The sequence below is a fragment of the Schistocerca cancellata genome, chromosome 3, assembly GCF_023864275.1.
Source record: "Schistocerca cancellata isolate TAMUIC-IGC-003103 chromosome 3, iqSchCanc2.1, whole genome shotgun sequence".
NCBI classification, from domain to species: Eukaryota; Metazoa; Arthropoda; class Insecta; order Orthoptera; family Acrididae; genus Schistocerca; species Schistocerca cancellata.
The window spans coordinates 197,145,872-197,217,960 of record NC_064628.1 but is presented as its reverse complement, the minus strand read 5'-3'; the positions used below and the strand labels follow the sequence as shown (position 1 = coordinate 197,217,960).

Sequence of the window (72,089 nt, the reverse complement as noted above, 5' to 3'; positions counted from 1 at the left end):
CATTTCTAGATGAAATTAAGAAACGTGGTTTTTAAATTAGACTTATATTTCACTAGTTTACTGCTAATATATTCAATTCTGATCTACTTCTCCTTCTCGTTATTGAGGCAACCTACTCACAATCTGCTCTAAGTCTACCGCAAGCATATTGCACTGTGACTGCCTTCTTGGAAAAACCCAATGATTATTTTATCTCCTGATGAGTACTCACAAGCAGAATAATATTATAGAAGAAGAAACAGGTTTGGACATAGATGAAGATGCATGGCCAAACCTAATCTTCGTCTTATATAGATGTGTATGTCTGTAAATGTGTGTGCATACATGAGGCAACTTTTTGAATACAGAAATAATAAAGTTAATTAGACGCCGATTGTTTCATTAATCCAAGAGCGCAGGGAAACGATGTTGGTGTAGACACCTGGATATGGTGGGTAAAAACAACCGTACCCCCACGAAATGATACCGTACTGCGTGGAGTTAGCAACCAGAGGACCACCTTTGTCACCGTTGCAAGAGTCCTTGCCACCTTCGGGCTCTCCAGCGCAGATCATGTTCTCCGTAATGAGGCCTTCGTAGGTGTCGTTGCACGAGTTGCGGTCGATGATAGTCGTGTTGACGGCGTGCAGCTGCTCCGGGTAGTCTGCCCCAGGTTGAAGGCTTCCCCAGCCACTCACCGTCACGGAAGTGCCTGCCTCGAGCTCCTCAGTCGCCAGAGGAATGGCCTGTGAAAACAGTGACGGTAACAACAGGGCAGTCTGCTGTGGAACGTAAACATTCAGAAAAAGAAACTAGACTGAAAGTGTAGACAGTATGAATCTTAAAGGAATATCTGTTATGTAACATTTTAGATTTAATGGTTGTTAGGATTCTGGATACAAAACAATATGTCAAGATACGTTTTTGGATGAAGTAATGCTTAGAATTCGAGGGCTGGGATTTTGTAAGTCGCTCACACTGTGTAAGTAGGCTGTTTAGGTTTTTATGTTGGTAACGCCACGTAGTGCTCTGTATGAAAATCGCTGACTGCGTTGTATGCAGTCTGTGGCTGGTTGCCTCATTGTTGGAATATTCGCTTGTGTAGTGTTGGGCAGTTGGATGTGAACAGTGCGTAGCGTTGTGCAGTTGGAGATGAGCCGCCAGCAGTGATGGATGTGGAGAGAGAGGTGCCAGAGTTTTGAGAAGTTAATATAAGCGGACGATCTGTTCGTGTGTCCGCCAGAAAAAGGAAATTTGTAAAGATGGATGTCAACACTATTAAGGTAAACACATTGTTTGTTCTCTATCAAAATCTTTCATCTGCTAACTATGCCTATCAGTCGTTAGCGCCTTCAGTAGTTAGAATCTTTTATTTAGCTGGTAGTATTGGCGCTCGCTGTATTGCAGTAGTTCGAGTAACGAAGCTTTTTGTGAGGTAAGTGATACATGAAAGGTATAGGTTATTTTTAGTCAGGGCCATTCTTTTGTTGGGATTATTGAAAGTCAGATTGCATTGTGCTAAAAATATTGTGTGTCAGTTTAGTGACGATCAGAATAACAAAAGAGAAAACTGTCTGAGTGCGTTGAGTTTTACTCAGCTGTTACTGTATCAAACAACGTAGAAGTTTTCCAGCATTGTCATTCATAATTTTTCAAATGGGACGTTTCAACTGACCTCATAATGTCGCAAGCAGTATCGGTTATTTATTTGACTCGCATCTCGGGACACAATGCCACAACAAATCCTATAAATAACAACGAACTATGAATAGCCGCTGCGTCAAAGACAGGAATCATAGTTGCAACAAAGATAAATGCAGAGTAGCAGAGTTATAGCTGATGCAGTTAGTAATACTAGATTAATTTACACCTGTGTACCTACAGAATACGAGTAAATACGCAAGAGAGTAGAGTTTGTTTTTACAGATGTAGTCGTTCTTGAGCCGTGTCGTGTCGATAGGTCGAGGTACGTCTTCCATGTGCCGTCTTTGCCTCTAGCGGAGGGCGTGCCGTTTTGACGTAAATGGCAGACGTCGCAAGAAGGGCTCCTCGGGCATGACGTGTTGTGAATCGAGCCGTGAGATTTCTCTATCGGAGGACTGGATTTCGATATTTCGCTAAGGGCCACGTGTCCGAAAAAGTCGTCTCCGGCGGACACAAGGCAGCCGAAGCTATTCCTATTGCGGAAGTCTGTGGCTGTGTCACCTTGAGTAAGACGGAAGCGTGCTGTCTTACAACTATGGTGAGGTTCCTTACTTCTGTTGAGTGAATTTGGGGACAGGGTTAGGTACGCAAAACGTCCCTTTCTATTGTTTTTACCAGTGCGTCGCCATCTGATTATGCGCCTTACACGCCTTCACTGCTATTAGAACTCTAAAGGTACCGGCTCAATCTTCCTGCTTGCTTAAACCCCCGCAAGCGAACGTTGAGTAAGATTTCAAGAGGCCTGCAGGTGTTTTTATATCAGCGTCAGTTTGTGATTTTCTGTAATTAAGACATGCAGTATTTTTACCTTATATATATGATAGCTTTGTGGACTTTGGTTTAAGTTACGTCGTTTACTGCTGTGAGTTTCTCTGATGCTTGTATATTAACTTGTTAATTCTGGGAGAAAAGGATTCATGCAAATTGCTTGGTATTTAAGGTACTATCTACTAATGAAATCGAAGGTCGTTTGCCAACCTTGTGCATCCAATCAACTCTTGTTCATTTTCCGTCCGGCGTGCCGATCCCTTGCTACCGCTACGCCATCGGACGTAGTTTTGAAACTGAACTGCCGTTGGCGGCCGAATCGTCTTATCTCCTTGTTGAGATTTTCGTGTGTTCAGTAATAATGCCCTGACTTTTCTTTTACTGTTAATACTGGAGGGCTTGGTTTCTGCCCCTTTGTTCGTATGTGAGTGTATAATTACACTCGTAGCCTTATTTTGTTTAGTTCCATGACTGAGGGGTTAAACATCATTTACGATTTGATTGAAAGATCCATTTTCTTGCCAGCTAATACTAGCAGTTACTAGCGTCATGTGTGGAATAGTCTCGATTATCCGAAAAAAACTGAGATTCTTGATGCAACATTATACATGTACTGTTTTTCTTTTTTTCTAATATCTTAAATGTGTATGTGTGTGTCTTTTTGGGGAACTGAATGTAAACTTTAAGGTCATGGTTTTGGTAAGTCTTCATTCCTTTGGTCAGCTGTGTTGTGGTACATTCTGTGATAGCAAGCACTTGCGTATCACTAAACAGGCTGTCAGGAAACACCATAAAATGAATTGCTAAATTGTTTGTGACACAGATTCTTCTTGCTGTATCAGTCATTTTGAAGCATAGATGCTGCATTAAATTTTTGCATCGTTCTCCTGTCACATAAGGTTGCACTAAAAAGTTTGCTCTGCCCTAATAATTGCATGGTATCTCAATACAGCAAATGAAACTTTTTAGTGATATGTGATTAGTTCTCAAGGATCTGTGAAAAATTTCTTTATTTCTGTGATGTGAGTTGTTGAAGGTGTTTGCTTCCATAACTGTGATCATTAAGTGCAGAGCTCATTTGTTATCTTTGAACATACATATTTTCGTAACACTGTGGTTCAGTATGACAGTGTATTAAAGTCTTACTTCAATGCAAGGTAAACAGTGCAGCACATGTTCTGGAATGTACACATTTATGAAATTCATATTGTTGTTCTTAATGTGTTATTTTAATTAATTCTTGAAAGCTTACAAGCAATTTTTTTCTTAATTGGGTGCTATTGATCTTTTAAACATATGTTGCTCAATAAATATTTTGGTCACCAATGATGTTTAATCCTTAATTGGGCGTAGACCTCCCTCACCTAGACAACCCCAAGCAGTAGCCGTGTACCACTGGTACTACGTTTAGCAACGCGACTCGAACAAATATTATTTGCAGACGATCTGAACAGGGTAATCAGTTTTAAAGATCGGATCAGGGCCGTTGCTAGGTGTTTTACATCCCTGGACTCACACCCAAACCTCCAGATATCAGGAACTCAAATCGGTACCAAACGTTGTACGTCGATAGAGTGTCAACCAAAACTCCGCTTTAGTTCGTACTATGTGCTATTGTCCAGCAGAATGGGAGCAAACGTTAATTAAAAGTAACATTAGAACTACGGAGCACAGGAAAAGCATCGCTGTGAGTAGTGTTAACTATAGCTTCCGTGAGGAAGTTGGTAGAACGTTGAAACTTCAGCCCCAGGGTCATTGGTTCAAACCCCAACCTCTCTCTTCTCTCTCTCTCTCTCTCTCTCTCTCTCTCTCTCTCTCTCTCTTCTCAGCGATCACAGGCCCTGTAGACCATGCGCTTCATCAACGATCTGCTTCTTCCACCGCCTTCTATCTCTCGCAGCCTCTCTCCACCCTGCGGAAATTCCTAATGCTGCGATGTCCTTCTCTATGTTATCTTTCCACCTTGTACGAGGTCAGCCCAATGGTCTTGTTGCCTGTAGAGTTCCTTCAAATGCTTTCTTGGTGATTCTGTTGTTTCCCATTCTGGCCACATGTCCAGCCCATTGCAGTCTCCTACTTTTTAATTTCTGGATGATAGTGGGTTGCTTCATTAACTGATAAATTTCATTGTTCTTTCGAATTCTCCATACGCCATACTCCAACACAGGTCCCCAGATTTTTCTCATTACTTTTCTTTCAAAAACATTCTGAACCGCTCAGTACTATGGAGCAGATAATATTTGTTGTATATCTTCATCTTTGTGGTGATTGACAAAGCTTTACTTTTGAGTGGGTTACTTAGTGAGTACAGAAATCTTGACCCTGAGGCTATTCTTTCATTTATATCCATTGTTATGATATTTTTACTGTTAAAACGTGATCCAAGGTATTTGAACTGCAGAACTTTTGTGAATTTAGAATGTTGGTCAATTTCAAAGTAAGGATTTGGGTTTATGACTCGACCTATTTCCATGTATTCGGTTTTCTCTTGGTTAATCAAAAGCCCGATTTTACTGGCACTGTGCCTGAGAGATCTGTACATGTCTTTCAGTTCTTCTTCAGTTTCACTCAGCAACACTATATCATCCACATAAGCCAGGAGTTTTACTTCACTGTGTTCGAATCGGAGACCATTGTATAGATGTAAGCTACTCTCCCGAACCACTTTCTCTAATGCAAGCTTGAAGAGGACACATGAAAGAGCGTCTCCCAGTCGATGCCTGTTTTAATTGGAAAGGTGGGGGATATGGATCCTCTGAACTTCACTGCTGCCTGGGAGCCATCCATGCACAGTTGTATCAGCCTAATGATTTTATTGGGTATACTAAATTCTCGTAATGTGTTGTAGAGGCTACTTCCGTGGATGCTGTCGTGGTCTCGCTGGAAGTCAATGAAGAGACAGTGGATGTTTTTGTTAAATTCCCAGTATTTCGCAAAGATCTGTCGTATAGTAAAAAAATTATCAGTTGTGGAAAGGTTTGTTCGAAATCCAGCCTGGTAACCTTGAATAATGTTTTCTGTTTAAGATTTAAGTTTTTCCAGAATGGTCATTGACAGGATTTTGTATGTTAACAGAGAAAAGGAAATATCTAACTGGAGTCCTAGAATATATAGAAGTGGGAAGCAGGAATGGAAACTCAAAGAATTTGTTTCACTATACAAAGAAAAGTAAGAGAGGTTATCAAAGTGAAAACCTATTCATAAAAGATAAAAATCAAAATATCCCGACGCAGCTGTAAGGTATCCTAGAAAGGTGGAAAGAGTATTTCTCAGAAATGTTAAATTGCATTGATCCGCACATAACCTTCAATTACGCAATGTCTGAGAGTGACAACATTAATAATGACGAATGTAGAATCACAGAACAGGAAGCGATTTACTCCATTCAAAAGCTCAAAAACAACAAGGCAGCAGGCGAGGACCAAATAGCAGAGATGTTAAAAGAGGGCGGAAGCAAACTACAAAAAGAAATTTATAGCCTTATCACATCTGGAAAACTGAAACACTCCCTGAAGATTGGAAAACTGCAATAATTTGTCCCACACACAAGAAAGGAAACAGAATGGAATGTGGAAATTAAAGAGGAATCAGTTTGCTGAACATAACATACAAAATCCTGTCAAACAATGATAACAGTTTTTTACTGTATTATGCGCGAAAGTGTTATATGGAGCAACATGTTTATGACATGTAAAACGGCTGTTTGGAGTTTACAGCAATAATCTCTTGACAGTGTACTTTCGCTTAGTTTCTTTGAAAGTAGTAAACGTATAGACTACATTTGTAGTTTGCCACAATACACAACCAGAACCGAAAAATAACGAAATAACTGTATCACACGTGTGGGAGTAATGCTAGTAGTAGTAGTAAAAATAATAACAACAATAATAATAATAATCCCGGCCATCCTGGTTTAGGTTTTCCGTGATTTCCCTAAATCACTCCAGGCAAATGCCGGGATGGTTCCTTTGAAAGGGCACGGCCGACTTCCTTCCTCTTCCTTCCCTAACCCGATGAGACCGATGACCTCACTGTCTGGTCTCCTCCCCCAAAAACAACCAACCAATAATAATAATCATAAAAGTAATAGTAATAATAATAAACCAAATAATAAGATCAATAATAAGCACATAACAGTAGTAATAATAATAATGATAAAAGTAATAGCAATAACAATAAAGAAAATAATATCAATAATAAGTACATAACATTCAGAAATCAATGCAGGCAGGACCACACACACACACACATACACACACACACACACACAAACACACACAGTGCCATTCATTCAGGAACAGTGTCTTCAACGTAGTGGTTGCATACGAAGAAATGTGTGAAGGAAATTATATATAACAGTTTCAAGCGTAAGCGGTTAAAAACATTGTCGCCAGTGGAGTCTGAAAGTAAAAACTTTTCTATGAGAACCTCACGCTCTACCACCTCACCCATGCGAGATCTATAAACAGTTACTCACAGACACGCTTTTCTTGTGCTTCGTAGTTCTGATGTTATTTTTAATTACCGTTTATGCATGTTTTACTGGACAGCACAACATAGCATGAACTCAGTGGGTGTTTCAGTTGACATTGACATCGACATACGACGTTTGGCACCGATCTGACTGTCTGACATCTGGAGGTTTGGGAGTGGTAACTGGGAAATGACGACCCCTCTTTTTTTATACCACCTGTCTCCCCATATCCCCCTCCTCTTCTACCACCATCAATGTACAACAGCACAGTACAACAATGTAAATCTCATATTCTACTTTTAATCATTAATCTAAAGTGACCAGACGTCCTCATTTTCTGGGGCAGTCCTCAATTCAACTGACGCGTGACAAATCATCTTTAGAGGCAAACACAAAATGAAGGCTTGAGGGAGGTGTGGTATCAAGTCACAACATTGTCGCAAGCCAGCGCAAAAACCCCGCTCCAGAACTCGGTGAAACGAGGTTATGTTTTTCTCTTTTGTACTCAGTAGTGGCTGCGTTAGTTATGTGTTATGGACAAAAAAATGGTTCAAATGGCTCTGAGCACTATGGGACTTAACTGCTGTGGTCATCAGTCCCCTAGAACGTAGAACTACTTAAACCTAACCAACCTAAGGACACCACACACATCCATGCCCGAGGCAGGATTCGAACCTGCGACCGTAGCCGTCACGCGGTTCCAGACTCTAGCGCCTAGAACCGCACGGCCACTCTTGCAGGGTGTTACGTACACTTTTGAAAATACGCTCCTGGAAATGGAAAAAAGAACACATTGACACCGGTGTGTCAGACCCACCATACTTGCTCCGGACACTGCGAGAGGGCTGTACAAGCAATGATCACACGCACGGCACAGCGGACACACCAGGAACTGCGGTGTTGGCCGTCGAATGGCGCTAGCTGCGCAGCATTTGTGCACCGCCGCCGTCAGTGTCAGCCAGTTTGCCGTGGCATACGGAGCTCCATCGCAGTCTTTAACACTGGTAGCATGCCGCGACAGCGTGGACGTGAACCGTATGTGCAGTTGACGGACTTTGAGCGAGGGCGTATAGTGGGCATGCGGGAGGCCGGGTGGACGTACCGCCGAATTGCTCAACACGTGGGGCGTGAGGTCTCCACAGTACATCGATGTTGGCGCCAGTGGTCGGCGGAAGGTGCACGTGCCCGTCGACCTGGGACGCACGGATGCACGCCAAGACCGTAGGATCCTACGCAGTGCCGTAGGGGACCGCACCGCCACTTCCCAGCAAATTAGGGACACTGTTGCTCCTGGGGTATCGGCGAGGACCATTCACAACTGTCTCCATGAAGCTGGGCTACGGTCCCGCACACCGTTAGGCCGTCTTCCGCTCACGCCCCAACATCGTGCAGCCCGCCTCCAGTGGTGTCGCGACAGGCGTGAATGGAGGGACGAATGGAGACGTGTCGTCTTCAGCGATGAGAGTCGCTTCTGCCGTGGTGCCAATGATGGTCGTATGCGTGTTTGGCGCCGTGCAGGTGAGCGCCACAATCAGGACTGCATACGACCGAGGCACACAGGGCCAACACCCGGCATCATGGTGTGGGGAGCGATCTCCTACACTGGCCGTACACCACTGGTGATCGTCGAGGGGACACTGAATAGTGCACGGTACATCCAAACCGTCATCGAACCCATCGTTCTACCATTCCTAGACCGGCAAGGGAACTTGCTGTTCCAACAGGACAATGAACGTCCGCATGTATCCCGTGCCACCCAACGTGCTCTAGAAGGTGTAAGTCAACTACCCTGGCCAGCAAGATCTCCGGATCTGTCCCCCATTGAGCATGTTTGGGACTGGATGTAGCGTCGTCTCACGCGGTCTGCACGTCCAGCACGAACGCTGGTCCAACTGAGGCGCCAGGTGGAAATGGCATGGCAAGCCGTTCCACAGGACTACATCCAGCATCTCTACGATCGTCTCCATGGGAGAATAGCAGCCTGCATTGCTGCGAAAGGTGGATATACACTGTACTAGTGCCGACATTGTGCATGCTCTGTTGCCTGTGTCTATGTGCCTGTGGTTCTGTCAGTGTGATCATGTGATGTATCTGACCCCAGGAATGTGTCAATAAAGTTTCCCCTTCCTGGGACAATGAATTCACGGTGTTCTTATTTCAATTTCCAGGAGTGTAGTTCTGTGCTTTAATTTTTCCTGTCTTTCATTTTTTCTCCTCATTTGCTAAATTCTTTCGCTGTTTTATATGAAATTAATCTTTTCTCTCTTTGCCGAGCCTAAGGTTTTGCCACTGTAGGCGGCCGCTTAGTCTTAAAAATGGTAGAAACGGCCCTGGATCGAACATCCAATTTCAACATGTCTGTGAGGATGGAGAGTATCGTCAGAGAGTCAATTCTACTTGATACGTTAGAGGTTAAATATGCCTACAACCTGGTTTCAGCTACATCGCTAGCTACTCCGCAGACAGAATTCACGCAACATCCAATTTAAGGAAACACGTCTCTCAATCAGAGATATGGCCAGCCATATTGAGGGATCATGTACCATCCATATGCACTGTAAATTCACAGAAACAAGGGACCAACAGAAGAACAGGACGGAGGAAACTAAATGTAGCTCTTGTATCAGGTGCAAGACGCCTCGCAGCCTTACCTAATACGCGGGAAGAATGTGACAGAAGGTTCCAAATGTACAGTTCGGCTTTTAAATGGTGAATAAAGTGTGCTAAAGCAAACCAATAAAAATCGTGAGAAACTAACCCCACAAAAAAGCAACCTGGCAGAATTAAAATAAAAATTTACTAAAAGTGTCTGAGACATTTGTCTGAATTAGGTTTAATAGTAATCGAAAATTACGTGCAGATTAAATGAGTATCAGCAAAAATTTTAAACTGAAAACACAACTGGAGGTGTGTAAAATTAGAACGCCACTACACAACGATGAAGAACAAAAAACGTCGTCCTTGTACCACTTCATACAAGAAAATAAACGAAAAGCACAGGAAAATATTGGCAGACGTACGAACTACAAACGGGAGATTGTTGAACAAATGATTTGAAACAATATAAAAAATCCATTTACACTGTACAGAACTACTAGCCAATAGACTAATGGATGAAATAATGCAGAAAGCCATTAAAACAAGGACGTCTGGAGCTTTACACCCTGAAGCCGCAGACGAGTTAGCAACGGAGGTAACCGAAGAAGAAGCCATTGGAATAAATCGCCCGGCTCCGGTGGCTTACCTGCTGAGCTATACCTAATTTTTAGACAACAATGAAACTGTTAGATGACACTCATGTTTAATTAAATTTTTAATGTTATGGTCTCCAGTCCGAAGACTGGTTTGATGCAGTTGTCTGTGCTACTCTATCCTGTGCAAGCCTCTTCATCTCCGGATAACCACTACAATCTACATCCTCCTGAATCTGCTTACTGTATTCATCTCTTGGCCTCCCTCATGATTTTTGCCCCACCCGCCACGCTTTCATCTATTACTAAACTGTTGATCCCTTGATGTCTCAGAATGTCATCCTTCTAGTCAAGTTTCGGCACACTTTCCTCTCCAATTGTACTCAGTACTTCCGCATTAATTACGCGACTACCCACCTAGTATACACTGAGGTGACAAAAATCATGGGACAGCGATTTGCACATATACATATGGTATATACACATCTGTGTATCACGTACACAAAGTATAAGAGGGCAGTGCATTGGTGCAGATGTCATTTCTACTCATGTGATTCATGAAAAAGGGGTTCCAATATGATTATGACTTTGCGACGCGAATTTTCGAAAGCTAAATGATAGTCGGAGCTAGACGCACCGGGAACTCGTTCAGGATTTCAGTATTCCGAGATCTAAAGCAACAAGAGTGCGCCGAGAATGCCACATTTCAGGCATTACCTCTTATCACGGACAATCCAGTCGCCAACGGCCTTCACTTAACGACTGAGAGCAGGTGCATTTGCGTAGATGTATCAGTGATAACAGACAAGCAACACTGTGTGGTCTACCCGAAGACGTCAATGTGGAACGTACGAAGAACGTATCCGTCAGGAGAGTGCGAAGAAATATTGCTAAATGGGCTATGGCAGCAGACGACCGAGACGAGTGCCGTTTCTAACAGCACGGCACTGCCTGCAGGGACTCTCCTGGGTTCGTGACTACATCAGTTGGACCCTAGACGACTGGAAAAGCGTGTCCTCGCCAGATGAGTCCCGATTTCACTTGCTACGAACTGGTAGTAGAGGTCGAGTGTGATGCACATCCTAAGAAGCCATGGACCGAAGTTTTTTAACAAGGCACACCTTTCTAGGTGTGAGCTATGTTTTTATGGAATGGACTGGGTCCTCTGGTCCATCTGCACCGATCATTGACTGGAAATGATTAAGTTCGTCTCCTTGGAGACCATATGCAACCATTCATAGACTTAACATTCCCAAAAAACGATGTAATTTTTACGGATGTCAGCACGCCATGTCACCGGGCTACAGCTACTCACAATTGATTTGAAGAACATCCTGGACAATCCAAGCAGTTGGGTTGGCCATCCAAATCGCCCGACACGAATCCCATCGAACATTTATGGGACATAATCGAGAGGTTGGTCAGTTCTTGCGCAAAATCCTGCAGTGACAACACATTCGCAATTATGGACAGCTATAGAGGCAACATCGCTCAATATTTATGTTAAGGACTTCCAACGACCTGTTGAGCCCATACCATGTCGAGTTGCTCCAGTAGGCTGGGCAAAGTAGGCCCAACACAATCTTAAGATGAATCTCAAGCTTTTTTTCAGCTCATTGTATAGTATTCTTGTTACAGACTTACGTGCATGATAGAGAATAGTAAATGTACCAGTCTCAGGTAAGGGATCCTGATCTGGAAACAACTATGTCGAAAACTATAGGCGAAAATCGTTCTAATACTGTACGAATACCCGTTGCTGTTAAGGTAGGCATTTTAGAGACCATACTTACAGTACGTTTGTTCTTTTTCTGGTCCGTGCGACCACCTCTAAACCAACAATCATTGCAAAAACAGTACAGTTACTTTTATCCCAATGTCAGAGGTATCAGAACGATTTCCGCGTATAACTTTCGACACTGCCCCTAGCTCAAATTGATGCATTTACTCCACTGCACCCTCTGAAAGTTTCTAACATTATCATGGAATCACGCTGCATTACGAAAATTCTGTAGAACATTTGCCCCTCGGAAGGCAACAGTTCCGAGAATGGAAATCATTGTGGAACCATAATCTGATTTTGTAAGATTTTTCTCAATGACTGAACTTTAAATATGGCTGGACGGGATACCTGAACGTTGTCATCAAACGAGATGGAACCTGAGATCACGAAGAAACCAATGTCTCTGTCTGTCGTAACATAGTCAAAATCCTCGTGCCAAAACATATCGGAAGCGGTGTACGTGGCGCCACCACTCTCGCGCGTTGACGTACCGACCCGCAGCACGTAATAGATCGGTTCGGCGCCCGAAATGCACCACGCAGTCGTCATGACGTATCTGGGGCTGACGATGGAGCCGCCGCAGTAGTGCGCCTCCACGTACTCAACGGACACCTGCCAGGGGACCTGCGAGATGTCCACCGGCTCGCCCCCCAGCACGCGGCTGCCGAGCCCCAGTGTGGGCGCCACGCTGCAGGCTGCGGTCAGCAGGCACAAGGCGAGGGCCCGACTCATCTCTCAGGACAGCCACGCAGCACTGCCGCTCGCATTCAGCGCCTGCTTGATCAGTTATCTGACCTCTCCAGATTTATCAGCCTCTTTGAATTGAAACTGAATTATTATCAGTTATGCCGACCTCACTTAACAGCTCTAGCTGTTATCAAAAACAGAATATCAGTGTGCTAGAAATGTAGGTAATTATACTGCATGCAACAAATTAGCGAAAAATTTACTCGTAAATTTCCACTAATGAATATAGGCTGTGCACGTTTCCTGTGCAATGAATTCTCCATCAGCTTGTCCCTTGTTTGGAAGAGACTTAAATGAATCAATAAATCAGTTGCCGTGTTTCAACTATTCTACTCTATCAGGAATAATTACCATTATGGAGCAACGGGTCTGCATGGTGAAAGATTTACCCAAATATCAACCTAAATTATCAACGAAATCTCAACAATATTTTAACAAAGATTAATATATTGTGGTGTCCCAACATACCTTCCCAGGGGACACCGCCTTATCGAAGGTACCTTCAGTGCTGGGCCGGAGGGTGCTCCGATGAAGTCAAGAGCTGTGTAGGCGGTAGCGTAGCTACTGCCAGGGTCACCCAAGCCGGAGTGGTCTTGACAAAGGAGCCAGGCAAAGTGTGTCCCACAACATAGGACAGGAGGGGCTCTATATACGTACTGAAGCCAACTTCCCTAAAGGAGTAAGCCTCATACAAATCCTGGTCCTCCAAGTTGGGAGGCTGGACGGAGTGGCCGAGCGGTTCTAGGCGCTTCAGTCCAGAACCGCGCTGCTACTAGTGTCGCAGGTTCGAATCCTGCCTCGGGCATGGATGTGTGTGATGTCCTTAGGGTAGTTAGGTTTTAGTAGTTCTAAGTTCTAGGGGACTGATGACCTCAGATGTTAAGTCCCATATTGCTCAGAGCCATTTGAAGCATTATTACTTATTTCACAAGACGTGATTCTATCGACAGGCTCATACATCTATGAATAGACTAGGTATGGATAGCAAGTTCAGTATATAGAGCAGTTTCGTCTGACTACAGTGCAGTACTGAAGTCAATTATAAAGATGATCCAGGAGTGCTAGGCATCAGTTTGGTAAATGGATGTTTCCGATAATACAGACCATGTCAGACTCTAACATCAGTTTTTACATCATCACCAAACTTGTTTTCGAGCAGTTATTTTCGAACGATCATTGAACATATCGTTTAAGTTCCTCATGAACAAGACCAGTAGTAGTTATACAAGAGTAAATACGAATTAGTTAACTCTTTATTCTATTTACTATTTTTGTTAACTTGTAAGATCTAATGTACGGTAAAAAGCTTTGTGGCTGAACAAACATCTGCAGTTGCTACTAATATTACTAGAGCTACGCTATCTACATCTACATAGATACTCTGCAAATCACACTTAAGTGCCTGGCAGAGGGTTCATCGAACCACCTTCATAATAGCACTCTGTTATTACAATCTCGAACAGCATACGAAAGAAACAAACACCTATATCTTTCCGTGCAAGCTCTAATTTCCCTTGCTTTATTATGATGATCGTTTCTCCCTATGTAGGTCGGCGTCAATAAAATATTCTCGCATTCGGGGGAGAAAGTTTTTGATTGAAATTTAATGAGAAGATTCTGCCGCAACGAAAAACGCCTTTGTTTTAATTATGTCCACCTCAAACCCCGTGTCATGTCGGTGACACTCTCTGATCTATTTGACGATAATACAAAACATGTTGCTATTCTTTGAACTTTCTCGATGTACTCCGTCAATCCTATCTGATAAGGGTCCCTTACCGAACAGCAGTACTCTAAAACAGGACGGACAAGAATAATGCAGGCAGTCTTCAGTAGATATGCTACATTTTCTAAGTACTTTGCCAATAAAACACAGTCTTTGGTTTGCCTTTCCCATAACATTTTCTATGTATTCTTTCCAATTTAAGCTATTCGTAATTGTAATCCCTAGGCATTTATTTGAATTTATGGCCTTATAGCTTTGACTAATTTATCGTGTAACCGAAGTTGGACGGATTCCTTTTAGCACAAGAGTGGATGACCTCACACTTTCAATAATTTACGGTCAATTGCAAATTTTCGCACTATACAGACATCTTTTCTACACGTTAAATGACTGCTTCATCTGCTGATAACCTGTTTAGATTATCTGTCAATCGTTCATATAGATAAGGAACAGCAGAGGGCTTATAACACTACCTTGGGGAACGGCAGAAATCACTTTTGTTTTACTGGATAACTTTCCGTCAATTACTGCGAACTCTGACCTCTGTTACAGGAAATCACGAATACAGTCGCATTACTGAGACAGTATTCCACAAGCACGCAATTTTACTGTATGCCGCTAGTGAGGGACAGTGTCAAAAATCTAGACATATTGAATCAATCTGAAACCTCTTGTGAACAGCACTCAACACTTGCGTGAGTAAAGAGCTAGTTGTGTTTCACAAGAACGATGTTTTCTAAATTCGTGTTGATTGTGTGTCAATAGACCGCTCTCTTCGAGGTACTTCATAATGTTCGAACACAAAATATGTTCCAAAATTCTGCTGCACATCGACGTTAAAGATTTGGGCCTGTAATTTAGGGGATTACTCGTACTACCTTTCGTAAACATTGGCGTGACCTGTGAAACTTTCCAATCTTTGGGTACGGATCTTTCGTCGAGTGACCGGTTGTATGTGATTGTTAAGTATGGACCTACTGTATCAGCATACTCTGTTCAGAAGTAACGGGATGCCTATTAATGGACATTAATGCGGAGTGCGTCCTTGCATAGCCTTTACGACGGCTTGAAAGTCTGCTGAGAGCAATTGCAGTCCATTCTTGCCCAAGAGTTCGAAATAGAGAAGGTACTGAAATTGAGCAGTGGGATCTGTAGCGAAGTCAAAGTTCTAATGAACCTCAGAGGTGTTCCGTAGGGCTCTGTAGCACAGGAACTTATGGGAATGGTAAGCCCCATGGAAATGTGTTGCCGTAACTTCTGAAGCAAATTTAATTCAGGTTATTGACAAGTACAGTACACACAATCCAGAGCGCATGCAGAACAGGCAGCGCTCAAAGAACTCAGCGCTCAGAAGAACGAAATATGACTTACCAAGTAATAAACATGAGTCAGTTTTAATGAACTTTCACCAATAGAACCAAACAACTTTATATAAAAAAGGTATCACAAAATAATATAAGCAGTAGAACCAAAAATGTCTAATACTTGAGAGATACCATCAGACTTTCGCAAAAAGTCATCCATAAAACTCCGAAGATAGCAATAGCCGACAAGTGCGAGAATTACCGCACTATCAGCTTAACAGAAAATACATCCACGTTGATGACAAGGATAATATAAAGAAGAATGGAAGAGAAAACTGAGGAATTCTTAGATGACGATCAGCTTGGCTTTACGAAGAGTTAGGACACCAGAGAGGCAGTTCTCACGCTGTGGTTCGTAATTGAATCAAGACTGAAGAAAAATTAAGGCTGAAGAAAAATCAAGATACGTTCATAGGATTTGTCAACTAGTAAAAAGTGTCAGACAATAAAAAATGGGATAATCCGTTTCGAAATTCTGAGAAAAATAGGTAGAAACTACAGAGAAATAGGAGCAATAGACAATATCCACAAGAACCAAGAGGGCGCAATAAGACCGAATAACCAAGAACGAAGAGTTAGGATTAAAAAGAATGTAATCTTTCGCCTCTCTTGTTTATTCCATACATTGAAGAATCAATGACAGAAATAATGGAAAGGTTCACGACTGCGGTTAATATGCGAGGTGAAAGTATACCAATGATGACGTTGCTATCCTCAATGAAAGTGAAGAACAATTACAGGATCTGTTGAATGGAATAAACAGTCTAAGGAGTGTAGTATATGGAATGATGGTAAGTCTAAGATAAACGAAACTAATTAGAATCAGAAGAAATGAAAACAGCGAGAAACTTAATATCTGAATTGGGAAGTAGATGAAGTTAAGTAATTCTGCTACCAAGGTAGAAAAATAACTCTTGATGGAAGGGGCAAGGAGGATATAAAAGCAGACCAACACTGGCAAAAGAGGCATTCCTGGCCAAGAGAAGTTTACCAGTACCATACAGAAGCATTCGTTTGAGGAAGAAATTTCTGAGAATGCACGAATGAAGTACTGCATTCATTGTATGGTAGTGAAACATGGACTGTGGAAAATTCGAAACAGAAGAGAATCGAAGCATATGAGATGTAGTGTGCATAATGTTGAAAATTAGGTGGACTGAGAAGGTAAGGAATGAGGAGGTACCCTGCAGAATAATCGAGGAAAGGAATATACGAAAAAAACTGACAAGAAGAAAGAAAGGACGATAGGACGTCTATTAAGACATCAGGGGATAACTTCTATTGTCCTTGAGGGAGATGTAGAGGGCAAAAGCTGTAGAGGAAGACAAACATTGGAATACATCCAACAAATAATTTAGGAATTATGTTTCAATTATTACTCTGAGATGAGAAGGTAAGAACAGGAGAGGAATCCGTGATTGGTCACAACAGACTACTCAGAAGAGTGATGGCTGGGAAAAAAGGCTATATCTTATATACAGTTCATTCATAATACACAAGAGGGTATGAATTACGATACACAAATAACACACATTGGAAGAATAACTTAAGTCAGCACCTTACTCAACACTAAAGAGACAAAACTAGATAGACAAAATTCACAATGAAGTCCACCATAAATACACTCAGCATCATACACAATACTGGAACGGTAAAACAATAAATTACAAAAGGAATAACGATTTATTTATCACTAGGAACACTTCCTTCGTCTAGTAATCTTTCAGTCGAATACACTACACCCAACAGCGGCCACGTAGAATGTCAATGGGTAATCAATAAGGAATATAATTAGGCCAGTCCTCACTGGTTTGCACTACAGCGAGCACATATCACAGAAAACACACACTCATCTAAACCTGCCAGAATGTAAATCTAAATAAAATGGACGTGCTCCGACATTGTAATAGGAGGGGAACGAGCAACTGGCGCTCAACACCGATACAATATATAGACAAACTAACAGAGAGCAAGGGCCTCTACCGTAGCAACCAGCACTTCACTCCAAGCTACGCTCCATTCCTTGGGTCCTCGAAGCTCAACACCGGTCTCTGCTCCAGCCGGAAGGATGCCCCAATTTGACAGCAAATACCTACTAGCTTTGGCCATCCGTCTGCGAGTAAACCTCGCGTCTTCGTCACAGTATTTCTGCTCCGTCTCACCAACGAGCGGTTCCTACCCCCAAGCTGTTAGTAGAGCTCCGCCCACTGGCCGATTCCCAAATGATTCCGCTTCCTATTTTTACAGCGGCTGTGTGTCGCCGACCGATGGTGGCGATCCGAGCACTAGCGATGCTCCGCTCGCGACCTGTTCTCGTGTTGCGCCGCCAAATCAATATTTGAACGCGGACTGCCAGTACCGCAATTCATGGCACAATTCAGGTCAGGACTAAGGGCACATCAGTCTATTTCAGAAACGTTATTAAGCACAACATATAGCCTCATATATGATCATTTATGACAGGATAAACTGACATGCTGATAAACACACCCATCGAGTGTTAGTATAATGTACGCATTACACAAAATGCGTTCATATCCTTTAGCATTTACCATTTTCTTAACCATAATGAGGGGATCACACTTAACCCCACCTCCTCTACACTTCATTGTTGGCAGTACACACGATGGCAGCTTGCATTCTCCAGGCACTGGGAAACCCAAACCGTTCCACCGGATTGTGGCAGGATATGAAGTGAAATGATCGTACAGCACTGATGGGTGGAAGTCGTACCTCATTATTTTTAATTCCTTGCGCTAATTCATTGCGCTACGTGAACTGCTGGCAACAGTTCCCTAATCACGAGTGATTCCGTCCGCATATTTCGTGCGAGTTTTTACAACTAAGTTTCTAGTGGTCGATGGTCTCTGTCCAACACTACGTGAGATCTTCCTGTCGTGGTTTAACTACAGTTGCTCCCTTTCTATTCCACTTCACAGTTGCATCACCCAAAATCGACCCGAGCATCAAGGTTGAAATGTCATTAAAGGATTTATTACTCAATTGACATCCAATGAATAGTCCACACTGAAAGTCACTCCTCAGTGACCCATCTCCTGTCACAGCTTCTGATAACACAGTAGTAAGAAAAGTAGTAAGAAAACAGTGACTATTCTTGCATCAAAGTGTGTCACTGACAACGTCATCGAAAAGTCATGCGATTTCTCACCCTCCCATACCTTCCAACCTCTGACAAAGTCAACCTTGCTGTGCATAAAATGGCAGGAAATTTAAATTTTGGCGGGAAATTAAAATTGCTGGGAAATTAAAAATATACTTTTCGGGTTTGCCACCGGATCGTAGTGTGTAAATCGAAATATATTTCGTCGATGCAACTGCTCGACGTCTTCAGGTTGTGGTAGTTAGTTGCAGCTGTTACTGCTGCAGTCGCACTTTGCAGCAGTGACAGCAGCAACTACCACCACCTGAAGACGTCGAGCAGCTACATCGATGAAATATTGTGCGATTTACACAATACGTTCCGGCGGAAAACCTGGGAAGTGTATTTTTGCAAGAGATCCGTTGGGTAAGCCTAAAAAGTCACTGCCGGGAAATTCAAAATGTAGCACAATTGTGCAAGTATGTTTCCTGTGAAAGCAGGATGCGATCGTAAGTACAAGCTGACGGGGAATTCAAAATGGTGCATTGTCATGCTTTCTGACCTGCAACACTGGAACAATAGAGTCAGAATTCGGATTAGATCTCTTAGGCTGTTCATACGGGTTCTGGCGAACTGCTCCAGTCCTGGAATACTGTTGCTAGGTCTATGACGTCACAGCAGCTCAGATCTGTTGTTTAATTTACAACAGTTTAGAAATCTGGCATACTGGCCTAGGCTTGAGACACTGGTGTAGCTCTACTATGACGTCAGAATCCAAGATGGAGGTCGAACGTGGCGACCAGGGCATACTGTGACAAGCTCTATATCATCAGAGCCCGAGGTCTGAAATACTGACCCTGATTATGACGTGAGAATCTGCTGGGTCTATGACGTTAGAGGCAAAGGATGTTTGTGCAGGTCCAGGCCTGTCTGTTGGACTAGTTAACATGTTTTTCCAAGATAATATTCACTCAGAGGTTTATGGTCATTCAATGCTGCTATGTTTGGATCTTCCCACTTGTGTCTTTGCGTAAACAAACATTAGAAGAGGCCACTGGAATGATAACGTGCTGAATATCAAAAGAGTGCAACTGGTCCTGCACGCAGCCCAAAATGGAGCAAGTTAACCATACTATTGCAATTTACTTCCAAAGCGATATTGATCAACAGCTGTGTGAATAAAGTATCAGATACGCTTCAAAAGATCCCTCTCATGAAACAAAGGAAATGTACATTCCTCTGGAAAAGCTTGATCATCTGGTGATGTAATGTTTCAATTGATGTGCACTTTATCAGAAACCCCATAGTTTCCATTGTTGAGTCCAGCAACTTAAATGTATGAATTTTCCAATATGTCTTAAAATAATGGCAATAAATAACCGAAATAAATAAAAATATTAATTAACATTGCATTTTCAGATATGAGTGATACAATTAGCGATGGATAATCACATTTGGTCTGTTGGAGAACTAAGAGTGGAGAATTCAGAAACAGTTTAGTAAGAGGTATCGTTTTATACTTTTAGAGGTCTGCAGCGACTGAGACTGAAATGATTTTAATACGGGATCCAGCTGCGGAAGATCGTTTATATATCTTGAATCTGTAAAAGTTAAGTTCTTGAATCTGTAAAAGCTAAATATTTCTTGAATGAGTCTCTGACATAAAGCTGTTCACAATACCTGGACGTTGTCATCAAAGGAAATGGAATCAGTGGTCTGGAAGAAACCAATGTCCTTGTCTGATGTGGCAGGAACGTAATCGTCGTGCCAGAACAGCTGGGTGGCTAGGTACGCGCTGCCACCGCTCCCGCGCGTTGAAGTGCCGACCCGCAGGGCAAAGTTGTTGGGGGTGGTGCCCCAGATGCACGAAGCAACAGTCATCACCCATTTGGAGCTGACGATGGTGCCGCCACAGCGGTGCGCCTCCAAGTACTCTACTGAGACCATCCACGGGTAATCGGAGATGTTCGCGACCTCACCTCCTAAAATCCGATCATCAACCTCAAGTGTAAGAAGCCTCCGCGACGCCGTGGAAGGCGCAGCACAGCAGACTGCAAGTAGCAGACATAGGGCTAAGGCTGCCTTCAACATGGCTGTGCTTGGCTGTTCCCAGCACTGGCCATCGTGTTGTTCAGTGTCGCCCGCCTTATCGGTTATCTGCGCCTCTGCAAACTTATCAGACACTTTCATGCAAGACAATAAGCGCACATAGAGTGGTTTCACTTCATCTACCTCCATATCTCTCAGTAATAGTTCGATTTTAATATCGATTTTTTTTTTTTTGCATTTTACATACCGTATCAAGTACAACAGATGGGTAAACAGAAAGAAAGAATACCTGTGAGAAGAAAACCATCACATATTTAATGACACGACGTTACACTTCATGAAATGAATTCTGTTTTGCACATGTGACATGAACAGAATGATGAATTGATATGTAAAACATACAGCTTGGCAGGTACTACATGGTCGAATCACATTAATTTGACCTATGTTGCCAACCTGCGGTAACCACTCATAGAAAAAAATGGTTCAAATGGCTCTGAGCACTATGGGACTTAACTTCTTAGGTATCAGTCCCTTAGAACTTAGAACTACTTAAACCTAACTAACCTTAGGACATCACACACATCCATGCCCGAGGCAGGATTCGAACCTGTGACCGTAGTAACCACTCATAGACGGCAGGTGGCAGCACTAGCAGTGGACGGTACATAAAGCGCTTCGGGACGACGCGGAAAACGGCGCAGTCGTTGGCGTAATGCGGAAACGGAGTGATTTATCTGACCAACAAAACGCCATGATCCTTTGCTTTCGGGCCAAGGATGGAAGCACTTCCGAAATGGCTAAGTCTGTAAACTGTTCGCATGCCGCTATGGTTGAAATATATCATTTATGTGCATGGCAAAATGTCGCAATGCAAAATCACAATCCTTCAGCGAACGTTGTTACCCATGGGCCTCTGCAGAAGGCGCCTGGTTCGTGCATCCCTGCTAACTGCCCTTCATCGGTGAGGAAGGTTGGACTTGGCGTGTCAGGATTGCAAGCGGACGTCCACTGAGTGGCGATAGGTAACCTTTCCAGATAAGTCACCTCTGATGCTCTATCCGACAGATGACTGTTGGCGCTTACGGCATGAAATGTCTGAAAGAAAACACCTTGCAACTGTCGTCGGAATGGTCCAAGCCGAAGGAGGGAGCGTTACGATCTGCGGAATGTTTTCGTGGTATTCCCTGGGCGATCTCGTCATTGTGGAAGGCGTAATGGTTCAGTGCAAGTTTGTGTCTGTCAATGTCGACCACCTCCACTCCTACAGGAAGTTATCCGATAGCAGGACAATGCAACGTGTCACACAGCGCGTAGCATCCGTGTGTGATTCGAAGAGCACCAGGATCAGTTTACTCCCCAATCCACCAAACTCCCCGGATTTACACCTACGATCGGGCTTTACGCGCCATGGACCCTCAGCTGAAAACCTAGTGGAAATGACCACAACGCTGGATGCAGCATGGCTCCACTTCCCTGCCAGGTCTTTCCAGTACTTTATTGGCTGTCTTCCTGCACGTCTCGAAGTGGTCCATGCTGCAAAATGTGGTTATTCAGTTTCTGACACGAAGTCACATTACAGTGCCTGGTAAGTATAAAATCGAGAGGTTGGAACTGGATCTACAGAGTTATTTGACGTCACTTTCCGAATATACAAACAGAAAAATTGTCTTGTCGAATAAAGGAACAAATCATAATTGTCCATCCCACATTCATAAATTGCTAACTAGAATAATGGACATACCGTTTGTAACCAAAAATTTAAGCGCTAATGGACTCATTTCAGTTCGAATTCAGAAATGGACAGGAGATTGCACAAGCTGTTACATCAAGAAGTAAAAGATCTCCATACATCAACGTCGCATAGCCCTATAGCTCCCTGTGATTCCAGATTAGATTAGATTAGATTCAGTTTTCGTTCCATACCCAAAAATGACTCTCGTGGGTGTGTGTTTGATTAAAATACTCTCAACCCTGATCATCTGTCAGGGGATTGTCATAATATGTGAACACTTTACACTAAACTCGAACTGCTAATATTTACAGAATTAATACCCTGTCAGAATGAAACATAGTTATGTACTTTTAATACATCTATAATACCCAAACATCTAATCTCGACTGCTGCGACCAAATGCTGTCAAATCGGAAATCTTACAAAATTTTTTACTTAAGTTGGTCTAACAGTCCCTATTAAGAGATTAATCCATGGAGTAGAAGAAGGTGCCTATCAAACAGTCTTTCAAACTCTGTTTTAACTGTGTTTTATCTGAAACCCAGTATTTAATGATTGTTGGCAATTTATTGAAAATGTGGGTTCCTGAATATTGGACCCCTTTTTGGTCCAAGGTAAGTCATTTTAGGTCTTTATGTAGATTGTTCTAATTCCAAGTACTGATACTACGTCTTGAGCTGTTAGTTGGAAACAGAGACGTATTACTTGCAACAAATTTCATTAAGAAAGATATTAACTGAGAAGCAGTTGTTAGAATACTAATTTCCCTGAACAGGGCTCTATACGCTGTTCTTGAATTAACACCACAAATGAGTCTCGTTATACACTTTTGCACACTAAATGCTTTTGCTCGATTTGATTAGTCACCCTGGAATATGATCCCATACGACATAATAGAATGAAAGTAAGCAAAATATGCAAGTTTTCTTTGTAATTGTATCTCCTACATCTGACATCATTCTCACTACAAATACAGACTTGTTTAGGCGCTTCAGAAATTCTGTGATATGCGCTTCCCAAATGAACTTACTGTCGAACAGTAATCCCAGAAATCTAACAGTGTCAACCTCTTGGATCTGCATATCTTCACATGTTAAACACATACTGGAAGGAAATTTCTAACCGATTCTGAACTGTATATAGTGGGTCTTTTCAATTTTTACTGGCAATAAGTTAGCTTGAAACCACTTATTAATGTCAGCGAAAATTTGATTAGCAGCCACTTCTAAATCTGTACTTGACTTGCTACTTATTGCAATGTTTATATAATGTGCAAACAAAAGAAACTTAGCATCTGGCAATGTAACAGAAGAGCGGTCATAAATGCTGACAAGAAAAAGCAACGAACCCAGGATGGAACCTTGAGGAACACCACATGTAATTAATTCCCAGTCAGATGAAGACTATTTGCTTACTCCACAGGTATTTCGCAAGTAGGCGCTTTGTCTCTTGTTAGATAGGTAAGATTCAAACCATTTTGCAGTACTGCAGGTGACACCATAATACTCCAATTTACTTATGAGAATGGTGTGATTCACACAGTCAAAGGCTTTTGACATGACTCAGAAATTGCCATTAGCCTCAATTTGTTATCTAAAGAATTAAGTATATTCTCACTGTGTGTGTAAGTGGCCTTCGCTACATCAGAACCCTTCTGGAAAGCAAACTGTGATTTGGACAATATATTATTTGCAGTCAGATGCTTAATAAGACGCTTGAAAACAACCTTCCAAATATGTTCGAAAAATCAAGCAAAAGCTAAACTGGTAGATAGTTTGATGGTATCTCTTTATCTCCCTTCTTCTGGAGAGGCTTAACTTCAGCATATTTTAGCCGGTCTGGAAATGTTTCACTGATAAGAAATTCCACAAATAACTTAACATGGAACTCAACTCGCGCGAGCACTCTTTGATTAACTTTATTGGTATGTTATCATAACAGCTAGAATATTTTGATTTTAACAATTTTATGATGGATGTCATTCCCATTTAACTGAAGTTATTTGTAAAGACTGGTCTCAGATACTTCATTGCGCTGTTTACTGAACCTGACAACCCCAAGCTGTCTGTAACAGAAACAAAGTAATTTTTTAAGTGGTTTGCAACACTACACGCACTTGTTACCAACGTCTCATTTGTTTTTAGAGCTATCTGTTACTCTTCCTTTTTGGCCCCAACTGTTTGTGTCTTCACTATATCCCATACACGTTTTATTTTGTTGCCTGATGTAATTATTCTTCTCTCATTATAAAGCTGCTTAGATTTCTGGATTACTTGCTTCAATATTTTGCAGTATTCTTTCCAATGCATTACATTGCTAACATCAGAACTGTTCCTAGACTGTAGGTGCAGTCTCGTTTTTGTCCAACATGATATCTTTATTCCATGTATAATCCATGTTTTGTTTTTGCATTTCTGTTTGATTTGAGTTACCTTTAGAGGAAACCAGTTTTCAAAAGAGGAATTAACTTTATTAATGATTGCTTTGTATTTTCCTTTTGAGTCGATATGTCTTTGGGCAACCTCCTGAAAATCTGAATTTTTGGCCGATTTATCACCCTTCTATATTCAGATTTAAAAGATTTGCATATCTGCTGATGACACCCGATAACGACCCAGAGGGGTCCATAGGATTTATATCAGGAGAATTTGGTCGCCGAGACATCAACGTGAGTTCACTACAACGCTTTTCAAACAACTTTGACTCCGAGACACGGACAGTTGTACCGCTGAAAGATGACATTTCCGTCGGGGAAGACATCAAGCATGAAGGGATGCAGGTGGTTTGCAGCCGTCAGCGTGTCTTCGATTACTAACACAGATCCAATGAAAATACAGGAGAATGTTTCACATAGCATAACACTGCTACCACCACCCTCTGTCCCTGGCGCGCTGAACGTTCCGAGCCGCCATTCATCTCGATGACGGCGTTTGTGGAGACTACCATCGACCTAGAGTAGTAAAAATGTGATTCACCCGAAGAGCCGACATGTTTCCATTGCTCGATGGTCCGATCCCGAAGGTCCGGTGCCCAATTCAATGGTAACTGACGACGTCTTTCGGTCAACATGTGAACACTTTGGGAGTGGTCTGCTGCGGAACCCCATGTTCAATAATGTACGATGAACGGTGAGCTCCGAAACACTTGTGCGTGCACTAGCATTGGTTCTTTCGGCAGAGATGCTACAGAGCGAATCCTACTTTACAGAGCACATCACGTGAAGAATCGTGGACGTCGAACCATTTAGCGCCTAGTGGTAGTTTCACTGTCCTTCTACCTCTTTCCGTAGATCATCGCGACAGTAGCACGTGATCATTAGAACAACTTCTCAGTTTTCGAGATACTCGTTCACAGGCTCAACCTAATAATAAACTGCCCTTTGTCAAAATCGCTTATCTCCGTGGATTTCCCCATTTGCAAAAAATGGTTCAAATGGCTCTGAGCACTATGGGACTTAACATCTATGGTCATCAGTCCCCTAGAACTTAGAACTACTTAAACCTAAATAACCTAAGAACAGCACACAACACCCAGCCATCACGAGGCAGAGAAAATCCCTGACCCCGCCGAGAATCGAACCCGGGAACCCGGGAACCCGAGCGTGGGAAGCGAGAACGCTACCGCACGACCACGAGATGCGGGCTCCCCATTTGCAGCCCGCATCTTCGATAGGGTGACTCCTGTCCATGTCTGCTCCGGTTACGTACTTTTGTTACCGCGTCACATACCCGCAACGCCATCTGGCGGCATCCAGAGTCATGGTGGGCACTGGTCATAATGTTTCATCTACATCTACATCTATACTCCGCGAGCCACCTTACGGTGTGTGGCGGAGGGTACTTATTGTACCACTATCTGATCCCCCCTTCCCTGTTCCATTCACGAATTGTGCGTGGGAAGAACGACTGCTTGTAAGTCTCCGTATTTGCTCTAATTTCTCGGATCTTTTCGTTGTGATCATTACGCGAGATATATGTGGGCGGTAGTAATATGTTGCCCATCTCTTCCCGGAATGTGCTCTCTCGTAATTTCGATAATAAACCTCTCCGTATTGCGTAACGCCTTTCTTGAAGTGTCCGCCACTGGAGCTTGTTCAGCATCTCCGTAACGCTCTCGCGCTGACTAAATGTCCCCATGACGAATCGCGCTGCTTTTCGCTGGATCATGTCTATCTCTTCTATTAATCCAACCTGGTAAGGGTCCCATACTGATGAGCAATACTCAAGAATCGGACGAACAAGCGTTTTGTAAGCTACTTCTTTCGTCGATGAGTCACATTTTCTTAGAATTCTTCCTATGAATCTCAACCTGGCGCCTGCTTTTCCCACTATTTGTTGTATGTGATCATTCCACTTCAGATCGCTCCGGATAGTAACTCCTAAGTATTTTACGGTCGTTACCGCTTCCAATGATTTACCACCTATGGCATAATCGTACTGGAATGGATTTCTGCCCCTATGTATGCGCATTATATTACATTTATCTACGTTTAGGGAAAGCTGCCAGCTGTCGCACCATGCATTAATCCTCTGCAGGTCTTCCTGGAGTACGTACGAGTCTTCTGATGTTGCTACTTTCTTGTAGACAACCGTGTCATCTGCAAATAGCCTCACGGAGCTACCGATGTTGTCAACTAAGTCATTTATGTATATTGTAAACAATAAAGGTCCTACCACGCTTCCTTGCGGTACTCCCGAAATTACCTCTACATCTGCAGATTTTGAACCGTTAAGAATGACATGTTGTGTTCTTTCTTCTAGGAAATCCTGAATCCAATCACAAACCTGGTCCGATATTCCGTAAGCTCGTATTTTTTTCATTAAACGTAAGTGCGGAACCGTATCAAATGCCTTCCTGAAGTCCAGGAATACGGCATCAATCTGCTCGCCAGTGTCTACGGCACTGTGAATTTCTTGGGCAAATAGGGCGAGGTGTTTGAAGTTCAGTGACGTGTAATAGTGTGGTGCTTATAAAGCCTTCTGACCCAGTAAGATACAGAGCGTACGATCCGTCTTGTTACTTGGAAGAACCGCTGCGATACACAGTCTCTTTATTTGAAACAATGAAGTATCCAGACGCAGTAAACAATGATACGTGGAGTGTCCGAATCAGAGGAGGATTGGAGTGACATGAGCAAAGACTGCCTCACGGTACCATCCGACATTGACTCGACAGCGACAGCGCAGAGGGAAAGTTCAAACGCTGCGCCAACGACGTTGGTTGATACGCAGGCAGTCGAGTGTCACTGCCAAATTCTGTATCTGCATTAAGTCAAAATGAAGTGTTACCTTCCGAATGATCTGTCACCCAGATGCTATAAGTGATAACTTTTACCTCAACTAGATCCTTTTTTGCGGTCGCTTTCCTCAAGCTTGTTGATACAGTGGAACTGCTATGCAGTGCGACAAAATCTTGCCATGTGCATTACTGACCTTCTGCAGACGGTCGAGGGCTCTAAGAGGGCTCTGAACTATGCAAGCTACTAAATGACAGTAAACGTCTTTCAGTAACTCTTCAGCATTTCGTGTCCAATGTGTAGGAACATTTACAATTGTGGATGGATCGAAATCTTTTCAATACGTAACTCGCATAAACCGTTACATATAATTAGTTCCGTACAGAACCTCAGAAGATAATGACATTTTTGTTTAAGCTTTCTTGTGATGTTTCCGGGTATCGTCATTATCGGCAGTGCCTCTTGCTCTGTGCCTTCCAAGACACTACCAAGCCACGATGCCCTAGTACAAGCGAGCCCGCCACAGCATGTGGAGACGCTCGAACGACGTCACATCGGCAGTATGTTCTGCGCTCTCTTTTCTCTCACCTCAACTGCACATACATCAAAAGTGCTCACAGTGGGAATCCTCTACTTAATTTTCAACGAACAAAGGTCAAATTAACCAAAGCGAAAGATAATATAAAATTAAAAAAGAAAAAAAAGTGGGCTAGAAAAGTTATACATAATACATCCATGTGAAGGCCAAGTCCACATAAAAAGCAGGATTCAAAAAATCCACTTCCATACTACATAAAAAGCGTTTTTACACGCATATTTTTCGTTCGCTTGAGAGGAAGAAATGTAACATGTTCTGAATGAACATGCCGTCACAACAGCAACATCGACTTCACTCGTGCGCCAGCACGGGTGTCCATGATCCCACTACTGGCTGCATTTACAGCAGGCCCGCTGAAACTGGAGACCAACTCATTCATAGCTATGTTGTTGTTGTGGTCTTCAGTCCTGAGACTGGTTTGATACAGCTCTCCATGCTACTCTATCCTGTGCAAGCTTCTTCATCTCCCAGTACCTACTGCAGCCTACATCCTTCTGAATCTGCTTAGTGTATTCATCTCTTGGTCTCCCTCTACGATTTTTACCCTCCACGCTGTCCTCCAGTACCAATTTGGTGATCCGTTAATGCCTCAGAACATGTCCTACCAACCGATCCCTTCTTCTAGTCAAGTTGTGCCACAAACTCCTCATCTCCCCAATTATATTCAATACCTCCTCATTAGTTATGTGATCTACCCATCTAATCTTCAGCATTCTTCTGTAGCACCACATTTCGAAAGCTTCTATTCTCTTCTTGTCTAAACTATTTATCGTCCATGTTTCACTTCCATACATGGCTACACTCCATACAAATATTTTCAAAAACGACTTCCTGACACTTAAATCAATACTCGATGTTAACAAATTTCTCTTCTTCAGAACCGCTTTCCTTGCCATTGCCAGTCTACATTTTATATCCTCTCTACTTCGACCATCAGTTATTTTGCTCCTCAAATAGCAAAACTCCTTTACTACTTTAAGTGTCTCATTTCCTAATCTAATTCCCTCAGCATCACCCGATTTAATTCGACTCCATTCCATTATCCTCGGTTTGCCTTTGTTGATGTTAATCTTATACCCTCCTTTCAAGACACTGTCCATTCCGTTCAACTGCTCTTCCAAGTCCTTTGCTGTCTCTGACAGAATTACAATGTCATCGGCAAACCTCAAAGTTTTTATTTCTTCTCCATGGATTTTAATACCTACTCCGAACTTTTCTTTTGTTTCCTTTACTGCTTGCTCAATATACAGATTGAATAGCATCGGGGAGAGGCTACAACCTTGTCTCACTCCAACCAATGCTTCCCTTTCATGTCCCTCGACTCTTGTAACTGCCATCTGGTTTCTGTACAAATGGTAAATAGCCTTTCGCTCCCCGTGTTTTACCCCTGCCACCTTCAGAATTTGAAAGAGAGTATTCCAGTCAACATTGTCAAAAGCTTTCTCTAAGTCTACAAATGCTAGAAACGTAGGTTGGCCTTTCCTTAATCTATTTTCTATGATAAGTCGTAGGATCAGTATTGCCTCACGTGTTCCAACATTGCTACGGAATCCAAACTGATCTTCCCCGAGGTCAGCTTCTATCAGTTTTTCCATTCGTCTGCAAAGAATTCGCTTTAGTATTCTGCAGCTGTGACTTATTAAACTGATAGTTCGGTAATTTTCACATCTGTCAACACCTGCTTTCTTTGGGATTGGGATTACTATATTCTTCTTGAAGCCTGAGGGAATTTCGTCTGTCTCATACATCTTGCTCAGCAGATGGTAGAGTTCTGTTAGGCCTGGCTCTCCCAAGGCTGTCAGTAGTTCTAATGGATTGTTGTCTACTCCCAGGGCCTTGTTTCGACTTGGGTCTTTCACTGCTCTGTCGAACTCTTCACGCAGTATCATATCTCCCATTTCATCTTCATCTATCTCTTCCTCCATTTCCATAATATTGTCCTCAAGAACATCGCTCCTGTATAGACCCTCTATATACTCCTTCCACCTTTATGCTTTTCCTTCTTTGCTTAGAACTGGGTTTCCATCTGAGCTCTTGATATTCATGCAAGTGGTTCTCTTTTCTCCAAAGGTCTCTCTAATTTTCCTGTAGGCAGTATCTATCTTACCGCTCGTGAGATAAGCCTCTACATCCTTACATTTGTCCTCTAGACATCCCTGCTTAGCCATTTTGCACTTCCTGTCGATCTCATTTTTGAGACGTTTGTATTCCTTTTTCCTGCTTCACTTACTGCATTTTTGTATTTTCTCCTTTCATCAATTAAATTCAGTATCTTTTCTGTTACCCAAGGGTTTCTACTAGCCCTAGTCTTTTTACCTACTTGATCCTCTGCTGCCTTCGCTATTTCATTCCTCAAAGCTACCCATTCTTCTTCTACTGTATTTCTTTCCCCCATTCCTGTCAATTGTTCCCTTATGCTCTCTCTGAAACTCTGTACAACCTCTGGTTCTTTCAGTTTATCCAGACCCATCTCCTTAAATTCCCACCTTCTTGCAGTTTCTTCAGTTTTAATCTACAGTTCATAACCAATAGATTGTGGTCAGAGTCCACATCTGCCCCTGGAAATGTCTTACAATTTTAATCTGGTTCCTAAATCTCTGTCTTACCATTATATAATCTACTTGAAACCTTTTAGTATCTGCAGGGTTCTTCCATGTATACAAACTTCTTTCATGATTCTTGAACCAAGTGTTAGCTATGATTAAGTTTTGCTCTGTGCAAAATTCTACCAGGCGGCTTCCTCTTTCATTTCTTAGCCCCAATCCATATTCACCTACTACGTTTCCTTCTCTTCCTTTTCCTACTGTCGAATTTCAGTCACCCATGACTATTAAATTTTCGTCTCCCTTCACTACCTGAATAATTTCTTTTATCTCATCATACATTTCGTCAATTTCTTCATCATCTGCAGAGCTAGTTGGCATATAAACTTGTACTACTATAGTAGGCGTGGGCTTCGTGTCTATCTTGGCCACAATAATGCGTGCACTATGCTGTTTGTAGTAGCTTACCCGCATTCCTATTTTCCTATTCATTATTAAACCTACTCCTGCATTACCCCTATTTGATTTTGTATTTATAACCCTGTATTCACCTGACCAGAAGTCTTGTTCCTCCTGCCACCGAACTTCACTAATTCCCACTATATCTGATTCCCACTATATCTAACTTTAACCTATCCATTTTCCTTTTTAAATTTTCTAACCTACCTGCCCGATTAAGGGATCTGACGTTCCATGCTCCGATCCATAGAACGCCAGTTTTCTTTCTCTTGATAACGACGTCCTCTTGAGTAGTCCTCACCCGGAGATCCGAATGGGGGACTATTTTACCTCCGGAATATTTTTTATCCAAGAGGACTCCATCATCATTTAATCATACAGTAAAACTGCATGCCCTCGGGAAAAATTTCGGCTGTAGTTTCCCCTTGCTTTCAGCCGTTCGCAGTACCACAACAGCAAGGCCGTTTTGGTTAGTGTTACAGAGCCAGATCAGTAAATCATCCAGACTGTTGCTCCTGCAACTACTAAAAAGGCTGCTGCCCCTCTTCAGGAACCACACGTTTGTCTGGCCTCTCAACAGATACCCCACCTACGGTACGGCTATCTGTATCGTTGAGGCACGCAAGCCTCCCCACCAACGGCAAGGTCCATGGTTCATGGGGAGGGGGGACTCATAGCTACTAACAGCTTGTCATCATAGAACACTTTTCACAACTGCCGGAGGCCTGAAGTGCCAGCATATTTATCTATTCATAGCTACTAACAGATAAATATGCTGGCACTTCAGGCCTCCGGCAGTTGTGAAAAGTGTTCTATGATGACAAGCATAATCATTATAAGACAGATGTTGATGGTGTTGAGGCAGCAACCAGCCACAAATTTATTTTCAGTTCCTTTATTTAGAGGGTGCCGTTACCAGTATCGAATCGTTATGATTCATTTTCAGACGGTTTTCATGCTTTTATTACAACATTTTTTTACAGATTAATTGTCCTAAAATAGGAGCAGTAGGCTTTTCGGTAGCTGCAGGGGCAACGGTTTGGATAATTGACTCACCTGGCCTTGTAATATCAACCAAAACGGCCTTGCTGTGCTGGTACTGCAAACGGCTGAAAACAAGGGGAAACTACAGAATTTATTCCGAGGGTATGCAGCTCTACTGTACGGTTAAATGATGATTGCATCCTCTTGGGTAAAGTATTCCGAAGGTAAAATAGTCCCACATTCGGATCTCCAGGCAGGGACTACTCAGTTGAACGTCGTTATCAGGAGAAACAAAACTGGTGTTCTATAGATTGGAGCGTTGAATGTCAAATCCCTTCATTGGGCAGGTAGGTTAAAAAATTTAAAAAGGGAAATGGATAGGTTAAAGATTGAAGCTGAAGAAACTGTAGAAGGACAGAAATTTAAGGACTTGAAACTTGGATGAGTTGAAAGACCCAGAGGTCATAGAGGGTTTCGGAGAGAGCATTAGCGAACAATTGACAAGAGCAGGGGAAAGGAATACAACAGAAGAAGAATGGGTAGCTTTGAGAGATGAAATATCGAAGGTAGCAAAGGATCAAGAAGATAAAAATTCGAGTGATAGTAGAAATCTTTTGGTAACACAAGAAATATTGAATTTAATCGACGAAAGGAGAAAATATAAAAATTCAATAAATGAAGCAAGCGAAAGGGAATACGTCTAAAAAAGGAGATTGATAGGAAGCCCAAAATGAGTAAGCAGGAATGGCCAGGAGACAAATGTAAGGATGCAGAAGCACATATCACTAGGGTAAGAGAGATTCCGCCTACAGGAAAATTAAAAAGACATTTGGAGAAAGGAGATCCACCCACATGAGTATCAAAAGCTCAGATGGGAAATCACTACCTAAGCAAAGGAGGGAAAGCAGGAAGGTGGAGGAGTATACAGAGGGTCTATAGAAGGGAGACGTACTTGGGGGTAATATTATGGAAATGGACAAGGAGTAGAGGAAGATGAGAATGCAGATACGATACTGCGTGAAGAATCTGAAAAAGCACAGAAAGACTTGAGTCGAAACAAGGCTCCTGGAATACACAACATTCGATTGGAGCTGCTGATAGCCTTGAGAGACAAAACTCTTCCATCTGGTGGGCATGATGTATGAGACAGGCGAGATACACTCAGACTTCAAAAAGAACATAACAATACCATTTCCAAAGAAAGCAGGTGGTGACAGGTATGAAAATTACCGAACTATCAGCTTAATAAGTCATGGCTGCAAAATCCTAACACGAATCCGTTATAGAAGAATGGAAAAACTGGTAGAAGCGGACCTTGATGAACATCAATTTGGATTCCAGAGAAATTTGGAACACGCGAGGCAATACTGACCCTACGACTTCTCATGGAAGATAGGTTAAGAAAAGGCAAACCTACATTTATAGCATCTGTAGACTTAGAGAAAGCTTTTGACAATGTTAACTGGAATATTTTCTTTGACATTCTAAAGGTGGCAAGGGTAAAATGCAAGGTGCGAAAGGCTATTTACAATTTGTACAGAAAGCAGATGGCAGTTATAAGAGTCGAGGGGCACGAAAGGGTTGCGGTTGAGAATGAGACAGAGTTGTAGCCTATCCGCAATATTATTCAGTCTGTGTCTTGAGTAAGCACTAAAGGAAACAAAAGAAAAATTTGGAGTAGGAATTCAAATCCAGGAAGAAGAAACAAAAATTTTGAGGTTTGCAAGTGATATTGCAATTATGTCAGAGGCAGCAAAGCACTTGGAACAGAGGTTGAACGGAGTGGACAGTAGCTTTGAAAGGTGGATATAAGATGAAAATCAACAAAAGCAAAACGAAGATAATGGAATGTAGTCGGATTAAATCAGGTGATTCTGAAGTAATTAGATTAAGAAATGAGACACTTAAAGCAGCAAATAAGTTTTGTAGTTTGGGAAGCAAAATAACTGATGATGGTCGAAATAGGAAGGATAGAAAAGGTAGACTGGCAACGGCAAGAAAAGCGTTTCTGAGGAAGAGAAAATTGTTAACATCCAGTATAGATTTCAGGGAGTCCTTTCTGAAAGTATTTGTGTGGTATGTAGCCATTTGTGGAAGTGAGACGTGGACGATAACAGTTTAGACAAGAAATGAACAGATACTTTTTATATGTTGTTCTACAGAAGAACGCTGAAGATTAGATGGGTAGATCACGTAACTAATGAAGGGGTACTGAATAGAATTGAGGAGAAGAGGAATTTGTGGTACAATCTGACTAATAGAAGGGATCTGTTGGTAGGACACATTCTGAGGCGTCAAGGGATCACCAATTTAGTATTGGAGGGCAGCCTGCAGGGGAAAAGTCGTGGAGGGAGACCAAGAGATAAATACACTAAGCAGATTCAGAGGGATATAGGTTGCAGTAGTTACGCGGAGATGAAGAGGCCTGCACAGGATAGAGTAGCATGGAGAGCTGCATAAACCAGTTTTTGGATTAAAGATCACAACAACAACAAAGAAAAGTTAAACTGAATTCTGAGCTCAGAATCTAATTCTACAATGGAAAGGACTGGATTCCCACTGAAAGATACGCATGTGATGTAAATAATAAAGAGCTACATTGATGCAAAGTAGTTAAAAGTTAGTCTTGCTTAGATAAGTCAGTTATTCCAGGTCAGAGAACTATCCTCAAAGGATCAATGTCATACCGAGATTTTATTTCGATTTAAGAATCAGTAATAAGAGAAAAATGACTTAATTCGATTAGATTAAAAAATGGCAGGGATGTTAACGTCTTTATCCACTTAACGGTTTTTTCAAGGATCAGAAAAAAAAACAAATAAGATAAAGGGACAACAAGAAATAACTTTTACATATCGTAAGAGAATTAACAGTATTGCGGAGATAGATATCGTTATATCGCTGGGTTACAATGAAATTATGACTTTGTTTCTACGTCCGGAATTATCGTAATAAGGAACTATTTATTAAATTTAACTGAACAAGGATGTACAAAATTGATGTTTACCATAAGTAAGTGAAACGTTGGTGACGGTAATATTTATACGCGTATTCAGGTGATTCTGTTTTATAGTAGTGAGTGAAAGATCTTGGCGCAGCAAACTACACCGATCACTAGCGTGAATAATGCAAAATAATCATCGATAACTATAGCTGTTTCAGGTTCTAAAGTTTTTTCTGTCAGTAAGAGATTTTAATCGTTTAGATAATTGATAACAACGCCATAATCTCCGAAATTTACGAATTATAGCGTACGCCATTTTACTGAGATTTGAACTGTTGTTGCCAGTAGCAACCCACGTTACGGCTCACTCAACGAGCGTATTTACGTTTCTGATAACGTGCACTGTGCACAAGATTTAATTAAATCCTAATTACTATAACGATAAGAACCGATACTAAAGTGAGCTGATCCTTCACCAATTTAACGCATTGCAAAACTATTGACGAATGTAGTATTGACAGGTGTACGATGTAGTGTGGGCATGTATCCAGGGTACTTCTGTTTTAGTTGGATGCGTAGCAGTGCGCAGTTCCTATTACCTTCACTCAATTAGACATTTTAACGATTTATATCAGTACTGGGACGAGGTGTGTCAAGTCTTGAAGGCAGGGCTATTGTCAGTATACAGATTAGAGTCACGTCACGACCCACCTCCCTGCGTAGATCGAAGTGACATAGTACAGTACAGTCTTCATTACCATTGTTGAATCTCCGTATATTATTTGGTAACGTATGTTTTATGTTTTGCAAGGAGATGGCAGTTAACAGAAAGCTGAACTTATTTACTCTTGAAATTACTCTGTAATACACACATTTTTAAAAGCTTGACTCACTTCCTGAGTCAAAACAGTTATGCTGTACTATTTGACAGCAAATTCTACAATGCAAGCAGTATTTTGTTGACTCTTACATCTGAAATAATAATTTAATAGCATCTATATACCAGTTTGAACGTAGCACATGTAACCTAGATTCGTACTGTAAGCATAAATGTATGTGTATATTAAAATTCTATGTTACGGTCATCTGGTATTATGAAATTTCTGTGGAACCATTCACTTGCTTTTGTGTAAGACTGTGTATGTCCTTGCATTCCAGTATTTTTGCACAAAACTTTCCTACTTACTTTGTCACAAACACTACCATAATCAACATGCAATAAAGGGGTTTGTTTGTTGATTTCTCTCCACTTAAACAGATAGATTTGATGAAAGAGGTTGCTTTATACCAAGGTATGCCCTTCTTGAGGTGTCTTCCTCTTATAAGAGGTTCTTCATGAAACTGAGTTTTTTTTTTTTTTTTTTGCTAATATTTTGTTCCTGGTGTTGAACAAGGGAAAAGACAGCGATTCTTTTATCTCCTGATGAGTGCTCACACGCAGAATAATTTTATAAAAGAACAAACATGTTTGGACCTAGATGAGGATGCATGTCTAAAACTAATCTCCGTCTTATATAGATGTGTATGTCTGTATGTGTGTATGTGTATGTGTGTGTGCATACATGAGGCAACTTTTTGAATACAGGAATCATAGAATTAATTAGACGCCGATTGTTTCATTAATCCAAGAGCGCAGGGAAACGATGTTGGTATAGATACCTGCATATGGTGGGTAAAACAACCGTACCCCCACGAAATGATACCGTATTGCGTGGAGTTCGCAACCAGAGGACCACCTTTGCCGCCATTGCAAGAGTCTTTGCCACCTTTGGGCTCACCAGCGCAGATCATGTTCTCCGTTATGAGGCCTTCGTAGGTGTCGTTGCACGAATTGCGGTCGATGATAGTCGTGTTGACGGCGTGAAGCTGCCCCGGGTAGTCTGCCCCAGGTTGAAGGCTTCACCAGCCACTCACCGTCACGGAAGTGCCTGCCTCGAGCTCCTCAGTCGCGAAAGGAATGACCCGCGGAAACAGTGACGGTAGCAGGGCAGTCTGATGTGGGACGTAAATATTAGAAGAAAGAAACTAGAGTGAATGTGTAGATAATATGAATCTTAAAGGAATATCTATTACTAAAATTTTAGATTTAATGGTTATTAGCATGCGTTCAGATACGTTATGGGATGAAGTCAATGATGTATCAAAACCGAAAGTAAAGCAGCTTTTGGGTGCTTAGAATTCCGGAGCGGGAGTTCTATAAGTAGCTGATACTAACCTCGTGATGTCGCAAGAACTATCGGATTTTTATGTGGATCGCAAAAAGGGCTGCAATGCCATAACAAATCCTAGAAATGGCAACGAAATCGGAATAGCGTTTATGACCAAGGAAGGGATCACATGCCAAATAGCAGAGTTATATCTGGTGCAATCAGTAATACCATATTAACCAACATCTGTATGCCTTCAGAATCTGAGAAAATACGCCAGAGAGTAGAGATTTTTACAAAAGAAGTAGATCTACTTCCAACAACGTAACCCGAACAAATTGTATTTGCAGATGATTTGAACAGTGTAATCAGTTGGAAAGATCAGATCAGGGTCGTTGCTAGTTGTTTTGCTGCCCTATGAGAGAACTGAAAAATGACAAACCCCCTTTTTTACTGTCCTCGGTCTCCCCAACATCCTCCCCCCTTCCACTACCACCAACATACTCGTACAACGGTGAGTCCCAAAATGTTCGCAAGCCAGCGCACGAGCTCCGCTCAAGAACTCGGTGAATCAAGGTTATGTTTCTTTCCGTTTTTTACTCAGTACCGAGTGCGTTAGTTCTGACGTAGGTAGAGGCAATGTGCTTACTTTCGTCAAAGTAAGTGAATATTTATTAAATAACTGTTCCCTACACTTTTGAAAAGAATTCTGTGTTTTCATTTTTCCTTTTTTAATTTTTTCTCTTCATTTGGTCAATTTTTTCGGTGTTTGATTTGAGAATACTTTTTTCCTCCCATTTTCCGTACATAAATTTTTGCCCAGTGGTAGAAACGTCTCTGGATGGTAGAAACAGATCGGACGCCCAATTTTAACATGTCTATGATGCTGCATAGTATCATCAGAGAGTCAATTCTACTTGATATGCCTACAAGCTGGTTTCACGTTCTTCGCTGGGCGCTCCCTAAACAGAATTGTCGCAACACTCTAAGGAAACACGTTTTTCAATCAGAGACATGGCCAGCCATATTCTCAGGTCATGTAACGTCCATATGTACTATAAACTTGAAATGGTACTATAGTCCCGTTTCATTATCATTTTATTTGCTTTCCAGTGCACTTTGCATCCTACAGAACCATTCGGGTGTTCTCGTTGCTAAAATTCGTACCAGAGAAGACTGAGCTATGATTCAATCTAACCTTAGCCTCTGCCATTACCCTTTGTCTATTCAAATGTGTCGTCCGTAAAATATTAATTGTTTCGCGGACGCATGGTTTAATGTTGCTAAAATGTGGCCACTATACGTAGAAATTGTGTCTCAGCGAACCACGTGGCCACACGAGTTAACTTTCCCGTGGCCCCCTATCTCTATCCTAGAGTTTACTTATTGCTCCGATTTTGGAATATTAAATACATCCTGTTGGGATTATTCAATTGTATTTGTGGTTTGTGATTTCATGTTATGCGAGTAATCGTGTATGTATGGCCCTCGTTGAGGCTGTTTCTCCAAACTGAGGTTCAACATTAAATACAACCGTGATGTTCAGATTTACTCTTTTATTTAATTGTTCTCAACATGATGGTGTTGGGGCCGTCCTTGCTGTTCTTTGAGTAAATGTGGGTCTGAATGCGAGTATTAAACCTTTCCCGTCCCCCTCTAACTAGGACAGCGATTTTAAATTAAGAAATTCTGCTGTGAATCGTATAGCGTTTCACAAGCAATAGTATGTAGTTACCAGGCAACAGCAGTTGTATAGATGTCTTATATCAATGTCTTAGGAAATAAATAATTTTGTTTCGAGTCTTATCCAGTGTACCGATGTTACGTCTCCTTTACCTACGCCATTTACCTTGTAGTTCCCTTGTTATCCCATCCATAGCGTTTCCATGCGCACAGGTCCCATAATTAGTGTTTCATTTTTATTTTAAACAAATTCTTTAGGGTTGATCTTGTTTTCAGAAATGTTGTTGCAAGCTGCTCTTATTCACCGTGTTCATACACTTTTTACTTTAGTTTAATATTTGTTTCATGTGAACTATCTTTGGATCATATTAATAATTACATTCCATTTTTTATGAGTGACATTACAATGAATGTTCTTTTATGAGCTTTTTCTTATGACTAAATTAATTAATTTTCCAATTCAGTCGGAACTCTTGTTTGTCGTGTGGCCAGAGATGGTGGTGGCCCAATCTTTTACTTGGATTTTAATGTCAGATAGCTTTAAAATTTGCGTGTGGCTCTTTTAGCCATCTGGATATAGCTCATTTCCCAAACACCACTTAAGTGCATGTCACATTCAAACTCAGAGGGACAAGGCACCTGCAGAAGAAACGGGACTGAGAAAACTAAACGTAGCTCATCTGTCAGGCCCAAGACACCACGCAGCCTTTCATGGTACGTAGGTACAATGTGACAGAAGATTCCAAACGTACAATTCAACTTTCAAGTGGTGAATAATTTTAAATCCAGCCTAGTCGTAAAATGTGGGGTCTAGGAAACATGCTTTCTCTAATCACTAGACAACATTCAAACAAATCAAACCATTATTACAAAAAGAAAAGGTTACAATACATAACTCTGATTACCCAGATGCGCCACAAGCAAAGGGCGACATACGAAATACTGAAGTTTCTCCAGTGTAGACAATGGATGACTAGTCTTGAAGCTACTCTTGAACTGGATGCGACCAGTCGGGCGCGGCGCTTAGGCCCTCTTCACATAGGGGCCGCTGCTGTCGCGTTGTCATCCTGGAAAGTGGTCTGTCAGCGTACAATTGGCTGACACCTTCTCAGAGTCCTCTCTGCCCTATCGTTCCCGACTAACGTGCCGGCGCTTGACTTTTACACCAAAACAAATAAAGTGTGCTAAACGAAAATAACAAAAATCATGAATAACTACTCCCACAAAAAAATTACCTGCCAGGAAGAAAATATGGTTGTACTATTAGTGCCTGAGACACTTGTTTAAAGTAGATTTAATATTAATAGAAAATTACGTACAGATTAAATGGGTATCAGCTTAAATATTAGCCAGAAACCACGACAACTGGAGGGGCGTAAAATTAGAACTCCACTACACAACGATATACAATAAAAAAACTTCGTCAGTGCACCAATTCATACAAGAAAATAAACGAAAATGACAGGAAAATACTGGTAGACATAAGAACCACAAATGAGAGACTGTTGAATAAATGATTTGAAATAATGTAAAAAAATCTATTTACACTGTACAGAACTACTAGCGAACAGACTAATGGATGGAATAATGTAGGAAGGCATTGAAACAAGAACGTATGGAACTTTACGCCCTGAAGCCGCAGACGAGTTAGCGACGCAGGTAACCGAAGAAGCCGTAGAATAAACCGCCCGGCTCCCGTGGCTTACCTGCTGATTTGTATCGAATTTTTAGACAACAGTTAACTGTTAGATGACACTCATGTTTAATTACATTTTCAAGGTTATGGTCTGCAATCCGAAGTCTGGTTTGATGCAGTTGTCAGTGCTACTCTATCTTGTGGAAGCCTCTTCATCTCCGGATAACACTGCAGCCTACATCCTCCTGAATCTGCTTACTGTATTCATCTCTTGGTCTCGCTCTACGATTTTTGCTCCCCCCCTCCCCTCGCCCCACGCTTTCCTCTATTACTAAACTGGTGATGCCTTGAAGTCTCGGAATGTCATCATTCTAGTCAAGTTTCGGCACACTTTCCTCTCCAAGTTTACTCAGTACTTCCTTCTGTAGCACCACATTTCAAAAGGTTCTATTTTCCTGTCAATACAGTTCATCGTCTGTGTTTCACTTCCATACATGGCTACACACCATACAAATACTTTCAGAGAAGCGTTCCTAACACTTTAATGAAAATTCACTGCTAACAAATTTCTCGGCTTCAGAAATGCTTTTCTTGCCACCGCCAGTCTCATTTTATATCCTTTCTACTTCGGCCATCATCAGTTATTTTGCTGCCCAAATAGCAAAACTCATCTACTACTTTAAGAAACTCGATTCTTAATCTAATTCCCTCAGCATCACCTGATTTGAGTCTACTGCATTTCACTATCGTTATTTTGCTGTAGTTGATTTTCATCTTACATTCTCCTTTCAAGACACTCTCCAATCCATTTAACTGTTATTCCTAGTTATTTGCTGCGTCTGAGAGATTTAAAATGTTTGCGGCAAATCTTAAAGTTTTTAACTCTGCTCCCTGAACTTTATTTCGTAAGCCACATTTTTCTTTTTCTTTTTGTGTTTTCTTAACTGCTTGCTCAGTTTACAGATTGAATAACATCGGAGTTAGGCTACAGCCTTGTCTCCCTCCATTCTCAACCACTACTTCCCTTTTATGCCCTTCGACCCTTATAAATGCCGTCGGATTTCTGTAAATGTTGCAATTGGCTTCGCTCCCTGTATTTTACCCCTGCTACCTTCAGATTTTTTAAAAGAGTATTCCAGTTACCATTGTCAAAAGCTTTCCTTGGATCTACAAATGTTATAAACGTAGGTTTGCCATTCCTTAAACCATCTTCTATGAAAAGGCGTAGCGTCTCCCTTAACTATCTGAATAATTTCTTTTATCTCATCTTACATTTCTTCAATATCTTATTATCTACGGAGCTAGTTGGCATTTGAAACTCGTTCTGCTGTTGTAGATGTGGGCTTCACGTCTATCCTGGCTATGTTGATTTTACTACGCTGATCGTGGTAACTTGCCAGAATTCCTGTTTTCTTATTTAGTAATAAACCTGCTCATACATTACCCATTCTTGTTTACGTATTTATAGCCCTGTATTCACCTGACTAGAAGTTCCGTTCCTACCTCCATCGAACTTCACTAATTCCCACTACATCTTATTTCAGTCTATCCATTTCCCTTTATAGATTCTCTAATCTACCTGATAGATTAAGGGATCTGATTCGTAATTACATTTTAAAACCGAGAACGACATCCCGAAAGAATTCTGAAACGAACAGTGGCCCTAGTTCACAAAACCCCAGGTGGGAATACTACTGAGAATCTTCAACATACAACGGTACTCAATAGCGACTATAATATTATCGTATAGATCGTAATGAAAGACTAAATTCAGTTATCAGTATATAATGGGAGCATAATTAACAAATGTGCGAAAAGAACGGACAATACACCAAATTTTAACCTATTACATAAACAACAGCAGCTACCAGCCTACAATGAGCAACTGTAAAGCTTGCCTTCGAAACAACTTTTGATAAAATTAACCATCCACGTCTCTTCCAGACTATGGAAGCATTGCACTTTTCGCAAAAAGTAATTGACACAGTAAAGAACCTCGCAAATTTGGGACGTCCAGTCTCTGTGTAAAAAGACAACCGCGCAGATTACTGTGTATGAAAGAATTCGGTACGATAATGTTACCCAGTGTCCATGGCACTTTTAGCATTAGCTCTTCAAGCTTTCGGGGTTCGCCCTGACACAAGAAATTCAGGGACTATACATACATGAAAATCATGTGCCAAGTGCACTCGTTCCTCAAATATCTAGAGACGGAAGAAAATGAGGTAGAAAAAGCACCTCAAATTATAATGAATTATGTAGCCACATCATGTAATAAATTACACCGAAATATGTCGGGAATTCTGAACATTGGCTGGGGAATAGATTGTAGAGCCGGAGCACGTATGAAATGAATTGAAAAAATAAAATGCATCGGAATTGAATTCACGCTCAACATCCGCCAAGCAATCACCCTCGACTACAGAAAACTATTTGTTAATACTACAAGCCAGCAAACAGCAACATAGTTTAAGAAATATAAACACAGTATTTCTTTAAAGTCAGTGCCGCCATTAGACTGTTGTTTATTTACAGTGTTACATTTACACTTACACAGTCATGATTTCGGCTTGAAAGTGCCTTTATCAAGTGTTTTAAGTGCCATCTTAGGCAATTTATAACACTTAAAACACTTGATAATGGCACTTTGAAGCCGAAATGATGATTGTGTAAGTGTAAATGTAACACTGTAAATAAACAACAGTCTAATGGCGGTACTGACTTTAAAGAAATATATTATGACTGTGGCCCCGCATTATGAAAAAATTAATAAATACAATACACAAACTACTTTTAGTCAGTACCTACATAACTCGAAAGTAAACTACGTCGGTCAAGTATCGCAGTTACGAAGAGACACAGCTCAACAAATACCAGCAGCTCTTGGGCAGTTTGTAAGCAGAGAGGTCAGATGTTGAAAGTCAAACATGAAACGTTAATGTTGCAACAGGAAAGGAAGCTCTTACTCTCATAAACATCAACTACGAAGCACAAGAATGTCAGCAGAACACACAAGCAATGGAAAAGGTCGCCAAATGCTGTAGTGGCACACATTTTAAACAAAATAGCATCAGCCAACATGGGCGCACATATAGAAGTGCACCATATCCCGAAACAGCGCTGTTCCTTGAAACATTTTCTTCGAGAATACAGCTGCATCGAGAGAAAATATCCTGGAAAAAATCTGCACGAATTCAAAGCAGTAAAAAACCATGAACGAAAAGCAAACCGAAGAGGAGAGCACAAATGTGTAAAATGCAACTGGAACAAAATGTGTGGTTACAGTCAGGACGCACACTTAAATATCAATTGTAGGCGGACGTAGAAACTAGCTGCAGCACTGAAAAGCCCCACCAGTTCTAAACTGCACAGAATTCATCTGGCAGACACATCAAACAGCATCACGTGCAACCCAGACGACATAGACTATCATAGACTATCTGATCAAAGTATCCGTACTCACATTAGTGGCCATTATTACGGAATGTGTTCACACTTCACCTTCATCACGGACTGAGTTCTGTTGACTCAAGAGCAGCAACTAGAAAAGATTGTTGTGTAGACTGTTGAGTGCTGGAATGAAGTCAAATTTCTCGCTCGTCCCAATAGTGTTCGTTGTCTTCTTTAGAACTTGGATTAATGGAAATGGTAAGTGGCTGACCTGTGCACAGGACTTTGATAGGCCAGTCTAGTTCAAGAATGTTATTTCACAACCATTGCATCACACATGCTGCGTTACGCACTGACCCACTGTTACAGTCATCTCCTCCGAACTGCTCTGCTGTGTTACACAATACTGCAAAATGCGTTGATATCGTTCGGTATGTAGAGTTTGCTGAAGCACTATAAAGGAGCAAACCATAGCCACGAAAAACATCCGCCTACCATAAAACCACCACCTCCGGACTTCGCTGTTATCACAACAAATGATGGGAAGTAACGTTCTTCAGATAGTCTCAAATTCAAACCCTTTCATCGGCTTCTCACAGGGTATAGCGTGATTCGTGACTCAAAATCACTCTTTCTAGTCATCTAATATCTAGTGCAGTCGCTCTCCACACCACCTCGTGCATCGTTTAGCAAAAAAAAAAAATGGTTCAAATGGCTCTGAGCACTATGGGACTTAACATCCGAGGTCATCAGTCCCCTAGAACTTAGAACTACTTAAACCTAACTAACCTAAGGACATCACACACATCCATGCCCGAGGCAGGATTCGAACCTGCGACCGTAGCGGTCACGCGGTACCAGACTGAAGTGCGTAGAACCTCTCGGCCACGCCGGCCGGCTCATCGTTTAGCGTTAACTACAGAAATGTTTTGCTTATGAGGACCTGCTCGACCAGTGCACCCCATTCTCTTTTTTTTCTCCGTCACACAGTGGAAAACACTGACAAGAAAATTGGACAGGATCATAGGACATCTCTTAAGACATCAGGCAATTAATCCATGGTACTAGAGGAAGCTATAGAGACTAAAAATTGTAAGGGAAGACAGAGGTTGGAATACATTCAGCAAATAATTAAGCCGACCTATTATTCAATTACTGCCTCTGTACTGAAGACAAAACTTCTTGCGTTTTTTTCTACTGTTCGTTCTGCCTGTCGCATCATGCAGTGATCAGGTCCGCATTACGTAGTGATCGTCAGCTACTTCTGATCAGACAGAGCAGATTCACATGTATATATGTAAAGTAGATATGGTTCCTACGCAGAAAGAAACTTGCAAGTGTCCTACATACTTCACCCAGCATAGTCACAGCAGCTAGACTACTTAACCCAGATGAAGTACCATATTCTAACACAAAAAGTCAAACAGTGAATCTACTAAAGGGGCAGACCATATAGCAAATTCTAACTAAAAAGGGGAAGAGTAAGGAAGACTACTCGCTTTACTTGAAAATAAAGCATCGGACCAAATGAAATAGCTACACACAAAAATATGCGTTTTCTAATAACAACATTGGAATAGACAGTAAGAGTAACTATCAGCTTCGCTTTACGTGTTTGTGTGTACCGTTATGTATTATTTTTATCTTACTGTAACTAGTAGTTTCTTTGAAAATTATTGTGGAAAATCACGCTTTAGTTCAATGAAAAATAATTCAAAAGAAGAAGACTTTACTGTCAAAGAAGCTGAACTTAAGCTTCTACGAAGGAACATCTTCCATTTAATACAGGTCCCCTCAGGACAATTAGTTGAATTTTACCAACATGTGTGTATTTTATTATTTTTTTTATCCGAAAGCAGATAATAATGCCACAGTTCATTTGAAAACAGATTCGTAAGAAGAAGTTCATTTTAACGCCTACAGTGGCAGAGTGGCTCTACGAAGAAATATATACAGATTCGTAAGAAGAAGTTCATTTTAACGCCTACAGTGGCAGAGTGGCTCTACGAAGAAATATATTTTATTTAATATACCTCTTATCAGAAAAAAACAACGTTTAGTTTCTCAGGGGAGAAAACAACACAAATAGTATTCGAAAGAAGCAAGCATTATAATTCAAGACTCCAGCACAAGCAAGTATTTCCTCTTCCATACTTGCAACTGCTATCTGGTTTCTGTACAAGCTGTAAATAACCTTTCACTCTGTATTTTTTTTTCTCTGTCATCTACAGAATTCAAAGAGTGTATTCCAGTCACCAGGGGGATTGAAGCCAAATCAATGAAAGAAATTAAGCAGACCGAAATAAGGGCTGGAAGGGTCGATGCTATATACACACAATGAAGTGACAACCGAGCGAGGTGGCGCAGTGGTTAGCACACTGGACTCGCATTCGGGAGGACGACGGTTCAATCCCGTCTCCGGCCAACCTGATTTAGGTTTTCCGTGATTTCCCTAAATCGCTTCAGGCAAATGCCGGGATGGTTCCTTTGAAAGGGCACGGCCGATTTCCTTCCACATCCTTCCCTCACCCGAGCTTGCGCTCCCTCTCTAATGATCTCGTTGTCGACGGGACGTTAAACACTAATCTCCCCCCCCCCCCCCCCCCAATGAAGTGACAAAAGTCTTGGTATAGCGATAAGCACATACACATATGACGGTAGTATCGCGTACACAAGGTATAAAAGGGCAGTGCATTGTGGAGCCGTCATTTGTACTCTGGTGATTCACGTGAAAAGGTTTCCGACATAATTATAACGGGACTTAACACACTTTGAAAGCGGAATGGTAGTTGAAGCTATACGCATAGCACTTTCCATTTCCGAAATCGTTAGGGAATTCAGTGTTCTGTGATCTACAGTGTCAGGAGCGCGCCGAGAATACCACAGTTAACTATTATCTCTCGTCACGGAGAACGCTGACGACCTCCACTTAACGACCGAGAGCAGATGCATTTATATAGTGGTATTAGTGCTAACAGAGAAGAAAAACTGAGTGAAAGTGAAATAACAGCATGGCACTACCTGTAGAGCCTCTGCTGGGCTCTGACCATATCAGTTTGACACTATACGACTGGAAAGCCGTCGTCTGGTCAGATGAGTATCGGTCTCAGTTACTAAGAGCTGATGATAGGGTTCTAGTGTGACACAGATCCCACGAAGCCATGGGATCACGTTCTAAACGAGGCACTGTGCAAGTGAGTGGCGGCTCAATAATGGTGTGGGCTGTGTTCACGTGGAATGGACTAGGTCGTCTGGTCGAACTGAACCAATCATTGACTGAAAACGGCGATGCTCAGCTACTTTGAGACCATTTGCAGCCAATCATGGATTTCATATTCCCGAACAACGATGCAATTTTTATAGATGACAATGCACCATGTCTCTGAGCCACAGTTATTGGCACTTGTTTGAAGAACATTCTGGACAGTTCGAGCTAATGGATTGACGATCCAAGTCCCCATACATGAAACCCGTCAAACACTTATGGGGCACAATCGGGAGGTCAGTCTTGTATAAAATCCTTCACCGGCAACGCTTTCGCTATTGTGGACGGCTGTAGAGGCAGCATGGCTGAATATTTCTGTCGGGGCTTCCAACGTCGTGTTGATTCCATGCTGCGTCGAGTTGCTGCACTCCACTGTGCAAAAGAAGGTCTAACAAAATATTAAGATGTATTCCATGACTTTTCTCATCTCAGTTTTTAGTATACAGACTTTCATGGATGGTGGAGAAGGGTAAATGTCACTCTCAGGTTAAGGATCTTGGTCGGAAACGACTATGTTGAAAATTATAAGCGAAAATCGTTCTGGTACCGAATGAGTACCCATAGCTGTTAAGGTAGGCATTTTAGAGCTCATATTTAGTGCACGTGTACTACCACTTCTAAAAACTGCCTAACCTACATACTTAGCAACAACAGTAACGGTACATTTGTTCAAACGTCAGAGATGTCAGAATGATTTTCGCTTATAACTTTCGACTGGTCGTTTCCAGACCAGGCACCCATAATTCAAATTAATAAATCATCATGGAATCACTCTGTATTAAAAAAAGTCTGTGGAACATTTGCGCCTCGAGAGGCTACAGTTCCGAGTTCGAGTCCAGGTCCAGTAAACTGTTTAATCTACCATGAAGATTCAACTCAGCCGAGAATGGAAACTCGTTGTGAAACCATAGTGTGATTTTGTAACATTTTTCTCAGTGACTAAACTTTAAATATTGCTGGACGGAATACCTGAACGTTGTCATCAAACGAGATGGAACCTGAGATCTCGAAGAAACCAATGTCTCTGTCTGTCGTAACATAGTCGAAATCCTCGTGCCAAAACATATCGGAGACGGTGTACGTGGCGCCGCCACTCTCGCGCGTTGACGTACCGACCCGCAGCACGTAATAGATTGGCTCGGCGGCGCCCACGATGCACCACGCAGCCGACATGACAAATCTAGGGCTGACAATGGAGCCGCCGCATTTGTGCGCCTCTATGAACTCCACGGACACCTGCCAGGGGACCTGCGAGATGTCCACCGGCTCGCCCCCCAGCACGCGGCTTTCACCCCCCAGCGTGGGCGCCACGCTGCAGGCTGCGGTCAGCAGGCACAAGGTGAGGGCCCGACTCATCTCTCAGGACAGCCACGCAGCACTGCCACTACCGTTCAGCACTTGCCTTATCAGTTATCTGCACATCTCCAGATTTATCAAATACTTTGAATCAAAACAGAATTATTATCAGTTGTGTCAACCTGACCTAACGACTCTAGCTATTATTGCCAACAGATAACGTGCTAAAATTCTGGGTAAAGGTACTGCATTCCATAAATTAAAGAACAACCCAATTGTAAATTTCCATTAGCGAGCAACGGTTTATGCGTGTTTCCCGAGCAATGAATTATCCACGACTTGATCCCTTGTCTGGAAGAGAGTAACATGAATAAATAAATGAGTTACCCTATAAGCACGGTTGTACACTAGCAGAAAAAATTTCCATCGTGGAGCAACAGGTCCAGATGGGAGAAGATTTTCTCACATTTTATACATACTACACGTATTACACACGGTACACATATTACATATTACACAAGACATTATTCTACCGACAGGATCACACATCTATTGAACAGACTGCCTGCGGATAGCAAGTAGCGGTCGCGCGGTTCCAGATTAACGCGCCTAGAACCGCTGGGCCATACCGGCCGGCTCGGGTCTCGAGCAAAGACAACATTTTGCTGCGCCAGGAAAATTTTGCGCAGCTATGGCCATAAGTTAGGAGTTAAGAACTAATGGACACACCAGATAGTGGACACTGGCAAAGTTGATATTAAGCAAAGAGTTCTGTGAGGCAGGTTTACAACACCTTTCGCAGCTGAGTAAGCGTTGCCTGGCGGGCGCTACAAACAAATGTGGAGACAGGTGTGGAGTAAACAGGCGCAACTTAGGGCATTGACATGCTGTGAAAAACCCGAAATTGCCGTCACAACAGCGCCTGAAAACCTATATATCGGGGCCGACGCGGACTAGGAAAAACTGACATTATATTTATTAAGGAACACTCCCCTTATCCCCTCCAGAGGGACTATGTCAGAGGAAAATAAATAACGGAGCCCAGAGGTTCAAGGTGAGCCATTCTGTCCACGTCTGAAATCCGCGCCTACCAACGGAGAGAATGATGATTGTTTAAGTTGCAGGCCAACGACAGCGACCATCTTGTGATGCATTTCGTCGGCCAGCCAGGCCGCTGTATCAGCTGCCGAGTTCCACAGTACGGACACGTCACAACTATGGTGAGGCATGTCAAAAACTTGGTGTTACACAGTTCCAGGGAGCAGGAAGCGACCAGCTGCTGCTGTCTAGCTGAAGTTGTCCAGTGAACTACAAGCCGCCGTCCGCAGAGGCGGAGTTGGGGGGCGATCCAGCTGCGTCCTGCGTCGAAGGCTATCTCCATCAATGACAAAGCCATCTTGGGTAGGAGACTGAAGTTGCTGACGCTCAACTTAACAATGACAGCCACCGACTGTTTCCCTTCAGCGTTCTACATGGTGTCTACGAGTAGCACTTGAGTGAAAAGCCAGCTGTGTCTGGAGGGGAGGCTTGGGGATTCCGACTCAACCGACAAATACTACCGTCCATGCCTCCAGGAGATGGCAGGAGCTGTTACGTCTGCAAGGATGGAGCGGCTGGGTGCCGAAGCAGCAGATTCTGGTGCTAACATCTGCGCTGACACACGTACACGCGCCGCGTTACCGCCGCCTGGATCACCAGAGGCACTGTTTATCCTTTGAGTGAATAAGGTCATTGACCAACTTACTTGTATAACTCTCTATCCTGCAGCATGATTCATCTCTGTCTCTCAAACCATATCTCTCAAGCATCCTTGTTCCTTATGACTCCTGAGGTCAGGATGTCATAACAGTCCTAACTCATCACAATGGTGTCCCATTGGGTTATTTAGCACCTAGTCGAATTGAAGTGGTAAGTAGCTGGGGACTGTGTTGACAAATGTAATTCAATTTATAAGTACAATCAGTCCAGAGAACATGTGGAATAAGCAATGAAAAAAGGGCTAAGCGCACTTAATAACACTTGCAGAATATAAACAGTCCAGAGTGCACACAGAAGAAGGAATAACCAATGAACTTAAAGCTCAGAACAACAAAATATACGTAAGAAATAATACAAATAAGGCACTTCAATTAAGTTGTCACAATAGAATCACTCACCGTTGCACAAAAATGTGTTTAAATCCAGGAAGAGTGATGGCCAGGGGAGTACAGCAAAAACTTGCTGGTGCTCTTCAAACCGCACAAGTATACTTCGAGCTGTGTGACACATTGCGTTGTCCTGCTGGTAGATGCCATCGTACCAAGGACAAATAAACGCATGTGGGGTGGACATAGTCCGTAAGGATATATGCATACTGGCGCTGATTCATTGTGGCTTATAGATTGACGAGATCACCAAGAGAATGCCACAGAAACATTCCCCAGACCCTAACGGTGGCGCAGGGTGTTTGCTTTCAGACATTTCACACTGTACATATCAACGAACATTTTTCTAATGAGGCACAGAAACTAAGTCTTCTGCTCTTCAGTGGACGTCCAGTTGCTGTATTGGTGTGCAAATTCCAGGTGCATGAACCAGGCGCCTGCTGCAGAGAACTAAATGCAGCAACGTTCGCTGAATGCTCATTGAGGACCCTTGGTTCATATGAGCAGTCAGTTGCTAAACAGTTGCAAGTTTTTTCACCTATGCACATTTCCGCAGGCATCGTTGGACCCTGTTATCTATAGACCATGATGCACCAAGGTTGCTTGGGCGGCAGTTTTGGACAGCATCATTTTGTCATACATATTTTAAACATGGCGTCGTGTATACAGTTTACAAAATTAGCCGTTTCAGAAATGCTTCCATCCTTGGCCTAAAAGCCAATAATTACAACCTCTTGGATAAATCACTCCATTTCCACACTGAGACAATGACCCCTGACAGGCTTTTTATATTCTCCACTACTAGCCCTGCCACCTGCCATTGTCAGTGTTTCTTGTACGTTGGCATCAAACATAGATGGTGATCACAACATAGATGGTCATCACATCAGTGTCACTGGAACATGCACAGTTTAACAATTCAGTAGTACCTAATACATACAGACAGGCAGAAAATCACTAGATTGGACCCTCAGAGTTCATTCTTGTGTAGCGGCACCGCAGTTTAGGATAGGGAAGGTTAGTTTTGTGCTATATTCTGAGCACAAGTTACAGCCAGGTGTTGGCCAGATTGCAGTGAGTTACGCATACCAACAGTTGCGAAGTAGAATAGAGGCCACAGGGCTATCAAATTGCTGAAAGAGTATACGTAGCGGTTTTGCATGTCGCAAATCACATGCAGAAGGGGCCCACTGGCCAACCTAGCATGTTATGAGTATGTGACATGAAGCGGCACGTGTGGCAAAACAGAGGCACGCAGCCACGTATAAATAGGTGCGGGTTTCTAACAAGATTCATGCACATGTGGCAGCTCTCCTGGATGGCAGGGCATGTCACACCAACAGCTACACACAGCAGCAGATGGGGCGCCAGCGTTCCAGGCCACGGCAGGTCGCTGGTTCGACCCTCTGAGGCCGACACAGGGTCCGTAGCCAGCAAGCGGCAGGCCACTCCATGACTCGCTACCGCAGGCAGCTGTCCTGGCTTCCAGCACACGCCAGAGGCATCCCAATATGAGGGCCGCAGATTCGGACTCCAGATCGCGGGCGCTTGTTGTCACCACAATCTTAGCCACGCCGGCGAGAAGCATGCAGCTGGCCGCCGGCGACCCACACCAAGTGGCGCTGAGTCAGAAGGGACACAGACTGCTGAGTCTACTGCCATCATCGTGCTGACGCCGCAACTCCACTGTCATACAAGGCCGACACACAGCAGCGCATGCACAGGTCGCTAAGGCAGCCATTCCGTGCCATGCCATTTTGCAGACAATGAAGTGGTGTCCTCAGCACTGTGGGGCCCAGTGATGCAGATCTAAAGGAGTGGGAGCACTGTAGTTAATAAATCGCTTGGAAAGCTCAGACGGGTCTTAATACAGTGCGTTCTACCGCTTCCCGCTACATTTGGTGTTGCTGTTACATTCGGTGGCAGAAGTAGCCACTACATTTGGTGTCAGAATAGCAGACGTCGTCTGTCCAGTACGACATTCGAGAGCACCGTCCGCATTACATTCACAAGATGTGGTGAATTTTCACCAGTTTTCTTTTGATTATTGGACGTTTTCTTGCCTTTTTGTGTTTTTGAGTATGGCTCATTTTAGATGTTTTGCGTATGCATATTATTATTTTTGTCAGAGTAAGTGTTAGGGTATTTAGGGCAGTAACATTTATTATTTTTTGTTGCATTTAATTACTTTTGTGTTGGTTTCAGTATGATGTTGCCAATTATGATGATACTGAGATGCAGGGAGTCGGGTTATTCCTGTACTTAAATGTTTTGTTTTGGGACTAACTGGGAGTGAAAGCAACACAATGGCAGAGTCAGGGGTGTGATATGTGTCTGAACCAGAAGTGGTACGGATCTGCAAGGCATCTGAGGATGTGTGTTCATTTGTGGAGGACTTGGAGACTTCAGCGGTGATGAATGGTTGGTCTGATGAGCAGGTTGTTACATATAGCCGAGATTAGATTAACGGCTGAAGCGAAAACATATGTAAGGTGTTCCGAGGCCTTAAGGAAGGCAGGACAGTTTAAGCAGTTAAAGGAAGGGCTTTTACAAAGGTACAAAATACAGAATAGCGCTCGGTGCTTTAGAGAGAGGTTAAGTACAATGTCAAAGAGACAGGGGGAGGCGATGGAGAAATTTGCGGACAGGATGAGGAAAATTAATTACTGTACTTCCGAGTTGGGTCAGAGCGATGAAGCAAATAGTGTTCTGTTGTAGGAGGCCGAGCAAATGGCACTTGATGTATTTTTGAGAGTGTTACCGGCGCATATGTCACGGAAAGTGCGTGAAGGGACTCAGAAAGCTTTGTATTCGACCTTTCAGCTGGCAATTCAATGTGGGGAAGTAGACGTGGCAAAGGGGTACGCGAGAGGCAAACAGTGTTTGCAGCGGGTTTGAAATGTTTGAAGTGTCTCGGGATACCGGGTTCGATTCCCGGCGGGGTCAGGGACTTTCTCTGCCTCGTGATGACTGGGTGTTGTGTGCTGTACTTAGGCTAGTTAGGTTTAAGTAGTTCTAAGTTCTAGGGGACTGTTGACCGTAGATGTTAAGTCCCATAGTGCTCAGAGCAATTTTTTTTTTTTTTTTTGTTTGAAGTGTGGTCGTAAGGGACATTTGCAGAGGCAACGTACCCAGTCACCGAGGAATAAAGGAAGGGGTGGAAATCGGCAGCGGGGAGGATGGAGAAGTGGAGATAGGAGAGGTGGACAAGCGTTAAACGGCAGAGGAGGCCCAAGGCCCGCCTAAGGGAACTCGCGTTTAATTTCAATGCTACAAATACGTATGCAGAGGTGGAATGTTCACTGGTAGGATCAATAGGAACTAAAAAGTTTAAGATTTTGTTGGACACAGGGGCGCAAGTGTCAGTGGCTACTAGGTATATAATAGGGCGAAGGAAGTTAGACCCACCACGTTATAGGTTGCGTGGAGTGGAGGATAAAGGGGTCTCACCTATAGGGTCGGTGACAGTTGACTTTTGAATAGGGAAAGTCCGATTTAATTTGTGCATGGAGGTAGTACCATGGGTAAGCGAGGGCTACGACATGATCCTAGGAGTAGATTTCTTGCATCAACATCATGCCAAAATTGACCTTCGACAACGAACTGTTGACCTTGCTGGAATGTTATCTCAGCTAGGGGAAACTTTTGTCAATGCAGAGATGTCGCAAGGGGCGTTCAACGTAATGAACAAACAAATTGAACCACGTACATTATCATTAAGGCTTAATTCGCATGAATGTGTGGCTAGTGGCACTGGGAAGTTGCTTTGGGGAAGTGTGGAGTCAAATCTACCTGTGGGTACAGTATGTGTTATTGAACCATTAGAGGATAATGAAGTTTTGGGTCCATTTGGTTGATTTGTGAAACGTAGTGTTGTACGTGTACAGGAGGGGAACTACGGACGAGTAGTTCACGTGAACATGGATAATTTTAGCGCAGTAGAGGCGAATTTGAGGAAAGGGGCTTAATTTGCAAATTTGGATGTGCCAGATGATGAAGACTGGTGTTCGAGAGGTAGGCAAAGCGATCAACCACTAACTGCCGATAGAACTGCATTGCGTGACGAAATTAAGCATTTCAAAGGAGGAGAAAGAGAGCTTATGGAAGAATTATTGCGGGAATTTGAGGATTTGTTTTTTCCATAAGGGCCATTACCAGCAACTCCATTAGTTCAAGATAGGATACCAACAGGGAATGAAGCACTTGTTTACCGTAAACCATACAGAAAACCGAGGTATTTCCAGCCTCGGCCGCCCTGGTTGGCCGAGCGGTTCTAGGCGCTACAGTCTGGAACCACGCGACCGTTACAGTCGCAGGTTCGAATCCTGCCTCGGGCATGGATGTGTGTGATGTCCTTAGGTTAGTTAGGTTTAATTAGTTCTAAGTTCTAGGGGACTGATGACCTCAGAAGTTAAGTCCCATAGTGCTCAGAGCCATTTGAACCATTTTGCAGCCGATTGTGGAGGATTTCACGGCTCAGCAGCTTGCGGACGTTATTATAGAGCATAGTAGTAGTTGCCGGGAAGCAGGAATTGTTGTTGTGCCTAAAAATCTATGGATGGAACTAAGAAACACAGGTTATGTTGTGACTACCGATACCTCAATAATGAGACAGTAATGGACGCATACCCCATTCCAAACATATCGGAGACTTTGGATCACTTAGGACAGTGCCAGTACTTTTCTAAAATGGTGGATTTGACAAGTGGTTATCATCAGTTAGAGGTTTCTCCAGAGGATTGTCCAAAAACTGATTTCTCTACTCCGGGGTGCCATTACCAGTACATTAGAATGCAATTAGGTTTGAAAAACGCTCCAGCAATCTTTCAGAGGTTGCTAGACTGTGTTGAAATCACAGCAGTGTCTGGTCTATTTGGATAACATTATAGTGTTTTCAGGTAGTATGGAGCAACATAGACAGCGATTAAGGGAAGTCTTTATGACGTTAAGAGTAGCTCGTTTGAAGTTGAGACTGGAGAAGCGTCATTTTGCATTAGAAGAAGTAAAATATTTGGGTCATATTATCAGTAAGGGCGGAGTGCGAACAGATCCGAGGTTAGTACAGCCTGTAAGGGATTTTCGGGAACCGAAAACAGTTAAGGAAGTGCAGTCACTCATCAGAATTTGCAATTTATTTCGAAAGTCCGTGAAGAGATTTCAGATTTAGCACAGCCGTTGACGCGATTCTTACGGAAGGGTATGAAATTTGAGTGGACAGAAGAGTGTCAGAAAGCGTTTGACAAACTGAAAGAAGTGTTAACATCAAGTCCGGTTCTTGTGTTTCCAGATTTTGAAAAGGAGTTTATACTAGCATGCGATGCATCGAATCAAGCATTAGGGTGTGTTCTTAGTCAGGAAATTGATGGGAAAGAACATCGTGAAGCCTATGTGTCTAGGCAGTTGAATGCAGCAGAGAGGGATTACTCAACAACAGAGAGGGAGATGCTTGGCGTAATCTATGTAATCATATATTTTAAATGTTATTTATATGGGAGAACATTTTGGGTAGTGCGTTGAAGTGGCTGTTGGGGTTTAAGGATCCATCCACTAGACTCGCTAGATGGGCTGTGAGGCTTAGTGAATTCGACTACGAGCTGGTGCACAAGCCTGGGAAGAAGCACGGTGATACGGATGTACTAAGTAGGAAGGTGGCAAAAGTAGAAGTCGTAGGTTATGACCTAGAAGTATGGCAAAAATTACAGAACGCGGACAACGATTGTAAATTGTATCTGATACAGCCACAATTTAATATGTACGACGGTCTTCTGTGCAGGGAAACGAAGTTAGGGCCAAGGGTAGTAGTGCCAGCGAAGTTGAGGGACGAAGTTTTAAAGGAAGCATATGATCACGTGTTATCTGGTCATGGAGGGTGTAGCGCGACGAGTCAGAGAGTGGCGGAGAGGTATTGGTGGAGAGGTAGGAAAGTAGATTTCGATCAGTAGGTCAAGAATTGTATACCATGTGTGCAGAGAGCAGATTTGAGCCGGAAACAGATACAGCTACAACGATTGCCGGAAGCGACATGTCCATTCTCTATGCTGGGGATCGATGACTTAGGACCTTTCAGGCGACTACCATAAGGGAACATATTCGTTCTGACAATAGTAGACAATTTTTCGAGGTATGTGGAGATGGTGGCTATGCCAAATCAGCAGGCAGCAGTAATCGCGCAAGCGTTAGTAAACTACAGGATTTTGAAGTTTAGTGTGCTGGAGACAATAATTGCTGACCAAGGGACCAACTTTATGTCGGATTTAATGAAGGAGCTGTGTAAATTGTTGAACGTAAAGAAGTTGAGGACGAGCGTGTTGCATCCACAAGCCAACGGAAGGACAGAACAGGTACACAGAACAATCGGGAAGATGCTGAGTTTTTATATGGATTCTCATCGCAATCAAAGGGACGAGTATTCGAGGCATATTGTATGCACATACAATGCAAAATCCATACAAATACGGGTTTGAGGTAGTGTACGGGCGAAAAATGCCGTCACCATTTGATTTGGTGAGGCTACATAAGAAGGACCGGTGAATCTGCAAGTCAATTCGCAAGGATAATTCTGGATGTTTGGAAACACGTACAAAAGGCGATCACAAAGACTTTGGAAAGGCAGGAAGAAGCAGTAAAGTGGAAATGAAGTTTCCAGCAGTGTAGAGTGGGGCAATGGATAATGCTGTCTAGCCCCTAGACGCAAAAAGGGCCAAAGAAGAAGTTTCTCACGAGGTATCAAGGGCCATAGCAAGTTGTTGAAACCATATCCCCCGTTAATGTTAAGCTTCAGCTGCCAATTAGAACGACGATAGCACACATTGGGTGGTTACGGCCATTTAAGGGTTGGCCGGATGTGATTCCAGGCGTGTAACAGGAAGGAAAGAGGAAGAAAGAGAGAGTGAAGAGAGGAAGATAGAGTACAGCGTGAAGTACCGTATGCTTTGCGGTCCAGAAATTAGTAGGGTAATTGTAGTTTTTTTTCGTGTCATGTATCATTGGGTTTGCGTAGAGTAATTAGGCATTGTATTTTCATATGTTGTATGTATTTTCGAGTATAGCCTGCTGTCGAGAGCAGTCCTTTTGGAGAGAGAGGGAAGGTGATGGTGATCTCTGTCCTCAGGTCACTGAATCGGGTAGCATTGGCGGTGATTCATCTCTTCATCATCGGGGTGGACGCCTTACAGGTGCAGCACCTGGATGGTGCTGTACTCAAGGCAGGAAGATGTGGTGGTGTCGAGACACCAGTGGGCATTAAGGTTGGTATGGAACCTATGTGAAATGCGGAATGAAGTAAGAAGGCTTGAGGAAGTGTTCGAAGAGTTTAAGAAATGTGCAGAGGGCAAGGGAATGCTGAAGAAAGTTGCAGGGGAGTATAAGAAATTGCATGAGGCTTATAAGACGCTACGGAAGCAGGTGGGATGGATGGAGGAAGCGGTTCCACGGGTAAGACGGAATCGAGGATGGCTGAACGCAGACGAAAGCGATATAAAAGAACTGAACAACACGGTGGAAGTGGTGAGGCAACTCGCAGAGGAGAGTAGGGCAACAGAAGCTTGGCATGCAACTCAGATAGGGACATTGGAAGAGGAATTCCTGAATAACACACGGTTGCTCCGCGCATTAGCACGGCATGTAGTGGAATACACTAAGGCGTCGGAAGACATAATAAATCGTAACCTGGGAACCCCACAGGGGCATCTAGAAGTACTAGATAGCAGGGTGGTGGTAACCAGACATTTGCAAGTAGTTGACAGTGTGTGGGATGTGCAGGGAGTAATAACGAATCTGCAAGAAGCGCTGCATCACGCATTGCAAGGCCAAATAAGTACCAATTTGTTACCGCCGGACCAATTTTTACGCGGTTTGCGCAAGGCTCAGAAGAATTTAATAATGGAGCCCAGCGAGCAAAATTTGCCGTTTTTCTACCATGTTGCAACAGTAAGGGTAACAACCGACTGCGCACGAGTGTACATTTCGGTCTAATTCCCTGTTACGGGGAACAACGAAGGTTTCAGTGTTACACGGTCCACCCATAACCAGTGAAATGGGGAGCCCTGATCAAGTTTGTGGAAGTGAAAACTAAAGATGTATTGCTCATCTCGGCAACTAGAGACCGGCACGCCAAGATGGCAAGGGAGGAATTACGAAGCTCCCATATGGGGAAGGTAACGGTATGTCCAGCCAGGACGGGTAATTACCAATCTGAACACATGCACGGTGCAGTTATTTTTACCCAGGGAGAAAGGAATAGAGTGTCAAAGGGACATCATCGAGCCAAAAATGAGCTTGCAATGGGTCGGGATGCATTGGATCTTCTCTACCTACGAGAATTTGATAGTAGTAGCAAGTTGTTTTGAGCGGGGAGTATTTGCAGAAGCGAAATGTACAGAGCTCGAGGGAAGCGGAATTTTAATCAATGGAACTAAGTGTAACATAATATGACCAACCTTCCATCTGCCAGCGTTAATTTCAGAAGTCACCCAATTGAATGTTACGCTGCCATAGCTGTACTGGCTAGAAGCCACTTTAGAGTTCTTGCCAAGGCATAATATGACAATGTTAAATCAAACTTTGGAGCCAGGTCTGTTGAGATCCGTAAACCAGTTCATTTTAGAGCAAGAGGGGCGCTTATCAGCCGAAAAGCTTGTCAAACATGTCGCTCAGTATAGGGAAAGGCAACGGCAAATAACGATCATATTGAGGACATCTGTGCCAAGTGTCATCGCAACCTTAACTTTGTTATGTGTTGTTTTCTTTCTGATCAGGCGGAACCAAGGGTAGTCCAAGTCCCAGTGGATTGGATACTGAGGGCGTGAGACGAGTAGGTAAGGGGTTGATCGAGCAGTGGTCGTCCAGTAAGGATTTTTTACGTTTTGTTTCATGTCATGGTTTTAAGGGGCACTAGACCACAATTAAGTTTTCTAATAGTAAGGAAATATGCCATAGGAACCGACCCAAACAAGTTAAGAGCTACTTAAGATTCCACTCGGGGACCGGTTCTTTCCGAAGAGGGGAATAATGTAGCGGCACCACCATTTAGAATACAGAAAGTTAGTTTCGTTCAATATTCTGAGCACAAGTTTCAGCCAGGTGCGGGCCAGATTGCAGTGAGTCACGCATACCAACAGTTGCAAAGTAGAATAGAGGCCACAGGGCCGTCAAATTGCTGAAAGTGTATACGTAGCTGGGTGACTTACGAAGTCGGGATTAGCATTGAAGGTCAAGGCCCCTATAATGTCACTCCTTAAACACAACTAGTAGATCAATAATTTATTCAGTACCACATTTATAAAAACGACATAAAATCAACATGTTGCCATCTTAAAACAATCTCCAAAATGACCAATGGCTTCCTTATCAAACGAACAGCAAATTAGAATTACTTAATGAACAATAAATCTGAAGTAAAAGGATGGCTCAGATTTTTTTCAAATGGTTCAAATGGCTCTGAGCACTACGCAACTTAACTTCTGAGGTCATCAGTCGCCTAGAACTTAGAACTAATTAAACCAAACTAACCTAAGGACATCACACACATCCATGCCCGAGGCAGGATTCGAACCTGCGACCGCAGCGGTCGCTCGGTTCCACACTGTAGCGCCCACAAACGCACGGCCACTCCGGCCGGCGCTCAGATTTTTTTCTTGAGCAGTAACTCAACAAGGACAATATGTTACACTCAATATAATTCATTGGCAAGCAAGTTTAAAAATTAAAAATAATACATGAAAGATGTTAAATTTTAATCAAATGGGCAGTGACGCCAGGCTGCCCTAGGCAAAAGGTGACTTAACTTAAAATGCCAGAAGCAGCAGACCAGCTGTCCAAAACAACACCCCAACGCCGGGGAGCAACCGGGAGTCACTTCTCATTAGACGACACGTCACAGCTTCTGTGCACCTAAGCAGAACGTGGCACCGCTCCCACACACACCAACTCGCAGAAAAACTGGAACACAAACAGACCGCAGAACACACGGCAAACACTAAGTAAATATCAATTAATATAAGTTAACAACCAATAACAAATAATATAATTTTAAGAAACAAGTAACTGCTTTCAATAAAACGTCTAAAATATTAGATTTTTACTTAGTTAGGCAAAGAAAATTTTCACATATCTTTTACCTTTTTGATGAAATGTATGATGAGATAAAAGAAATTATTCACATAGTGAAGGGAGACGAAAATTTAATAGTCATGGGTGACTGGAATTCGACAGTAGGAAAAGGAAGAGAAGGAAACGTAGTAGGTGAATATGGATTGGGGCTAAAAAATGAAAGGGGAAACCGCCTGGTAGAATTTTGCACTGAGCATAACTTAATCATAGCTAACACTTGGTTCAAGAATCTTGAAAGAAGGTTGTATACATGGAAGAAATTTGGAGATACTAGAAGGTTTCAGATAGATTATATAATGGTAAGACAGAGATTCAGGAACCAGATTTTAAATTGTAAGACATTTCCAGGGGCAGATGTGGACTCTGACCACAATCTATTGGTTATGAACTGCAGATTAAAACTGAAGAAACTGCAAAAAGGTGGGAATTTAAGGAGATGGGACCTGGATAAACTGACTAAACCAGAGGTTGTACAGAGTTTCAGGGAGAGAATAAGGGAACAGTTGACAGGAATGGGGGAAAGAAATACAGTAGAAGAAGAATGGGTAGCTTAGAGGAATGAAATAGTGAAGGCAGCAGAGGATCAAGTAGTTAAAAAGACGAGGGCTAGTAGAAATCCTTGGGTAACAGAAGAGATACTGAATTTAATTGATGTAAGGAGGAAATATAAAAATGCAGTAAATGAAGCAGGCAAAAAGGAATACAAACGTCTAAAAAATGAAATCAACAGGAAGTGCAAAATGGTTAAGCAGGGATGGCTAGAGGACAAATGTAAGGATGTAGAGGCATATCTCACTAGGGGTAAGATAGATACTGCCTACAGGAAAATTAAAGAGACCTTTGGAGAAAAGAGAACCACTTGCATGAATATCAAGAACTCAGGTGGAAACCCAGTTCTAAGCAAAGAAGGGAATGCAGAAAGGTGGAAGGAGTATATAGAGGGTCTATACAAGGGCGATGTTCTTGTGGACAATATTATGGAAATGGAAGAGGCTGTAGATGAAGATGAAATGGGAGATATAATACTGCGTGAAGAGTTTGACAGAGCACTGAAAGACCTGAGACGAAACAAGGCACCGGGGGTAGACAACATTCCATTACAACTACTGATAGCCTTGGGAGAGCCTGTCCTGACAAAATTCTACCATCTGGTGAACAAGATGTATGAGACAGGCGCAATACCCTCAGACTTCAAGAAGAATATAATAATTCCAATCCCAAAGAAAGCAGGTGTTGACAGGTGTGAAAATTACCTAACTATCAGTTTAATAAGTCACGGCTGCAAAATACTAACACGAATTCTTCACAGACGAATGGAAGAACTGGTAAAAGCCGACCTCGGGGAAGGTCAGTTTGGATTCCGTAGAAATGTTGGAACACGTGAGACAATACTGACCCTATAATGGAATGTAGTCGAATTAAATCGGATGATGCTGAGGGATTTAGATTAGGAAACGATACACTTAAAGTTGTAAAGGAGTTTTGCAAAATAACTAATGATGGTCGAAGCAGAGAGAGTATAAAATGTAGACTGGCTATAGCAAGGAAAGCGTTTCTGAAGAAGAGAAATTTGTTAACATCGAGTATAGAATTAGGGGTCAGGAAGTCGTTTCTGAAAGTATTTGAATGGAGTGGATGTATGGAAGTGAAACATGGACGATAAATAGTTTAGACAAGAAAAGAATAGAAGCTTTCGAAATGTGGTGCTACAGAAGAATGCTGAAGATTAGATGGGTAGTTCACATAACTAATGAGGAGGTATTGTATAGAATTGGGGAGAAAAGGAGTTTGTGGCACAACTTGACTAGAAGAAGGGATCGGTTGGTAGGACATGTTCTGAGGCATCAAGGGATCACCAATTTAGTACTGGAGGGCAGTGTGGTGGGTAAAAATCGTAGAGGGAGACCAAGAGATGAATAAGCAGATTCAGAAGGACGTAGGCTGCAGTAGGTACTGGGAGATGAAGACGCTTGCACAGGATAGAGTAGCACGGAGAGCTGCATCAAACCAGTCTCAGGACTGAATACCACAACAACAACAACAACAACATCATCATTAACCCCGACAATGTGTACAAAAATGAAATGGAAATAATATCAAGATAATATTACGTTATTCAAATGCACAAGTTCAGCACAAACTAGAATTTGTGCACCTTAATTTCCTTGCAAAGGTCTGCAATTTACTACGAACAGTGTAAGCTTGATATGCAGAAAATTACAACTAGACTATGACCTAATATCTTCAGTAGTTTACAGTTACTACATCTTTCTCGGACGCTGATTTCCTTAAAGGAAGTAGTGACTCCTGGCCTTCCTGCAATCACACACTTTGCCGGCTGCTCTTACTTCAACAACACATACATTACGGCAACCAACCGACCAAGAAGTGATAGTCGCTACGACACAAATGTTTAACACGAAACGAAGGCGCCAAAACCACTTACTCCTCAGATGGAGATCATTGTTCGAGATAGTCTCGAGGAAATGGTTCAAATGGTTCAAATAGCTCTGAGCACTATGGGACTTATCATCTGAGATCATCAGTCCCATAGAACTTAGAACTACTTAAACCTAACTAACCTAAGGACATCACACACATCCATGCCCGAAGCAGGATTTGAAACTGCGACCGTAGCAGTCGCGCGGTACCAAAGCAAGGCGACGAGCAGCGCCCCGAGGTGGCATTAGGCGTCCACTATACGCAGGATGCGGCTACACGGGTAGCAGGGGCTGTGTATTGTGGACTGGGTGGTTGTTTTAGGTTAGAGGGTCTCGAGAAAACACAAGAAGGGCTTCAGTCACAAAGAGTGCAGGCTGAACACAGGAAGAATGTAGATACAGGATCCAACGGTATAACATTTGTAAATTGTCGTAGCTGTGTTGAGGAAGTACCAGGGCTCCAAGCGCTAATAGAAAGCACTGATGCTCAAATCGTTATAGGCACTGAAAGCTGGCTAAGGCCGGATATAAGCTCAGCCGAAATTTCTGCGAAGAACCGAACGGTGTTCCGAGAGGATAGGCTAAACAAGGTTAGTGTGTTTGTTGCTGTTAGAAGTAGTTTAACTTGTCGCGAAATTGAAGTAGATACTTCCTGTCAGTTAGTATGGGCAGAGGTAATTGTTGGCAACAGGAATAAAATAATAATAGGATCCTTTTACCGACCTCCCAATTCATATGATACAGTTGCTAAAAGGTTCAAAGAAAGCTTGAGTGATATTTCAAACACGTACCCGACTCATACAATAGAGGTCGATGGTGACTTTAATCTGACTTTAATTCACCCTCGATATGTTGGCGAAAATACATGTTTAATTCCGGAGGTACGCATAAAATGTCATCCGAGGTTGTGCTCAACGCATTCTCTGAAAATTATTTCGAGCAGTTAGTTTATGAGCCCACGCGAATAGTAAATGGTTGTGAAAACACACTTGACCTCTTAGCAACAAATAATCCTCAGTTAATAACGAGCATCAAAATCGATACAGGGATTAGTGAACACCGGGTTATCGTAGCGGGAATGAATATTGTAATCACGAAATCCACCAAAAATATGGGAAAAATATACCTATTCAAAAAATCAGATAAAAATTCATTTGACGCCTTCCTGAGAGAGAATCTCCACTCATTCCAAATTAATAATATAAGTGTAGACCAGATGTGGCTTAAATTCAGAGAAACGGTATCGGCAACAATTGAAAGACTTATACCAACAAACAACAAAGCTGATCCTCCTTGGTACACAAAACGGGTTAGAACACTGTTGCAAAAGCAACGAAACAAACAAGCCAAACTTAAACTGACGCAAAATCCCCAAGATTGGCGATCTTTTACAGAAGCTCGAAACTTACTGCGGACTACAATGCGAGATGCTTGTACCAGCTTCCACAACGAAACTTTGTCTCGAAACCTGGCAGAAAATCCAAAGAGATTCTAGTCGTATGTGAAGTATGTTAGCAGCAAGAAACAATAAATGCCTTTTCTGTGCGATAGCAGTGGAGATACTATCGAAGACAGTGCTGCCAAAGCAGAGTTACTAAACACAGCCTTCCGAAATGCCTTCACAAAAGAAGACGAAGTAAATATTCCAGAATTCGAATCGAGAACAGCTGCCAACATGAGCAGCGTAGAAGTAAATATCCTCGGAGTAGTGAAGTCACTTAAATCACTTAATAAAAGCAAGTCTTGTGGTCCAGACTGTACACCAATTGGGCTCCTTTCGGAGCATGCTGATGCATTAGCTCCATACTTAACAATGACATACAACCATTGGCTCGACGAAAGATCCGTACCCAAAGACTGGAAAGTTGCACAGGTCACACCAATATTCAAGATAGGTGGTAGGAGTAATCCACTAAATTACAGGCCCATATCATTAACGTCGATATGCAGCACGATTTTGGAACATATATTGTGTTCATGCATTATGAATTACCGCGAAGAAAACTGTATATTGACACAAAGTCAACATGGGCTTAGAAAACATCCTTCCAGTGAAACACAATTAGCTCTTTATTCACATGAAGTGTTGAGTACTATTGACAAGGGATTTCAGATCGATTCCGTATTTCGGAATTTCCGGAAGGCTTTTGACACTGTACCACACAAGGGGCTTGTAGTGAAATTGCGTGCTTATGGAATATCGTCTCAGTTATGTGACTGGATTTGTGATTTCCTGTCAGAGAGGTAACAGTTCGTAATAATTGACGGAAAGTCATCGAGTAAAACAGATATTTCTGGCGTTCCCCAAAGTAGTGTTTTAGGCCCATTGCTGTTCCTTATCTATATAAACGATTTGGGAGACAATCTGAGCAGCCGTCTTAGGTTGTTTGCAGATGAAGCTGTCTTTTATCGACCAATAACGTTATCAGAAGATCAAAACAAATTGCAAAACGATCTAGAAAATATATCAGAATGGTGCGAAAATTGGCAGTTGACCCTAAATAACGAAAAGTTTGAGGTCATCCACATGAGTGCTAAAAGGAATTCGTTAAACTTCAGCTACACGATAAATCAGTCTAATCTAAAAGCCGTAAATCCAACTAAATACCTAGGTATTACAATCACGAACAACTTAAATTGGAAGGAACACATAAAAAATGTTGTGGGGAAGGCTAACCAAAGGCTGCGTTTTATTGGCAGGACACTTAAAAAATGTAACAGACCTACTAAGGAGACTGCCTACACTATGCTTGTCCGTCCTCTTTTAGAATACTGCTGCGAAGTGTGGGATCCTTATCAGATAGGACTGACGGAGTACATCGAAAAAAGTTCAAAGAAAGGCAGCACGTTTTGTATTATCGCGAAATATGGGAGAGAGTGTGACAGAAATGATACAGGATTTGTGTTGGACATCATTAAAAGAAAGGCATTTTTCGTTGCGACGGAATCTTCTCATGAAATTAAAGTCACCAACTTTATTTTGTTGACACCAAAGTTCTCACGAAACTCCAATCACCAACTTTCTCCTCCGAATGCGAAAATATTTTGTTGGCACCGACCTACATAGGGAGAAACGATCACCACGATAAAATAAGGGAAATCAGAGCTCGTTCTGAAAGATATAGGTGTTCATTCTTTCCGCGCGATATACGAGATTGGAATATAGAGAATTGTGAAGGTGGTTCGATGAACCCTCTGCCAGGCATTCAAATGTGATTTGCAGAGTATCTATGTAGATGTAGATGTAGATGTGGATGATCGGAATTACAAAGTTACGTGAAACAGTAAATAAACCACAAACAAGGTTGCATAATGGCTTTCCATTAGCAGGAAGTAGTTATCTCTTTTTGTATATTATTATGTTAACATATTGTTATTATGTTCAAGGAACGGGGTCATGAAATATTTTCTCGGAGGAAAATTGGACTACTGATATATCACGTGTCTCTCGTAGCATGGATGTCGACAAAAATAATTAAGCAGGGGTTGTAACGAGTCTGGTAATGATGAAGGCTGAGTAGAGGTACATGATAAGCGCTGTGTAATTTTCGATTATGATTAAATCACGCATCTTAATCGTGACTACCAAGAGAGGTTTCGCAATGCTGGACTCGTTTTCGAGATTGCCAGTTTTAAAGCAGAGCCTGACCATCCATAGTCAGGTTTTCAATGTTTTCTCACAATTTTCAAGGACTATGCTGGAATGGTTTACTACACAATACTGTAGCTGAATTGTTTCCTCCTCCTTACTTGTCAGAACTCACGACCTGCTTTCAAAGATCTTAGTGTCTCTAGAACGTGAAACTCCTGGCTATAATTCATCCTCAAAACCGAGGATCTTACTCGTGTCGCCTATAAAATCGTTTTACTGAAACGATGCACGACAACGAAGTAAGTCCTTGATATTTCACTGTCATTTCATGTTGTCTTGTATTCGTACTAGACTAGTCTTTCAGCATGACTTTGATGGAGTCGAATGACGTAAATGTTAGTGACTTACGGCGTTAAATAAATAAAAATAAAAACAGTCGTTCTTAAACATAACATGAAAAACTGAAAATTAATTCTTAAAAACTGTAACACAAGGAACCACATACTTTTTAAAACACATTTCGTGTACTTTCTTTGGATACCTAATCAAATTGACAACAACTCTTATCCAAGGAAGAGGGATAACTACATTCTGCTCATATAAAGCCACTATACATCCGTGATTGTATTTGCCTGTTTCACGTAATTTTAAAATTTTAATTTTGTAGTCATGTAGAGTCCATATTCTTAGCTAGTTTCCGCATCTACCTCAGAGCTATTTAGCTTAAAAAACACTTCAAAAATGTGATCGAACTGTGAACCGGATGCGACTTAGAGATGACTCTAGTAAGTAATGTAGTAAGAAGTAAGTAGTACGTAAGACTACTAAGCAGACTAGTTGTCAATGTAAGACAGACTAGACGTTTGACGTGTTACACGTGTAATTTAGTTATGAGTACAATAATGAATGGTGTCATTAATTGGATGTGGCATTGAAGGTCTGAAAAGTTGTGTATTTGCATCCTGGGGAGACACGAACGGTCGATCAGTGTGAAAGTAATAAAGTATTCATAAAAAGAATCTACACGTCTCCCCCTATTACCTCTAAAAAAAGAAGGGAAAATGGTATTTAGAAGATGTTGGAGCGGCGGGGGAGGGAGGGGGGGGGGAAGGAGTACCAGTGTTTTGGTATTCAGTGTGTGTGCGCCCTCTGGTAAAATTTTCACTCTGTGCCGTGTAGTTTAACATCGACGAGCTTTCGGCTGAGTGCTCCACGGTCATAGGTAGTGGCATGCAGCACTTGACAATGGCCGAGGAGTACTCGTCAATGTCTTAACGCGGCTGGAAGCTCTAAAAATTTTTATCATCATTATAACCGATATATCCGTTACGATAGAATTCAACAAATGTGTTGATATTTTTAAAACGTCATACAGGGACAGAAATTAGAGTAAAGGGACATAGTTATTTGCGGAAAAAAAAACGTATTCCACTTCCAACTTTTCCATCGAGAAGCCCGGATTTAAATCCCATTGAGTCTATAAGAGTTCCTAGCACGACTTGTTTATCACAATGGACGATAGTTTGTGACTGTGGCCGAGCAGAAAACTGCAATCCGAATGACGTGAACCTCACTCTCGGGAAAAGAAATCACTGCCCTTACACAAGCAATGCCGAAGAGGATACAGTCGCAGTTATTAAGAACAATGGAGATTCAACTAAATACCAGGTCCGAGTTGTGGTCTATTTACTGTATATGTTAGGTTATTCTGATAAAGCGTAAGTACCTCTATAACAATTTCCATAGTTAAAGTTGTCTTGTTTCTTTGAATTTCTTAAGTACCAGTGATAATGGTAAAATGAAAATGTACTTTGTTTTGCTTTGTTGTAAACTGCTCATGAAAAATTCGTGCAATACCGAATACGTAAATAAATATGTATTTTTCCACAAACGACCACGTGCCTTTACAATGCTTTCCACCATTGTATATTGCTTATTTTTCGTCTTAGTTGCACATTTTTAATGTATGAGTAGTTTCTATCTCACTCGATGATCTTCAGATCCATGTAGATGCAAAAGAAACTCTTCCGTGTCAGCCAATACAGAAACTACATATCATTTTGGTATTCTGACTAGTAACTCCTGTACAGACGCGACTGGTTGCGTATGAAACTGCATAGATGTGAGGATGATAAGCGTGTGATCAAAACTTATCATTCAGTAAAAATGTGCAGCTGAGACATAAAAATAATGGATATATGATTATTTTTAATTTTATTAGTGTATATCGCCATGCGACCGTACATTCATACATGTGTCATTGTTATGGAGAGCTGCAGATATCTGATAAGACGGCGATTAAGAAGAGAACGAAGGCAGCTGCGACACAGTCGGCAAGATGCTCCAGTCGGCGCTCGTCGTGTGCCTGCTGTTAGCAGTGTGTAGCTGCAAGCAATTCTCGATGGTTGGTGGGCGCTTCCCAGACGTGGACGAGCGAATAGTGGACGGCGAAACCGTCAACATAACACAATACCCGTGGACCGTCTCGCTGCAATTCCTGACAGACCACAGGTGCGGCGGCTCCATCATCAGTCCCAAGTGGGTGTTGACAGCTGCAAACGTCGTCTACGGCACAGCATACTTTTACTTCACAGTACGGGCGGGTAGCTCAACACGTGAAAGTGGTGGATACGTATACGACGCCGTTAGTATGATCCTGCATGAAGATTTCAACACCTTTACTATAGACAAGGACATCGGTGTCTTCGAGATCGCCGGATCCTTTACATATGATGACACTGTTCAGGTACCACCAACATAGTGGTGTATAATTCACTCCTCCTAGACTTAAGTTTTGTGTGTACGAAACGAGGTTATTCCGCATAACCATGTTTCATTGTCCCAACCTCTCTCTCTCCCTCTCTCTCCCTCTCTCTCTCGCTATCTATCTATCTATCTATCTATCTATCTGTCTATCTACCTTACTTTCTCCCTCCACCTCCTCCTCTTTCTCTCTGTCTGTCTTTCTCCCTCCTTCCGTCCAAGCCTCCCTCTCTCTTTCTCTCTCTCTATTAGTTTAGTCGATTCCAACAATCTATGACCCCCTAAAATTGTAGCATGCAAATTTCTTCTATCCTGGACCCTGTCTTGCAAACTTTATATCTTGGAATCTATTACTTCTGTGATGCAATCCATCCCATCATTTTCCGCATTTCTCTCTTCGTGCTATCGATCTTCTCCAGCATTTAGGTCTTTTCCATTGCGTCATGTCTTCTCATAAAGTGTGCAATGGAGGAGTTTTTGTGTCAGTATCAGAACTTCCAAGGATAAATCTGATTTCATTTGTTGTAATAGTGACCTGTTCGTTCTCGTACACGTTTTCCTCAGCACCGGTCTAAGGATGGCATTCGACTTCACGTTCTCCTCCTTCCTGTTGAAATTCCTGAAGTGTTAAACAATTTCTATGGCCTCTCTGCATAACCTTCCTCGCTTGTGACTATCAGTACTAGAGTAATCGTATCAAAACAATTTTGGTTGTCTCCTGGCTGCAAATCATGTTCGGCAACGACTGATCCGTCAGTCACACCCCGTCTACAGTTGCCTTTGTGCTCTTTTAGTCGTTTCTGACCGTTCTTTTTGTAGCACCCACATACATCTTCCCATAGTTACACGGGATCCCATAAATTACTACTTTTCTAGTGGTTTGCGGGAATCTTCGGTCAATTTCAGGTCGTCATGTACCTTCCAGGTGGATTTTTAGATTACCGCTACGTTCTGTTTTGTAAAGATTTCCCTTGTGCGGTCAGTAACGTCCTAAATGAAAGACAGGAAAACTTTCGACTTCACAGGTGCTTTCACAGCATTATGATTTTTGCACGGCTGTCTTAACGCTCTTTGTACCTCAGCGGACGAATAACCATTCTTGAGCAATGCAATGGTGTTTTAATTCTGTTCAAACAGCTCTGGTTCGCAAATATTCTTTCCAACGCCTGCTCCTCGAATTTTTCCATGAAGAAATTCGCTATGACTGGTCTTAGGGGGACTCCCATTACCCACGCCATCCGTCTGTTCATAGTACTCATCATTCAATTTGAAATATGTGGTCATGGTGCAACATATATACAGTTCTGCATTGTTGTTGTTGTTGTTTGTGGTCTTCAGTCAAGAGATTGGTTTGATGCAGCTCTCCATGCTACTATATACTGTGCAAGCTTCTTCATCTCCCAGTACCTACTGCAGGCTGCATTCTTCTGAATCTGTTTAGTTTATTCATCTCTTGGCCCCCTCTACGATTTTTACCCTCCGCGCAGCCCTCCAATACTACATTGGTGATCCCTTGACGCCTCAGAATATGTCCTACCAACTGATCTCTTCTTCAAGTGAAGTTGTGCCACAAAGATCTCTTCTCCCCATTTCTATTCAGTACCTCCTCATTAGTTATGTGATCTACCCATCTAATCTTCAGCATTCTTCTGTAGCACCATATTTCGAAAGCTTCTGTTCTCTTCTTGTCCAAACAATTTATCGTCCATGTTTCACTTCCATACATGGCTACACTCCATACAAATACTTTCAGAAACGACTCCCTGACACTTGAATTTATACTCGATGTTAACAAATTTCTCTTCTTCAGAAACGCTTTCCTTACCATGGCCAGTCTACATTTTATATCCTCTCTACTTCGACCATCAATAGTTATTTTGCTCCCCAAATAGCAAAAATCATTCACTACATTAAGCGTCTCATTTCCTAATCTAATACCCTCAGCATCACCCGATTTAATTCGACTATATTCCATTATCCTCGTTTTGCTTTTGATGATGTTCATCTTATATCCTGTCCATTCCGTTCAGCTGCTCTTCCAGGTCCTTTGCTGTCTCTGACAGAATCACAATGTCATCTGCGATCCTCAAAGTTTTAATTTCTTCTCCGTGGATTTTAATTCCTACTCTCAATTTTATCTATTGTTTCCTTTACTGCTTGCTCAATATACAGATGGAATAACATCGGGGATAGGCTAAAACCCTGTCTCACTCCGTTCCCAACCACTGCTTCCCTTTC

At 42.2% G+C, this 72,089-nt stretch overlaps 4 protein-coding genes across 4 annotated transcripts in view; 1 reads left to right on the top strand and 3 right to left on the bottom strand.

Annotated features, from left to right (window-relative positions):
- Positions 1-12,632, bottom strand: part of LOC126176679 (trypsin-1-like) — a 13,118-nt gene extending 486 nt beyond the window's left edge. The window contains exons 1-2 of the mRNA XM_049923840.1: positions 12,248-12,632; positions 1-725 (exon numbers count right to left, since the gene is read on the bottom strand). The exon at positions 1-725 is cut by the window's left edge and continues 486 nt beyond it. Of these exons, the coding sequence (XP_049779797.1) occupies positions 363-725; positions 12,248-12,631 (747 nt within the window). The 5' untranslated portion in view covers position 12,632 and the 3' untranslated portion in view covers positions 1-362. The remainder of the gene's footprint in view (positions 726-12,247) is intronic.
- Positions 12,633-20,507: 7,875 nt separating this feature from the next.
- LOC126176215 (trypsin-1-like) lies at positions 20,508-21,074 on the bottom strand. The gene has a single exon (XM_049923359.1). It carries the CDS (start codon positions 21,072-21,074, stop codon positions 20,508-20,510), a length of 567 nt encoding a protein of 188 aa, XP_049779316.1.
- A 27,370-nt stretch (positions 21,075-48,444) lies between these two features.
- On the bottom strand, positions 48,445-48,861 carry LOC126176214 (vitellin-degrading protease-like). Its single transcript, XM_049923358.1, has one exon. The coding sequence runs from the start codon at positions 48,859-48,861 to the stop codon at positions 48,445-48,447; it is 417 nt and encodes a 138-aa protein (XP_049779315.1).
- Positions 48,862-69,430: 20,569 nt separating this feature from the next.
- Positions 69,431-72,089, top strand: part of LOC126176684 (trypsin-7-like) — a 17,833-nt gene continuing 15,174 nt past the window's right edge. Inside the window, exon 1 of the mRNA XM_049923846.1 lies at positions 69,431-69,834. Coding sequence (XP_049779803.1) covers positions 69,490-69,834 — 345 coding nt within the window. The 5' untranslated portion in view covers positions 69,431-69,489. The remainder of the gene's footprint in view (positions 69,835-72,089) is intronic.

Excerpts from the sequence above, each read along its gene's own strand:
- LOC126176215 (XM_049923359.1), bottom strand. The coding sequence starts at position 21,074 with ATGGAGGTAGATGAAGTGAAACCACTCTATGTGCGCTTATTGTCTTGC.
- LOC126176214 (XM_049923358.1), bottom strand. The coding sequence starts at position 48,861 with ATGAGTCGGGCCCTCACCTTGTGCCTGCTGACCGCAGCCTGCAGCGTG.